General features: G+C 27.6%; 6 protein-coding genes across 6 annotated transcripts; 2 read left to right on the top strand and 4 right to left on the bottom strand.

Annotated features, from left to right (window-relative positions):
* Positions 1-27,251: 27,251 nt before the first annotated feature.
* BKA55DRAFT_600532 (uncharacterized protein) lies at positions 27,252-27,995 on the top strand (the record flags this gene model as incomplete). Its single annotated transcript, XM_046196541.1, has 3 exons — positions 27,252-27,515; positions 27,657-27,859; positions 27,890-27,995. The coding sequence occupies 3 exons, from the start codon at positions 27,252-27,254 to the stop codon at positions 27,993-27,995; spliced, it is 573 nt and encodes a 190-aa protein (XP_046040671.1).
* Positions 27,996-28,155: 160 nt separating this feature from the next.
* BKA55DRAFT_531394 (uncharacterized protein) lies at positions 28,156-32,738 on the bottom strand (the record flags this gene model as incomplete). Its single annotated transcript, XM_046189224.1, has 7 exons — positions 28,156-30,962; positions 31,010-31,039; positions 31,093-31,321; positions 31,373-31,651; positions 31,703-31,768; positions 31,895-32,036; positions 32,098-32,738. The coding sequence occupies 7 exons, from the start codon at positions 32,736-32,738 to the stop codon at positions 28,156-28,158; spliced, it is 4,194 nt and encodes a 1,397-aa protein (XP_046040670.1).
* A 2,076-nt stretch (positions 32,739-34,814) lies between these two features.
* BKA55DRAFT_587682 (uncharacterized protein) lies at positions 34,815-38,173 on the top strand. The gene is made up of 5 exons (XM_046194690.1): positions 34,815-35,722; positions 35,772-36,790; positions 36,878-36,950; positions 37,013-37,355; positions 37,435-38,173. The coding sequence occupies exons 1-5, from the start codon at positions 34,911-34,913 to the stop codon at positions 38,050-38,052; spliced, it is 2,865 nt and encodes a 954-aa protein (XP_046040669.1). The 5' UTR covers positions 34,815-34,910; the 3' UTR covers positions 38,053-38,173.
* Positions 38,174-38,384: 211 nt separating this feature from the next.
* BKA55DRAFT_531398 (uncharacterized protein) lies at positions 38,385-39,287 on the bottom strand (the record flags this gene model as incomplete). The annotated part of the gene is made up of 2 exons (XM_046189225.1): positions 38,385-38,688; positions 38,740-39,287. 2 exons carry the CDS (start codon positions 39,285-39,287, stop codon positions 38,385-38,387), a joined length of 852 nt encoding a protein of 283 aa, XP_046040668.1.
* Positions 39,288-52,758: 13,471 nt separating this feature from the next.
* On the bottom strand, positions 52,759-53,178 carry BKA55DRAFT_658188 (uncharacterized protein; the record flags this gene model as incomplete). The annotated part of the gene is made up of 2 exons (XM_046197510.1): positions 53,117-53,178; positions 52,759-53,030 (listed from the first exon to the last, which is right to left on the bottom strand). The coding sequence occupies exon 2, from the start codon at positions 52,915-52,917 to the stop codon at positions 52,759-52,761; it is 159 nt and encodes a 52-aa protein (XP_046040666.1). The 5' UTR covers positions 52,918-53,030; positions 53,117-53,178.
* Positions 52,786-53,178, bottom strand: BKA55DRAFT_629436 (uncharacterized protein; the record flags this gene model as incomplete). The annotated part of the gene is made up of 2 exons (XM_046196920.1): positions 52,786-53,030; positions 53,117-53,178. Coding segments are annotated over 2 exons (161 nt in total), but the record flags the coding sequence as incomplete, so codon positions are not given.
* Positions 53,179-66,937: the final 13,759 nt, after the last annotated feature.

Below are 66,937 nucleotides of genomic sequence, written 5' to 3'. Positions count from 1 at the left end.
AGCAATATTCTTTCATTCCTGATTCAGAGGCTCCTATAACGACGCACGCCACTGGGGATAACACCCTATCGTCATCATCATCCACGAGCTCCCCCTCGCGACGGCCGCTTCCACACTCGTATAGTCTGATCACGGCACCCGAGACCGGCTTTATGGCAGCGCTAGCCGTGCCATTGTCCGCTTCCGACGTTGATTCCAATTACCTGGCCCTGCACACTAGAATACGCGCCTATTCATTTTACCAGGGCCCGGTCATTCCGACTCGTTTCTAGCTGCCCGTGTAAGGCACCAACTGGAGGCTCTTCCCTCACAGTTCTATCCACATGTGCCCGGTTCCTCGGCTACGGCAGACTATAGGGGTCACTGTTGCAAAACCCCACAAACCACCGCAAGAGAGACGAAACGGGTTAGCGAGATAGGCAACCCACCCCGTAGTATATTACTCCGTATACCTTAGCGTAGATTCTTGGATTTTTTTTGCGTTATAGAAAATATAATTAAAGCAGCGGGACCGCAGCGGACTAGCAAAGCAGATTTCTATTACATTCTATAGATATTAATTACTACTATAGCAATTAAATAAAGTAATACTAATACTTAATTATCTCTTTTATCTCTTCCTTATTTTCCTTATCCTCCTTATCTAGCTTATTAAGCTATTAAGCATCGAGTTAGTAATAAAAATATATCTAATAACTTAATCCTGCATATAATCTAAAGCTAAGTAGCCTTAGCAATAGTCTTTAGCGCTATAATCTTTTGCTCCTTAAGGCTCTTCTTAGCTATCTTGCTAAATAAAGCCAAAGCAGGAACTAGTCCTAAAGTAATAGGAAGAGCTATACTACTACTATAAGCTTGTAATTATTATACTACGCGCTATATAGTAATCTATTAGGTATTATCTAAATTAGAATTTATATACTTAAGCTACTAATTTAGCTCTTAAAAGGCATATATAGTAATAAGAGTATTAACTAAGACCTAGAAATATAGCTTTATTAATAGCTTAATACCTAAGAGTAAGTAAATATACCTTATTAGCCTATAGGTATAAGTATTCTTTATATAATCCTAATATATAGTATTAATATTTATTTTATATATATTAGTATAATAGGTATTAGGGTTAGGATAGGGTTAGTATTAACTATTTAAGCTATGTTTGCCTTAGTGTTTTTCTCTAGCTAAGATCTAGCTAATAAGATAAAAAAAGTAGAGATTTTTCTAAGATATAAGAAAATAAGATATTAGTATAAGAAAGGAAAGGCAGATATAAGAGATATAGCTAATAAGCTAAAAAGAGAGATATAGCTAAAAAGCTAGGAAAGAAAAATATAGCTAGAAAGAGATATAGCTAGAAAGCTAGGAAAAGAGAAGTATAGCTAGAAAGCTAGGAAAGAAATATAGCTAGAAAAGCTAGAAAAAGAGAGATATAAGGCTAAATAGCCTATAAAAGGTTTAGGAAGACCTTTTAGAGGTATTCCAGGCTAACCTAGCTAGGCCTATAAGGATTTCTTTAGCTATAAAAGCTGCTAAGATAGCCCTAGTTTTAGTTAAGGTTAGGCCTATAGTGGCATTAAGCTGGGTAGCTGCTAGGGGGCCTATAAGCTCTAGAGCTTCTTATAAGTCTTAGCGGTCTCTAGGTCCATAAGGCCACAGGGTTAGGATAGGGTTAGTATTAACTATTTAAGCTATCTTTGCCTTAGTGTTTTTCTCTAGCTAAGATCTAGCTAATAAGATAGAAGAGTAGAGATTTTTTTTAGATATAAGGAAATAAGAGATAAGTATAAGGAAAGGAAAGGTAGATAAGAGATATAGCCTAAAGCTAGGAAAGAGATATAGCTAAAGAGAGATATAGTATTACGACCCTAGCAGTTACGTTACGTATACCCTACAAAAACCATATAAGGCGCCAGCCTCAGAAGGACCTAGCTGCGCATTAACTAACTAATTAACACCTTATTATATTAGAATGATAAATATTAAAACGCAGTAACCTAGGAATGCAGCGTTTTAGGAACGACTTATCTTAAGGACTTATTATTCCTTATATAATTACTTTAGTATATAGAATATACTTATTAATACCTTTATAAACTTAACTTACTAGCTATTAATAAGACTTCTTTACCTAAATATGCCTAACCTGCTTTATTTACTATTAAGAGATATAATACTTATAACTACTTAATATAACGCCTATAACTCTGCAAACATTAAACCTAATATAAACTAGTTTACCTATTTAAAACCTATTCTGTTATACATTAATAGCTCTTATTTAGAACATATTATATTAAATAACTAAGTAATATTATATTATTAAGATATCTAGCAATACCGCCTAGCACCTCCTTATACCAGAGCACCCTTAATATAGCTAAACTTATAGCCGAAGTCTAGCAGTTATGCACTACTATCCGTAACTTGCAGATATAAGTTAATAAATAGTAAAATACTGCACTAGCTAATAATAATGCTAATAAATTATAAGGATATAACCTTAAAAAGGCATTTAAGCTGCCTAAGCTAAAACCTTTAAGGGATAGGCAGCTAATATAATCCTATTCCTTACCTAAATAAAAGGATATTTCTGCCTATTCCCTAATAAACTAAACACTACTACTAAGAAATTGCTATTTACTGCACTACTAATCTAGGAGATGCTAAAGACTGGTTTAAACCTATTATAAAGGACTACCTTAAAATAAAGAAAACCTATAAGACTAAGATACCTAAAATATCTTTAGAAATTAGGAAACTTTAAATAAGTACTAAAGGATAATTTTAGAATAGTTAATAAAGAATAATAAGCTATAATAGAACTACTAGTACTTAAATAGTATAAATTATATACGCGCATTTAGCTAAGTTTAGACAGCTTGCTACTAAAACCTAATAAGATAATAAGTCTCTTATAGAAATCTATTACTAAAGTCTAAAAGAAGATATTAAGGATAAACTATACCTAGCTAATAGACTTAATAACTTAATTATATATATTATTATAGTAATTAAGATTAATAAAAGATAGTATAAATGCAGAAAAGAGAAAGCCGCCTACTAATAAAAAGGAAGTAACTTTAACCCATATTACCCTAGCTAAAGATATAATAATAATTAGGGTAACTCTTAAAATTAAGGATAGCAATAAGGGAATTGCCAAAATAACACTATATATAGCATATAGCTAGGACCTATAGTACTTAAAGCTATTTAGCCAGGCAATAATAATAATAACTAAAGGCAAGATATATTTAAGTATAAGTGCTATAACTATAACTAGTTTAGATATATAGTATAATAATGCCTAGAGCCTAAGAAACCTAAAGACCCTAATTAAGGTAAGCAGGCCTTAGGACTAATTAAATAATAAGACCTATAAATAGCTAGGTAAACCGAGATATTAGGAATACTTAGAAGCAGTTATAATACTACTGGCTTAAAGAAAGCAGAGAAACCAGAGTAGCACCCCTACCTAAATAGTTTAATTAAAGAACTGCGAGACCTATTTCCTACCTATAAGGAAGCTAATATAGAAAACCTACTAGTAAGAGATAAGGAGACTAAGAATTAGACTTAAAGAGAAAAGAATACCTATAAGAGAGCTAATAATCTAGGATATCTTGCCAAGCTAGCGCAATATAATAAAAATAAAAAAGAAAAGCTTTATAATAACCTAAACTATAGGAAATAACAAAACGCTTAATAAAGGGAACTCTAAAGAATTAAGAAACTTAGAAAACTATAAGTCTTAGGAATAATAAGGCAGGGAAAGGCAGTTATCCCTAATACAGATAACAAAGCCAAGTCTACTAATAAGATAGATAATATCCTTACTAAAATTATAATAATAAACAAGCTTTAGAAAAAGGAAAAAGCCTTTAATAAGGAATAAAAGGCAGCAGCTAGGATATATGCCTATTATTATTAATACCCCTAAAGCATAAGATATAGAGGAGGAGCAGTATAAGTAACTGCATAATACCTCTATAAAGAAGATAAATGCCTTAAGCTAAAGTAGAAATAACCCTATAAACTACTATTTAATAAAGCAGGAAGCAGAATATAGACCTTACTTAAAGAATAATATATATAAAGAGCTAAAAAATATAGAAATACTAATATACTTAAACTTTTAAATATTAAAGCCTATTATACTAATAATACTATAAACCCCCTATATAAAGAGGAAAAATTTAATAAATAAGATAATATTTAAATATTTCCTATAAATAAATAATATAAGGAGATATTATAGTTATCCTATAAATACTATTAGTATAAAATATATAAGTAAGAAAAGCTTAATAATAATTATTTTCTAATAATAATTCCTAGCATACCTAATAATAAACTATACCTAAAAAAAGAAATAAAAGGGTATTTAATATATATATAATATAAAAACCTAGAAGTAGTAGAACTATAATTTAATATAATTTACTATTAATAGACTTATAAAGTAAACTAACTTTATAAAGGAATTTAATAATTATAAAAACTTATTAAAGAAGCTAAAAAAGAATTTAAAGAAATTATAAATAGAAAATTTAATTACCTAAAAAAGGGATTAATAGAAACTAAGTCAGATAATAGTAATATAACTTAAGAAAGAATTTTTACCCTAATTAAACTTAAGGAGGCATTTAACTAAGTAGAAATTAATAAAATTAAAGAAAAACACTAAAAATAGGAAAATAAATACTAAGAAAAAATAAGCTAAGGGCAATACAGCTACCTAATAAATAACCTAGTAAATAATAATATAAGTTTAAATATTACTAAAGAAATATAGTATTAATAGGAAGTAAATAGACTTTACCTAGTTATATCCTAGTTAGCCTAAGAATAATATATAGATAAATAAAATGCAGAACTAGAGGAATATTTCTAGCAGCAATTAGCTAATAACAAGTTTGTTAATAACTGCCTTAATAGAGAAGGATATAATAACAGTAACTGTAAGTAAATGCACTAAGATATATTAAGAAAAGTTATATACTATCTATAATAGAGTATTAAATAAGTAAAGAGTAAGGATAAGAATAACTTAAATTACTAAATGCTTTAGGACTATATAAGGACCTAATACTAAAATGCCTAATACTAAAAGTTTAGATTAAGGGAAAATGGCTATATATATAGATTAACTATAAAGCTAAATAAAATTTTATTAACCTAGAAATAATTATATAGCTAAAACTACTATAAAGAAAGAAGTAAGAACCTTACTTATTACTTAATATAAAAGGATAACTTTTTAATTATAATAATAAAATTATAGATTAAGAGATTAATTACTTTAAGGTCTTTATTTAAGGAAAGAATTAAGGGATAGACTTTAATATACTTCCCCTAAATAAGGAAGTTAATATCCTCCTTAATATAGATTAGCTATAAAAGAAAAACCTATATATTAACTAGAGGACTAGCTAAGTTACCTTTTTTAGTAATACTAATAGTAATAATAAAACGATTATAATAAATAATAAGAGATCTTAAACCCTAACTAAAGAGGATAGTATAGGCAAGTATAAAGTAAAGAATTTACTACTTCTAATAAGAATATAATATAAATATATAAAAGGCAAGAAATAATAAAACTACTAGATCTTAGGTCTCTTTAAGACTTAACTATATAACCTAGATAAATAATTAAAATACTAAAAAGAACTTAAGAAAAAGGAATAGTAAGATAGACTTAAGAATATCTTAGAAGAATACTATATTTATAAGAAACTATTTAAAGAAGAACTTAAAATAAAGGTACTATAGCATAGCTATTAAGACTATAAAATATAGCTTAAAACAGATAACTTGCTATTCTAGAAGATTTATAACCTTAATAAAAAAGAACTTACTACTTTAAGAAAATACCTAAATATAGAACTAGTAAAAGGGAATATTAAGATATCTAATTTATTAGCAGGATTCCTAATAATATTTATCCTAAAGAAAAACAGGAAACTATAACTTATTATAGACTATAGGAGGTTAAATGCCCTTATAATTAAGGATAGGACCCTACTTCTACTTATTATAAAACTTAAGGACTGCCTATAAGGTAAATAGATCTTTACTACTTTAGACCTTAAGGAAGCTTATAACCTAATTTATATTAAAGAAGGAGATAAATAGAAAATAGCATTTAAAACCAAATTTAGACTCTTTAAGTATTTAGTAATGCCATTTAGACTTATTAATGCACTTATAATGTTTTAGCAGATAATTAATAATATACTTTAATAATACTTAGATATCTTTATAATATATTACTTAAATAATATCTTAATCTTCTAAATAATAAAGAAGAATATAAGGAATATATCTATAAGGTTTTAAAAGCCTTATAAGATACTAACTTACTAATTAAACTAGAAAAAAGTTACTTTTATATAAAAGAAGTAAACTTCTTAAGATATACTATTATACCTAGTAAAATTAGAATAAAATAAAAGAAAATCTTAATAGTAGCAGACTGGCCCTTATTAATAATAGTTAAAGAAGTTTAGAGCTTCTTAAGATTTACTAATTATTACTAAAGATTTATTAGAGACTTTAGTAAAATCGCAAACCTACTTATAAAACTTATAAAGAAAGACAAGAAATTTATATAAAAACAAGATATATAAGTAGTATTTAAAGTACTATAATAAGCTATCCTTAGCAAACCTATACTAGTTATGTTTAACCTTAATAAGGAAATAGAACTAGAAACTAACTTATTAAATTTTACTTTAGGAGGGCAAATTAGATAATAAAATAAAAAAGGAAAGCTTTACCTAATTATATTTTATTCCTATAAACTATATAAGATAGAACTAAATTACCCTATTTATAATAAAGAATTCCTAGTAATTATTAACTACTTTAAGGAGTTTAAATACTACCTTATAGGAAGTATATATTAAATTAAAGTCTATACTAATTATTAAAACATTTTATACTTTGCTATAATATAAGAACTTAACTAATAATAACTATATTATACTAAATACCTATGCAAATTTAACTTTATAATTATTTATTATAAGGGCTTAAATAATAGATAAGCTAATACTATTAGTTAATGCCTAGATTATAATATTAGTATAATAAAAGTAAAAGAATAATTCTTAAAAAAGAATAATAAAGAAAAATACTAATTTATATAATAAGTAGAAACCCTAGGACTTATAAATAATTATAAACCTATAAATTAGGAAAAATAGATAAATAGAATCTAAAATGCTATTATAGGATATAACCTTTAAGATCTTATTAAAAGTAAAGCCAAAATGCCTACCTATAATAACAAACTATAGGTACCTAAACAATTCAGAAAAGAACTAGTACAGGATATATATAGATATCCCCTATATAGCCACTAAGGTATTATAAAAACCCTAAAACGCATCTAGATATATTATAAATAGAAAGGAATTAGAAAGACAATAAAGAAGGTTATTAAATAATATAACTTATATATAAAAACTAAAGCATAATAACATAAACCCTACAGCCTACTGCAACTACTAGAAGTAGCAGAAAGACTATAAAGTTTAATTATAATAGACTGCATAACTAAGCTACCTTTATTAGAAGAACCCTTAACTAAAATCTTTTATAATAGTATCTTAGTTATAGTAAATTAACTTACTAAATTTTCTTATTATATACCTTATAGGAAAGACATAGACGCAAAGCAACTTTCTTATATCTTCTATAATAAGATAGTTAGAGAATATAAATTACCTTATAAAATCTTAATAGATAGAGGAATAATATTTATAAGCAAATTTTAGCAGGCACTAATATTATATATAGGACTAAATTACCAACTCTCGACAGCATTTAGACCACAAACAGATAGATAAACCAAATAAATAAACCAAGTATTAAAACAATACCTACAATACTATATTAACTATAAATAAAATAATTAGGTAGAAAAGCTACTAAGCGCCCAACTTGCCTATAATACAGTATATAATAAAAGCATAAAAATAACACCTTTAATAGCAAACTTTAGATTTACCCCAGACCTATACTATATAGCGCAAGAACTAAAAACAGTTAACCTAGCTACTATAATTAAGAGTAAAGACTTAAAAGCTCTATATAAAGAACTAAAGAAAAAACTAGAATTTATTAAAAAACAAATAAAAAAACACTATAATATAAAAAGGATTAAGAGACTAACCTTTTTAGAGAGAGATATAGTTTACTTAGCTATAAAAAACATTATAATAAAATAACTAAGTTATAAATTAAACTATAAGTATATCAGGCTATATAAGATAAAAAGAAAAATCTTAGAAAATAACTATAAACTAGACCTACTACTAAAAGTTAGGCTCTATCTAGTCTTTTATATTGCACTATTAGAATTAGCAGCTAATATAATATAAGTCAAAACTAGTAATAAACTAAAAGAGATTAAAGGACTAGAAGTCTATAAAGTAGAGGCAATTAAAGACATAAGGAAAATTAATAAGCAAATAGAATACCTTATTAAATGGAAAAACTACCTAGAAAACGAAAATATATAGGAACTATTAAAACACCTTACTAACACTTAACAACTCCTAAAGAATTTCTATTAGAATTAAATAAAGGCAAAGCATTAAGGAAATTATTACCTAAACTAAGAGCGGACTAATTAATATTATTTAGGATATAATTAACTTAAAGATCCTTTATTAAGGCACTCTTATAAGTATTTAGTATTAATAAAAGGTTATCTTGCTGCTTTACCTCTTATAAACCCTAATAAGTAGCCTTAAAGCGTTTCTCTCTTACCCTACCCTTAATCTTATAAATATATAATAAATAACTGGCTGCTGTAGTAAGATAAGACTATAAGGCAGCTATCTCTTTATAAAGCCTAAGCAAATCTTTACTTGCCTTATCCTTATTATTTTTTAATTTCTTTTCTTACTTTATTAAAGTTATTACTTAAGAAAGTTAGTATATAAGAAAAAATAAATAAAAATTATAATAACTTATATAAAGAAGCAACCTGCATACTATTATAGGATTTCTTATTTTAAATATACTTATTATAATAACTAAAGTCTAGAGATATTATATACTATTTATTTTTATAGAAATAGTAAGTATAAGGCATTTTGGCTTTATCTTTAAAATTATAAACAGAATTAGCAAGTATAGTAAGCTTATATTCTTTATAAATTTACTTAAGTTCCTTATTAACTTTGCAAGATTAATAGGATTTATAAGAATACTATTTAGAGATATAGTTAGACATTGCATAATATAATAATAAAAGGGTTAAGTTAGGACTAACTAAAAGAAGGATTTAGATAGCTAGGATAACAGGTCTTAAGGGCAAGACCTAATAGAGGGGAGAGATCGTGTTATAACCCTAGCAGTTATGTTATATATACCCTATAAAAACCATACAAGGCGCCAGCCTTAGAAGGACCTAGCTATATATTAACTAACCAATTAATAACCTTATTATATTAGAATAATAAATATTAGAATGCGGTAACCTAGGAATATAGCATTTTAGGAATAACTTATTTTAAGGACTTATTATTCCTTATATAATTACTTTAGTATATAGAATATACTTATTAGTACCTTTATAAAACTTAGCTTACTAGCTATTAATAAGACTTCTTTACCTAAATATGCCTAACCTGCTCTATTTACTATTAAGAGATATAACACTTATAACTGCTTAGTATAATGCCTTATAACTCTATAAATATTAAATATAGTATAGACTAGTTTACCTATTTAGAACCTATTTTGTTATAAGGTATTAAAGAAAACTAAGAACTTATAATAAATAAACTAGTCTAGTTATAATCTTAAATTATATAAGTATAATTATATAATATTTAAAATAAAAGTAAGGTAATTATAAGGTTTAAAGGAAAAATATATTAAGTTTTATATTTTAAAGATAAATAGTAATAATAAAAAGAAACTATATAAATTAATATCTTCTAATACTTCTTAACTATAAGCTAAGTATAAACTACTAATTAGGTTTAATTAAGATAGGGTCTTTATTATAAAATAAAGAATTAAATAATTAGTTTATTAATATTAAATATAAAGAAAAAAATAAAAATTAAATCTAAAAAAGTATTTTAAAAAATATAAAAAAGTCTTTAATCTTAAAGAAATATTACCTTTTTATACTTTATTACTATAAATATCTATTTAGCCTTACTAATAAGCTTAAACTTTTATCTTAAAATACTTATTATAACTATTATATAAGTTTTTATATAATTTTAATATATATCTTTATATTTAAGAAACTATATTAAGTAAGTATTTTATATTAAGTAATTATATATATATAAAGTCCTTATTTTTATAGCTTTTAGCTTTTACATTAAATAATTAATTAATCCTATATTAAGTAAATATTCCTAGCTAAATATAAACCTCTTTAATTTTATTATAATACTTAATCCTTAATTACTTACTTATTAATCCTCTTACTTCTAATTTTTCTTTTTTATTTATTCTTTTTAAATCTTTTAATAATAAGCTAAAGGCAAAAAGCATTAATTATAGCATTTTAAGCATTATTTTATTAATTAAGACTTATTAGCCTAGTTAAAATAAATTAGGCTTAAGTTTTTAAAGTTAAGAGATATATAAATTTAAGTTTATTAACTATAAGTAAGCCTTATTAAGCTAACTTAATAGTTATTTCCTTTATATAAGTTCTTAAGTCTTAGATTATTTATTTAGCTACTTACTTATTTAATATAAAAACCTAATTCTTATATATATAAAAAGTATCTTTAATATTAAGGAGAATATTAATTTTAATAATAACTAAGGCATTATTAGCCTTAAATCTATTTAAATTTTTAGCTTTAAATTAAGAAATAAGCTAGTAATTTTAAACTTAGCTAAAAGAGTTATTTTAATAAATTAAGGATTAATAAGGGAGTTTTTTAAAGTCTTTAAAGTCTTTAACTTAAAGGAGTTTAAAGTAGCTAAAAGTAGTAATATTAAATACTTTAATTAGGCATTAAGTAAGATATAATATAAAGGTAATCTTAATTAAGTATTTAAATTAATTATTATTAGTAATCCTGCTTATAATATAGCTTTATTATTATTAAATATTAGCTTATAAATTACTATATTAAGGGCACTTAACCTTTTAGCTTAAAGGTATTTTATCCTTATTAATATTATTTATAGGCTTTTTTTATATTAGCTTTCTTTTCTTTAAGTTATAATGTCTTAAATTATAAAAGAATTTATCTTTTTAAGTTTATATTACCCTTAGAATTTAATCTCTTTATTAAGCCTTATAATAAAAATATATTTATATCCTTTAAAGTAATTAAATATATTATCCTTAGTAATATTTTAAGTAATCCCTTAAATAAGTATTAGCTCTTTTTTATTTTATATAAACCTTATATATAGGCCTAATTAGCTTGCCCTTTTTATTTATTTTTTAATACTAAAAGCTCTTATTAATTAACTTGAGCTTTTTAAGTATTATAAGTTTTATAAGATTATAGGTTATATCTTATTATTTTTATATATTTTCTTTATTTTTAATTTCTTATAATATAACTATTTAATTATAATATAATAACTTAGCTTTAGCTTAAGTAATATCTCTTTTTTTATTAATATTTAAGGCAAGAAAAGGTTTATTATTTTTAAGTATATAATAAATAACTTTAATATATTTATATATAATAAGATTTAGAGATTAAATAGCTAAAGGCCTATAATTATTAGTATTTAATTAGTATATTAAGGGAGAAGTAAAATAACTAAAAGTATAAGGAAGTTTATATATCTTAAGCTATTCACTTTAAGCTAGGATTATTACCTTAATATATAAGATTCTATCTTCCTTTTAAGTATTAAAAATATATAACTAACCTTTTACTTAGTTTTATAAAATAATAACTTAATAAAATACTTTATAAAAAAAAATAAAAGTATTAATAAATCTCTTTTTAAAGACTTATTTTCTCTAATCCTTTAAGTTATTATATCCTTTATAATTAATATTAACCCTTATTATATTATTAAGGAGTTTAGGCTTATATTATATAATTAAGTAATTAAAGGTATTTAAAAAGGGTTATTTATAAATAACTTATTATTTTAAACCTTTATAATATATTAATAAGCTATATAAATATTAATTATATTATAAAATAATATAATAAGTAGCTTAATTAAGGCTTTTTTATTAATAAAGTAATTATTATTAATTTCCTATAATAACTATATAAAAAAGGCATAATATCCTTATTAAGATATAGTTAATTTACTATTTATATTAAAAGCTATAAACCTATTTAAGTATAATACCTTTTTAATAATTTTCTTATATTATTGAGTAAGGTATATAATATTATAAATTAAAAGATTAATTAATTTTAACTTTTCTTAATCTTCTTATAAGTATATAATAGCTAGTTAATATATAAATATTAATAATAAGTATTTAAAGTACTTATAAGTAAATTTATTAATATTAAAAAAGGTTTTTTTATTATTCTCTTCCTTATAGCTATTAATAATTAAAAGGTAAATTATTAATTTATTTAAAAAGTAATTAAGCCTATTATTAAATATAAGTAAGTTTAAGAATATAAGAAATAGCTTATATAAAGTAAAGAGAATTAAGGCTAATAAGCTTAAAGGCATATTATTAAGGCTATTAGATATATTAATAAGGATATAATCTTTATTAACTATAATAGTAAATAAGTTTAAAAATTAAAAGGAAATCTTTAAAGGTAATAAATATAAATATAAATAATAAAAGTCTTTAATACTTTAAAAGAGGATAAAGACTATAAATAAATAAATTAAATAATAAATTAATTAATTAAATGCTTTTAAATTAATATAGAAAGGAAATATAAATATAATAATTATATTTATAATTATAAAAATATAATTTATAAAGAAAAGGGATATAATATAAGTATAAGAGGCTAAGAGTTATAAATAGCTTTAAGTAATTTTAAGTATATAAGGTAAGTAATTAAATTAATTAATAAAGCAGGAAGTAAGTAATATATTAAAAAGAGGAAAGAAAAAGAAAAAGGGAAAAAGCAAGAAAAGGTTTTTATATCTTAAAAAACCTCCTATATAATTAGGTTAGTAATTTAACCTCTTTATATACCTAAGGGCTCTTATTCTAAACTTAAAATCCTTTTTATATTTATTCCTTTTTATTTCTTTTTCTCTTTTTAATTCCTTTAACTTTATTTTAATATTTATATTTTTATTTAGTCCTTTATGTTTTCTTTTAATCCTTATATCTTTTATTATAATTGTTAAAGCCCTTAATAATTTTAAATTTTTTAAAAAAACAATAAAACAGTCTTTTTAATTTTAATAATATTATTAAATATAATATTAATAAAGAGAAATTCCTTTTTAATATTAACTATTAATAAAGGAAGTATAATAGTATTTAAATTATTATAAAGGCATTTAAGGAATTTATTTTTTATATAATTATAAGTATTACTTTTCTTTTTAAATTACCTTAATACTAATTAATTATATAAATCTTTAATTTATTTAATATTTAAATTTATATTAATAAGGCTTTTAATTATATATAATACTCTTTATAAGTAATTAATTAATATCTTACTTTAGGAAATAGCCTTTTCTTTATATTAAATCTTACTTTATTTAATAAATAAAATTAGTATTTAAATAATCTATAATTTCAATTTTATATTTAAAAAGTCTAGGACTTATTTAGCTATTATTTAGGATATTTAAGCTATATTTAAGATATATTTAGTATATAATATATTTATTTAAGTACTATTATAACTATATTTAAAGTTCTTAGGCCTTATTTAAGTAAATATATTTTATTAAAATCTTAACTTTGCCTTTTATATTTAGGTTTAAAATTACTTATTTTAAGGCAGTTTTCCTTTATTTATTATTTACTTCCTTATATTAAGTATTAAATTAGTAATTATCTAGCCTTTTTTAAGCTATATCTTTTCCTTATTTTAATAGTAATTAGGTATTTTACCTTTTTTACTTTTTTTAAAAAATTCTTATATATATATTTTTTTTTCCTTTTAAATATAAAAAATAAAAATAAGTTTATAAAAATTATAAGCTCCTTTTTACAATATTATTTTCCTTTTCTTTATTCTCCTTATTATAATAAAGAAATAGTGTTTTTTTATTATTACCTTATTTATATACTTCCTTCTTTATTAAAAGTAAAATATTATAGCCTGCTTTTAGTATTATAACTCTAGCTCCCTTAATACTAAGTATTTAAAAAATAAGGCTTTAAAAACCTTTACTAATTAATTTATAAGTTACCTTTTTACTTTCTAAAAGGCCCTTTAACTTAACCTTAAAGTATATCTTTAGTTTATAACTTAAGTTTAATATTAGGTTTAATATATTAAGATCTTCTTTATTATTATTATTTTTATATAAGTTATTTTCCAAGTTATTAAGGGCATTTATAATAGCCTTTAACCTAATAACCTTATAAGTTATTTAATTAATTAAGTTTACTTCTTTTAATATTTTTATAAAGCTAATCCTTAAATTATTTTCTTTACCTTCTTTATCCTTATTCTTTAACTTTAAATCTTCTTTATTTATTTACTAATTATCCTTATTTTATATAAACTTATATAAATAATGCTTATATATTAACTTCTTTAATAATTCCCTTCCTAGCTTTTATAAAGTATAGAAATTAGCTTTTAAGTAATACTTAATAATATAAAAAGGGCTATTTTATTTTTTAATTATTTTATACCTAATTAATATATTATTTACCTTAAGAATATTATATTTTAAGATAAGGTCTTTAACTGCTAATAACTACTTATAAATTTTATATTTAAGCTCTTTATTATATTAGGCTATAATAAGCCTTTAGTATTTAATAACTTTAACTTTAGCCTTTTTTATATTTACCTCTTTTATTTCTAAAATATAAATTTAAGCCTATAACCTCTTTTCTAATATATATACCTTATTTTAATTAATTAATTACTAAATAAGCTACTTAACTTTTAATAAATATATAAGCTTTTAGTTATATATTAAGTAAAAAGGCAAGTATTTATATACTTCTTTTATAGCTTTTTATTTTATAAATAAGGCATATTTAAGATTTTTAACTTATATATTCTTTCCTTTATATTATAGCTTTTTAAAGATATTATTTAATATATTATACCTATACTTATTTAAGTTATTACCTTTAGGATTATATAATAAAGTCTTAATTTATTTAATATATATAAGTTTAATACCTTAAATAATTCTTTTTTTATTTTAAGTCTTTTATTTATTATAGTAATTAATATTATTTTATATTAAAAGATTAATCCCTTAATAAACCTCTTTATACTATTTACTAATAATACCTTTAATAGCTTTATTTTTATTTATCTTAGAAGGTTATAATATACCTGAAGTAAATACTTATATTTTTAATCCTTAAGTATATATTATATATTAAAATAAACCTTAATAAAAGAATTAGCTAATATAATATATTAAACCTTTTTAAGAGGTCTTTATAAGTAATATTATTAATATATAAAGTATATATAAAAGGCAGTACTAACTTCTCTTTAAAGGTTCCTTTAGTAATACCTCTTTTTAATAAGGTTTATTATAATATCTTAATTTTTATAATTACTTACTTTATAATACTATTTAATTACTTACCTTTATATTACTAAATTTTCTTTTATTAATAAGGGCTAGTCTTAATATTTATAAAGGTATTTTTAAAGGTATTATCCTTATATAAAGAAATTCTTATTTTAATTTATTATATTAAGTAATCTTTTTAAGGTTATTAGGTATTAAGCTAATTATTTTAACTTTAGTAAATAATTTTTATTTAAAATCTTAAGTATTTTATTAATTTTAATTATATTAAGATAAAGGTTAATAAAGTCCTTAATATTATTCTTAACCTTAATATTTAATTAATTAAATAATCTTATAAGCTTCCTTAATAAGCTATTAGCTACTTTATTCTTTTTCCTTAATATATATTAAACTTAAAAGTTAAAGAGTAAGAGGTAGCTAATTTATTATAAAATTAATAATTTAGGTATATTATTCCTCTTAGTTATTAAAATATATATAAGGCTATATAATACTTCTTTTTTATTATATTATATATAAACTTAGCCTTATTTTAAAGACTTAATTTAAATTAAACTAATTATTTTTATTATTAATTACTTATATTAATATTACTTCCTAGCTTATAAGGCTAATATTAATTATAAAAATTACCTCCCTAGCTTTCTTAATATAGTTAAGAATAATTAAAAGTAAAGGTTATATAACTTTAGCCTTTAAAGTATTTATTACTTTTTATTTTAGCTAGCCTTAATAAAAATTAATATCTTTTTAAAGTAGCTTTATAAGGGGCTTAGTAATTTATATAAAGTAATAGATTTATTACTTATAATATTTAATAATCTTAAGAAACAACTATACCTTCTTTATATTAATATAACTCTTTTACTTTATATTTTTAATTACCTTAATATTATTTAATACTTTATTATTTAATACCTTATTATTTATTTTATAAAGATATTTAAATATTATTATAATCTTTTATTAAAATTATATCTTATTACTAATAATAATATAACTTAAAAGTTTAATATTAATAAAGACTTTATTAATATTAATAAAATACTTAAGTATATACCTTTTAACCCCTAAAGCAACCTCCTCTTTATTATAAATTATAATTAGTCCCTTAATATAAATATTATTAAGGAAGGCCTTATAGACTTTTAAAATAAAGTCTTTAAAGATATAAATAATATTTCTTATAAATTAGGCAATAGAATTTATTACTCCTTATAAAAAACTATATATCTTTAATAGTCTTATTAGTATATTAAATATAATTATATCTTAGTTTTTTATTAAAAGGGAATTAATTATATCTTAAAAAGAACATTAATACTAATATAACTTTATATATAATAAAATCTATTAAGAATTTATATATATAAAAAGGGAATAAGCTATTCCTTATAATTACCTTATTTATAAGAGTTATAAAGTTAATTAAATAAAGGTTTTTATCCTTTTTAATAATTAAGAATTAAGGGTTTTAATAGGCTTTATAAAATTCCTTTAATATACTTTATATAAGTTATTTTTTTAGTAGTCTAATAACTATTACTTTATATCTTTTTAAAATTAAAATATCCTTTACTTATTATGCCTTATAAAGGACTACTTTTAGCACTTATAAAAAGGTAATAATTAAATCTAGCTATTTATAGTTTATAAAGTCTTAAGCTAGTATTACTTCTTAATTATATATACTTTTAAGATATATATTAAGTTTTACTATAATTAGTATTTTACTTAATATACTTTATAATATTATTAAGCATATCCTTAATTTAAGCTTATTTCTTCTCTTTTTAAAGAGGGTTATTATTTAAAATTAAACTATCTAAAGGCATATTATTTACTAAATAAACTTTAATTTTTTTATATTTATATATTATATTAACTTCAATATTAATAGTTTTAAATTCTAGCTTATTAGGGTCTAGGGGTATAGTGTATTTTAGGTCTTTTTTTCCTTTTTTTATTTTCTTTTTTACTTTAATAGCTTTCTTTTTATAATTATTAGCTTTATATATTATTTAATCTCTTAGCTTATACTCTTAAGGACTTCTTTATATTATTTTATATCTTTTTATATAATTAGCTTAATAACCTTATTTATAAATTCTTAACTTATTACCTTAATAGTTAATAAGTTATTATCCTCTTTTAAGCCTATAATATCCTTAACTCCTAGCTTAATATAAAAGTTAATACTTATTTTAAATTAATTAATCCTTTAGTTTTAATCTTTACTAGCTCTTATTTAACTAATCTAGCTATTAAGGTAATAAACTTTATATTTCTTAATTAGTAAATTAAAAGTATTAAACTATCTTATAATAAATAATTAAATATTACTTAAATAAATTTAATAAAGGGTATATTAAGGATAAAAGGAATTAATATTATAACTTTCAAGGCTATAAAGAGGTATTATAATATTTAAGTATTTATTAAATATACCTTAGCTTTAGTTTAACTAACTATTTTTAACTTATTACTTATAAAGGAAGTTATAATTACCTTTATATTAATAACCTTTAGCTTATAATCCCTTATTATTCTCTTTAAAATAATATTCCTTTTAAATCTTATATTTATTATAGCTTTTATAACTTTATTATTTAAGTTATTAAATTTAATTATAATTTTTAATAACTTTTATATTTATATTAAGGCCTTATTATTATTCTTTAAGTAGAAGTTAACTTTAGTATTATTAATTATTATATTTATTAATTCCTTTATATAAACTAGAATTGTATTATATAAGGAGTCCTCTTATATACTTTTTAAGGTTATTAGTTAAGGCTTTGCTTTTTATTTCTTAATAATTTAAATAATATAGTTAAATTTTAATAAAATGCTTTTATTTTTAATAATCTTATATTTTCCTTTAGCTAATATAAGACCTATTTTGCTATTTTCTATATTATTACTAATATAATTAACTAACTAATTAATTTAATTTTAATTTTTAAATTTAAAGAAGATAGTATAAATACTAGCCCTTTTACTTATATTATCCTAATAGCTATTATAAAAGTCTTAATTATTAAAATAAATTATATTTATAAATATTAAACTAGTTTAATTAAACTAAGGGTTTTTAATTATTATATATAAGATCTTAAAGATACCTTTTATTATATTTATAAGTTTACTTATAATCTCCTTACTTATTTATATATTTAAGGTTATTAAATTAAATAGGGAAATACTAATTTTCTTTATATAAAAGTTACTTTTAATATAATTATAAATAAAGGCCTAATATATATTTTAGTTATTTAATCCCTTAATACCTTTTCCTTTTTTAATAAAATTAAGACTTTTTAAGTTTTTTTTATAATTCTTCTCTTAAAAACCTTAATAACTTATATCTCTTCCTTATCTTAAATATAAATATATTTCCTTATGTTTATATTTATATTTATATTAAAGACTTAAAGATCTATAAGTAATAGAATTACCTAATTAGTTAATTCTTTACCTTTATTAATATTAAATATAAAGAGGTTTATTTAGGTTATTTTAAAAGTCTTAATAAGCTCGGTAAGGTTATTTACTTTATTAATTACTTTTATTAAAAGATATATATTATTACTAAGGTAAGTATATAGTAAAGTATATATCTTTAAGTATAAAGGGCCTTTATTTAAGTACTTTTAAATAAGATTACTTAGTTTACTTTAAAGATTTTAATTAATATTTTTATTATTATACTTTTTATACTTATTATATTATAATATAGGTAAGAGTTAAAAAACCTTTTAATTTAGGTATAAATAAGTCTTTTAACCTTAAAGTTACTTTTAGCTTTATTAATAAAGGTATTTAAAATAAGGGTTTTTTAAATACCTATTTAAGCTATATTACTTAATATATTATAATTACCTAAGTTATATTTTCTATTATACTTAAAGTTATAGTAAGCTTTTAAAAAATAGCCTTTTTTAATATAATACTAATGTTAATATTACTGCCCTTAGTTAATATATTAAGTATTAATATTTATATTACACTCTTTTTTAATTAATTAATTAAAGCTATAGCTGTAAAATAAGTTTAAATTCTTAAATATTAAGAAAAGGATATTATTTAATTTAGTATTTTCTTTTTTATTTAAGTATTTAATATCTTAATATAACCTTTAATTATGTCTTTAATAGCATTTATTAAGTTAATTTATAGCTTTTATATTATATTAATAAGGCTATTAATATTAAGCTTTTTAATTAGCTTAAAGTCTTTTTTAAAGATAACCTTAAAAGGGTTTTTAGTAAGTTTAGGCTTTTAGACTTTAAAGGTATTTTTAATTTCCTTAAGATAATAATAATTCTTAACTTTAGTAATTTTATTATTAGCTATTAATTTAATTATTTAGGTAAAATCCCTATAAGGTATTACTTTTATTTTATTTTAGGTTTTCTTATATTATAAGGTAACCTTATTTAAGACTTTTTAATAAATAATATTAAGGATATTTTCTAATTAAGTAATTTATTCCTTATAATTATTATTTAGCTTTTTAAACTTAAACTAGTATGAGGTTAATTATTTAATTATTTAAGGATAGTCCTTAAGGAGTTATTCTTAATTAAGCCTTTTAAGGCTAGCTTTAAGGCTATTAAAGGTAATATTACTTTTAATTAAAAAAATTTCTTTAAGGTTCTTCTTAACTTCCTCTTAATTATAGCCTTTATAAGCTTAATAAATATCTTTTATAAGGGTTAAAATAGTATATATTTTAAGTATTATAATATACATTCTCTTAGGTATATTAGTATTATTTATATAATATTTAAAGAGATAAAGATATTTTAAAATATTTTTATTATTAAAGATAGCTATATATAGAGTTATTTAGTTAATTATAATATAGGGCTTATACTTATAAATAGCTATAATAAAATCTAAAAGCTAGCTAGCTATTATAGCTAGGGCTATTATTACTTCTTAAGGCTAGGTTAGCTAGGTTATTAGCTTAATAAATGCAGTCCTTATATTATTAAAGGGTAAGGGGGTATTAATATAAAGTATTTTAATAAGGTGTTTTTTTAATAAGGAAATAATTATAAGAAGCTATATATATCCCTTATATTTATTTTTATTAAGATAATTATACTAGCTATTATTATAATTATTAAGCTTTTAATAGAAGTCTAAAATATAATAAATATAAAAATATCTTATATTAAAGTCTTTAAAATCTAATTAATTAGTTAATTTTATAAATTTTTAAATTATCTTATTAAGGTATTAGAAAGTTTAATTATTATAAAAGTAACTTTTTTAAGTAATTTATACTTAAGTAGCTTTATAAGTACCTTAATTCTAGTTTTTAAGTTTTACTAATTTTAAGCTATATTAAGTATATTATAATTTATAAGATATAATATAATCTTAGTATTTTCTTATTAAGTTAAGGCTAGATTTCTGTATATAGTAAATTTTAATACTATACTAATATAAAGAGTTATTATAAGATAATACTAGCTTTATAATTCTAGTATTACTCTTAATATATATAAGCTATTTAGTTTTACTACTCCTGGCTTAGTAATTAAGGGATTTATTAATTTTTATTATTTTATAAGTAGTTTTTATTATTTATCTTAACCTTTTATTTATTTTTTACTAAGTATATTTCTTTTTCTTTTTAATTATTATAATTTATAATTTAAGTAATATAAAAGTATTTCCTTTTTAAATAATTAAGTTATTTTAAAGTCCTTTTAGAAACTAATTATATTAATAAAGTAGATTTTTTAAGTTTTAAGGACTAATTTAAAGGTAAAAAGTAATAATAAAGAAAGAACTATATAAGATAATATCTTCTAATACTTCTTAATTATAAGTTAAATATAAACTACTAATTAGGTTTAATTAAAATAGGGGTTTTATTATAAAATAGAGAATTAAATAATTAGTTTAATAATATTAAATATAAAGGAAAAAGAATAAAAATTAAGTCTAAAAAAGCCTTTTAAAAAGCATAAGGAAAGTCTTTAGTCTTAAAGGGATATTATACTTTTATACCTTATTACTATAGATATTTATCTAGCCCTGTTAACAAGCTTAGACCTCTTACCCTAAAATGCTTATTATAACTATTATAATATAAGTTTAGGTTACTTAAAGTTAAAGACTTAAAGTTATAAATTTAATATTAATAATAAAAAGAGGATTAAATAAGTTATAAGATAGGCTATATAACTAAATAAGTAAATTAGCTATAATATTAAGATATTATTAATATAAATAAGGGAATTTATTAAGTATATTAATTATTCTTTTAACTTATTATTCTTAATATTATATTATATTTTATTATTTCTTTATATAGTTTTTAATTTATATTATATTAATAGGTAAATTAATCTTTAATTTTAGCCTTAATATTATAAACTTAAGTAAGTTATTCCTTAAATACTTAAGTTACCTTTAATTAGCTAATTTTAAACCTTAAGTAAAGAATAAGTATTATTATAAATAAGGAAGATTCTATAAGCTTATTATAATACTTATTTAGCTTTTTTTACTTATTCTTAATTAATACTTAAATATAGGCTTAATAATCTGCTAATAATATACTTTTTTATAATATCTTAAATATTAATTATTTCTTTATTATAAAGTAATTAGCCTAAAGATATAATAATAAGGCAGATTTTATAAATCTTAAAAGCTAACTTTATTATAATAATATATAAACCTTATCTTTCTTAAAGCAGGCAGGGAGATAGTAAATATAATATAATTAATTATTAAACTTTTAAACATTTATTAATATTATTATAATCTGCTTTATAATATTTACTTAAGTTTTTCTTATTATTTTCTTTATAACTTTATTATAAAAGACCTTCTAGTCCTTTAAATACTTTAATAAATATTTTATTCTTATTATTACCTCTTATAGGCATTTATAGCTATTACCTTTACTTTAGCTTTATATTTACATAATCTAAAGGTATATAAGTTTAAGAATCTTATTAACTTTATTAAAAACTTGCTATTCTTTATTAAATAATATATTATTTACTAGGATTTATCTTACTTTATTTTCTTTTTCTTAAGTTATAAAGATATATATTTTAATATCTATTTACTTTTATAAAGCCCTCTTAATTATTATATAAGTAAAGTTTTATTATATTTATTATTTATAATAACTTTAAGCTTGGCTATAAATTCTTTGTAAAGTTAGTATTCCTTATAATCCTATTCTTAGATAATTTATTTAAATTATTTACTTTATTATAATAATAAATAAATAAACTTAATAATATTATAAAGCTTCCTAATAGGTCCTTTTATATATTAATAATCTAAGTCTTATTTAATAAAATTATATATTCTATTAATATTAGACTTTAGCTTAAATAACTTAATATCTTTATTAAAAAGAAAGGCATATATAATTAGATTAAGTATATGCCTATAATATTATATCTAGCAGGGTTTAATATTAATAAATCTTATTAATAAATTAAGCCAGTAATATATATAATATAAGTAAGTATTATTTATTATTATATTATTAGAAATAGTATAGCTAATATGCCTTTTAATTTCTTATTTATAAATAATATTAATTAAAAAACTAATAAGGTTCTTATTACTATAAGTATTAAATTAATAATATAAAGCTAGTAAATACAATTATTAATAACTTAATTAATTTATAAAATATATAAATATAATTATAATTATAAAGTAATTTAATAATATTTAAAAGTTAAAGCTAATATATATTATTATTAAAGTATTATAAAGCTTTACTTTAATAGTATTTTACTATACTTTAAAAAGTTAATATATCTCTTTAATAATAAAATTACTATTTTACATTATTTAAAGTATTAAATTACTATTAAAATAATTAAAAATCTTTTAAAGAAAGTTATACTTAAAAATAATAAATAATATATTACTATTAATATTAAAGCTAATACTTAATTCTTAGATAGCGTTTATTTTTACCCTTAATATAGCGCTCTGTTTAAGCCAGTGCCTTTTTAGTATTATATTAAAATAAATATTAATAATACCTTTATTACTAGGATTTAACTTATTAAATTAGCTAAATAGGGTAATTTAATAAGCTTTATATAGGTTTATTAACTATTAAATATCTTATTAATAAGTTAAATAAAATAAATATAGACTTTTAAAAATAGTTTATTATAAAAAATATAGCTTATATTAAAAATAACTTTATTATGCCTTTTATATTATATTAATTACAGTATTAAATATAACCTATTAGTATTTCCTAATAATTTAACTTTATTAAGAAGGTCTTTTAAAACCTAATTTAGCTTTTCCTGCCCTTTATACCTTTTTAAGCTAATAAATCCTTTTAAATAAAGTAATAGTTCTTATAGGTAATTTTAAGTAGATTCTTAATAATTAAGTTAGGAGGTAAAGCTCTAATAGCTACTTCTTTTAATTACTTAATAACTATTTTAAGCTAAGATAATTATAAGAAGATAGAAGAAGGAGGTATAAGATAAGGTATTAATATTATTAGCAGAAAGCTAGCTAGTAATAAGGAGAGTAATAAGTTTAATATCTTAGCAGTAAAATAGAATAAAAACTATATATAAAAAGGATTATTTTAATAGTATAATATAGTTAGAAAATGCATTTTATATTATATATATATAATAAGGTTATGTATTAGATTATAATAATATATACTTAGCTTTATTACTAATTCCCTTATTATTTAAAAATAGACTTCTATCTATAACTATCTAGTATAGGGTAGTAGCTTAGGAAGATTTAGATTTTCCCTTAAGATTAGATAATTAAATAATATATATATAATATATTAATTATTTTAACTTTAGAAATATATAATTTAATTTAATTAAAAGGAAGAATTTAACGATTTAATTGATTTGATTGGGGTGATTGATTAATTGAGTTAACATATAATAAGCGCTGCTTATCCCTTGTGCTGTGGAAAACCTCCCGCCAGGTCACAACAGGGGGGTGCAGCCAATTAAAATGCATCGGATCAAAGATACCTAACCCCCCCCCTATTTTAGCCTATAATAGAAGTACCAGCAATCTCTCGAGTTATATATCACTATATCATACTGCTTATATCCCTAAATTAATTAATGCCTTTATTTATTATAGCCAACCAGGGCCAAGGGCCTCCTTATACTTTTTAACCTCGGCTGCCCTAATTAAAGCCCTTTATAAGCAAGGCAATTTGATTTTTTCCTTCTTTAAATATACTTATATTATGCTACGGTCGTAAATTCATCTCTGGCTCGAAAAGTCTGCCTTAATTAGCTTTACAGATAGAAGGTCTTAAAGACCGCATTATATATGCATTCCCTTTACTTCTTCTGGCTTATATAACGCTTCTAAGTAGGCTGCTTATATAGTTATAAGAGGAAGCTATTTACTAGGAATATTTAATAAGAAGGTCTATGCAATAGCCTGCTAAGCGCCCTAGCAGATAGGATAATTATAGCCTAAATATAACCTCCTTTAGTTGCCTTAGTTAATATAATTTATTTTATTATTATAAGAAGCCATAATAGTAAGGATTAATATAAGCTTAACTGGCTTATTATTAAAAAAGCGCTAAATTAGCTATTTTATTAATGTCTTTATTAATAGTTTCTTTTTCTAATAATTATACCTCTTATTACTAGTAAAGATAGTTAAAAGGAGTAATATAAGGGCATTATCTTTTTAAGTAATTTAATTAACTTAAAGAAGAAGAAAATAATAAATTATTAGTTAAATTATAAAGAAAAATATTAAGTCTTTTTACTTAATTATTAGCTATTAAGATTAAAAGCCTAACTTCCTAGCCTTATTAGCCTTTTTAATATCTATAAGACCTTTATAAATACTATAATTAGGCCGGGCTGTACTGGTTATACTATGGCTATGATAATAAAGGAGTAGAAAAAGTCTAGTAATAAGAAGAGGTTATTTATAAAGATATAATATATTAACTCTAGTAATAGGTTAATAAGGGTAATAATAATACTTTAAGTTAAGTTTAATATTATAATCTTATCCCTAGCTTTTATAATAATATAAATAACTTTCTTAACTTTATTAGCCTTATTAAAAACCCTCTATTAGCTACCTCTTCCCTTACCTTTCCTCCTCCCTTATTATAATACTAGGTTCTTCCTATTAATACTTTAAGGGTAAAGAGCAACAATAAAGAAAGGACTATATAAGATAATATCTTTTAACACTTCTTAACTATAAGCTAAGTATAGACTGCCAGTTAGGTTTAATTAAGACAGGGTCTTTATTATAAGATAGAGAATTAAATAATCAGTTTAATAGTATTACATATAAAGGAAAAAGAATAAGAATTAAGTCTAAAGAAGCCTCCTAAAAAGCATTCCTTAAAAGCATTAGGAAAGTCTTCCGTCCTAAAGGGATATTACCCTTTTATACCTTATTACTATAGACATCTATCTAGCCCTACTAACGAGCTTAGACCTCTTACCCTGGAATGCTTGCCATAACCATCACAATACTAACTAGACTGTATTTTGCACCAGGCTAGTACTAAATCTATCTTATAAAGAGGCCTAGCTAGGTAGCTATTTAGACTTTAAGGCCTGTATTAATAGGCTTATTAAGGGTATATATAACTTACTTATTCCTTCTAGTATATTAAATTATGCCCTTATTTATAATAAGATATATACCTAAATTATAAAGCTTTATTATATAAGTTAAATATATTAAGACTATTACTTAATATATTAAAAGATAATAAGAAAGTTATTATTATTAGTAAATTTAATATATTTAAAGAGCTAGAGGTAATAATAAAGGAGTTAGAATTAATTATAAGTTATAAACTTAATTATTAAGTATTTAAGCTACTAATCCTCTAGCTAAGAGGTCTTCTAATAGTCTTTAACTAATATTTTACTATAAACTCTTATATAAATAAGGATCCTAAGCTAGATATATATCTCTATAACTATAATTAACTTCTAGGCATAGAGGTATAACCTTTCTATTATTTTATATTCTTAGCTATTAATAATACCACTTTAAAGTAGGCTATTAACCTCGTTATTAATATATTTAACTTAGCTATTAACTATAAAAATAGGTATAAAGTGTTAGAAAAGGAATAGCTAGTTCTTAAGTAATTGCTTAATAATAATCTCTTATTGCAGTACTTAGAAAGGTTAAAAATCGAAGCCTTGGTCTTTGGCAGGCAGAAGAGCTGGTCTCTAGGTGCTATTATCTTTATGCTCTTAAAGGCTATTATCTTTATTAATAAAGCTATTATTATTATATGTATTAAAAGCCTCCTTTAATATCTCTATAGGTGCTAATTAGGAAGTTATTAATTAATTTAAAAGAATTTCTATAGGGATGTAAGCGGAATTAATTAATAATGCATTATATGGTTCCCCTTATATACCTCTTAAAAGTTGGGGCGGATATGGGGCTCGGTATGGCCGGGAGGTTTTCCACAGCTCAAGGGATAAGACGCAGCACTTACTCTACACACTCAAGCGCGCAGGCTCTCCCTTTCCATAAATACTCTTGCTCAGTAGTTCTCATCCTGCCCAATTTCCTCAAAGTCCTCCATGGCTTCCACTAGAAACACTGTTTGGGTCGTGACTGGCGGCAACAGAGGCATTGGCCTTGGTCTCGTCAAAGCTCTCCTTGCTCGCCCCTCCATCACCGTCATTGCAACTGTTCGTAATAAACAAGCCCGCTCAGCTATTAGGAGCGCTGTTGCAGATCTTCCCAAGGGAGACGGCACGGCCTTCAGCATCATCCAGCTTAACTTCGCTACTGCCCTCGGCCCTAAACAAATTCGCAACGCATTTAATATTAATCATGTTGACGTTCTTATTAACAACGCTGCCGCCAACTTTAAGCCCTATCTTGCGCTCGAGATACCAACCGATGGCCTCCGATCCGCCTTCGAGATAAATATAATCAGGCCACTTACAATGGCCTAGGGACTTTGGCCATTATTTTAAAAGTTATCTGCACTAAATGTAGTCAACGTCTCGTCTTCTGTTAGCTATATTAGCTATTATGAAGTTATTGCTGGTATATATAGGCCTAGTAAGGCTGCGTTAAACTGGCTTATGCGCGCTCCTTATCTGCAGAATAAAGGGCTTATTGCTTTTGCACTCTATCCTGGTTTTATTACTACAGATATAGGGAAGTCTGCTGCTATAAAGTAGGGATTTCCCTATGCTATGCTCGAGAGTGTTAAAGGAGCCGTAAAAGGAAGTCTTAAGATAATTGACAGCGCTACACGGGAGGCTGTTTCAGGCAAGTTTGTCAGTTACAAAGGACAGGAGCTTCCTTGGTAGACTTATTGTTATTAGACATATCGAGTTACAGTCTCTCTGTAGTGGAGGCGACCTGATTGATATTGTTTATAACATGTAAGGAAAGGAGTAAAACTTGAATGCTATTTTTTAATATATAAGAATTGACTTCTATTATATTAAGAGTTGTCTCTTTACTTCCTCATAGCCAACCTTTTACCTCAGCTTTCCCGTCTTCATCTACTTCGCCAGTATTAAGGAGGAGCTCCGCCATCACTCTATCCTCCTGTCTAAATGCTAGGCGTAACGGAGTAACCCCGTCTTGTCCAGTCATATTGACGTCAATTGTGCCCGTGCCGAGTAGGACTATGACCATGTCGTAGTATTGATTGCGGACAGCTTCCAGGAATGGTGTGGTTCCTGTTTCATCTCTTTCGTTGACCAGTCCAGCGGTATCCTCGTTCGATTTTAAGATTGTGCGTATCAATTCAACCTGGTTCTGCCTGACAGCATCGAGGAACGGTCCCCTTGAGATAGCAGCGCGGTTTCCCTCTCGGACAAAAAAGAGCGCAAGATCAAACAGTTGGCGTTCAATGGCTGCATCCAAAGCTGTGACACCAAAATCATCTGTCAGTTGGACTGCTTGGGGCGAGGAACGTAGCAGAACTCTGGCGGTTTCCAAATGCTGATTCCTTGTGGCAGCCAATAAAGGAAACACACCGTGTCGTCCTCGGATCGCTAAAGAAGAACCGTGAGAGAGCATAATGTTAATTGCCGATAACATGCCTTTCCTTGAAGCAAAGAGGATCGTTTCGTCATACTCTTCGGCCTCGTGCTCGTCGTCGCTCTCCTGGTAGTAGATCACTTCATTTTCAAAGCTGGGACCTGCGAACTTCTTCGAGCTAGCACCTGCCTGCCATAGATCAGACAAGATATGGTGCAAAGTCTGATCGTGGTGCTCAGTTTGACTCATAACTTGGACTGTATAGAAGGGCGCCCCATCGAGATTTGCACCTTTTTCCATCAGCCGTGACAGAAGCATTCTATTCCTGCTGTTGATGGCGTGAAACACCAACCCTTTTTCGTACCGGACATCGGCACCTGCATTGATCAAGCTTTCGATTGCCTTTTCAGCTCTTATAGACAACGCCAGGCTCAAAGGTGCCTCGCCATCCACATTCCTTGCATTGACATGCGCAAGGTAATTTCTTCTCTGTATCCCATGGTTAATGTGACCAGCAGTTGGATCATGCTGCTCAGTCTCTCTTTGCCAAGCCATTGAACGAGACAACAGCAGAAGGGCCAGGTCCTCGCGATTTTCTCTGAGACTAAGATGGAGTGGTGTGTTTCCCTCTGAATCTCTTGAATCCAGCTCCACTTCGTCTCTCAGAAGGGATTTATCTAATAGACTGGCCGAACCAAATCCTACAACGATGTGCAAAAGGGTTGCTCCTGGAAACGGCCATCCATGCGGTACATGCAAACTGTAGGGTCCCATTACTCTCCATAGAGTCGCAAGCATCTCGACGGTCTTTCGGTGACCCCATGGGACGAGGGATAGGAGATCACTCTGATCAATTCCATCTTCTTCAACAGTCCAAACATGGTAAAAAAGAAAAGACACCCCATAATGCAATAATGGAAACTTTGTCGTGAGTTGACCTCGATCCAGATTGTCGCCTTCAAGAATCTCTTTCAGGGTCAAATACCTGAGACAAGACCTCGAAATCCCGTAATGCCCGGCCCCGATTGCCGATTGTGCGTTAGGCCCAGTGTTAGCCATGTGGAGGAACCTTTCCAAAACAAAGTCCGCGGCCGATTGATGGATAAATTGAGCTTCCCGGTTCCATTCCTCTCCTTCAGGCTCGTACTGTTCCCAGGCGTCTCGCGTCTGAAACTCAACTAGGCCTCTGGATATATGTCGAACCCGGCTCTCGAATTGGGCTACAGTATCAGACCAGTATCCATGAGATCTAAGCTCTCCAATCGTTGCACAAGTCATATCCTTATCAGTAGCAAGAGCCTCCCGAAGCTCTTGTGCACACAATGGCCGCTCTGCAAACAAAACCCATTGAAACAACTTTGTTATTTCCGCTTGCATATCCTTTGTTGCACCCTTCAGGATGTGATCGTATAGCTCGTTGAGTTCTGGTGGGGTAGTCGATATCATTCTTAGTAGATCCTCGGTTCTTGCGCCAGATGCGTCTTCATCGAGTATCATGCTAGTGATTAGTATCGCCCAATGAAATCCTCCGTGAGCTTTCAACAATATCTCGTTCTCAAGTTGTCGACGTCTTTCATCTGGTCGAATGTCTTGGAGCCTGTCTTCAACGACCAGTCTGATGTCCTTATCATTTCTCTCTTCCACATAAACTCCCGACATCGTCTCAAGCGAGAGGACTGGAAAATGCCTTGAGGAAAAGCATATCCTGACCATAGATTGTCCGCTCTCGGCATCAACCGTGATGCCTTTGAAGTATGTCAGTAGGTGTTTGGCATGTTCCTCTCCGCACTCATCAAGCGCGTCAACGAATATCACCACTGGTTGTTCTTTCGTTCCCTCAAGTAAAAGCTTAGACAGAAGCTTCTCGAGCTCTTTCTCATTCCAGCGCCATCCATTCTTCTGTTCGTACGATCCATATCGCTGCTGTTGATCTTGAAAACGTCGCGTGAGCTCAATAAGGTATGTTGGAAATGACCTAAGTAATGAATTGAGCAAAGCATGAAACATGCCCAAAGGCGTTCTTTGTAACGGTGTTCCTCGCCCATAGAAGAAAAATGACACGACAAGCTCTCCAGTCTTTCTGCGGTTCATGGTATCAGCAGCAAACTTCAATAGGACGGATTTACCTGTCCCGGGAGAGCCCTTGATCCAGAAGAGGCCACGGGGGTCATTCAACCATTTCTGGTATTTCAAATCTTCAAGAAGCCATTCACATGTGTCATTGGCATAAGTAACATCGGAGTATCTATAATCTTGCTCAGGAAATGATAACGAACGCAGACATTCTATAATGAATTAGCAGTTTGTCACAGAAAGCTCTCGGTTTTCGTACCTGTCTCATCGCCCGAAAGGTGATCGGAAGCTGAAAGAATGTTAGTATGTTGACCATTCATTCCTCGCTCTCCGGCTCCGAACCTTGTGGTCTTCCTCTTATACCTTCAGGACCAGGCCATCCTCGCGAGGTGCCTAATACAGAACGAATGGCAATTATCACCCGCCGGTATAGTTGGTCATGTACGCTACTGTATTTTACCATCTCAGAGTGATTGCGGTTGATCGGATGCTGATTTTGGCTACCAGATGTTGCTGAGGAAACTTCAACTAACACTTCGCTGGGACCAGATATCTCCCACTTGCCATTAACCTAAATCAAGGGTCAGAAAGCATAGAAACCTTGACGTGTAGACGAACTTACCCAAGCCGCTGTAGGGGATATTTCAGTCTCGTAAAAAGACACGATAGAAAAGCTCCTTGCTTGCGATATTTTATCGAACTCAACTTGCAGACGTTCAAGAAGGGGAGAATTCTTGTTGAGTGACTCAAGAAGCGCCCGGTTGGGATAATCTTTTACCAAAGGAACAAGGCACTCAGCCGCTAGACCCCGATGAGGAACACCAAAAAATGCGAAGCCGCAGATGGAGTTAAGGACTGATGTGTCAGCGTCAGGGGGTTCGTCTTTCAATGTACGAACGGTCTGCGCGCATGTCGGTAAGTATGGTATACAATGTGGACTTGGATCACTAACCTCTTTGATGACAAGGCCTCCTAGACTGTGCCCCATGAAAAGTGTTGAACGCGGTTTGTTTGGATCCTGAAGGAAGTGTTAGTTACAGAAATAACGAAACAACAGTTATGGTTCAGATACACGAATGTCTTCCAAGTCGATTTGCAATGCTCTTCCCAAGTCTGTCAAGCTTTGAAAGGCTGTACTCTCAACAAGCTGAGTGTCATAGCCGTAGGTCAAAATCCTCGCATTCGGGATATCTGACGGTAGAGCATCTCGAATCCAAACGAATGGGCCATTCTTTTCTTTGAAGGAACCTAAGGCATGCCCCCCAAGACCGCATACTGCGATCACACTAAACATACGTGTCAATAGTCAATCCCGAGTGCACCGGTGCATTTCGCTCGTCCACTTACTCTACATGACAATCGTTATCGCTCGTCCGTTGAAATGGCGTGAAGCCTGCAAAGTGTGTATCAAAAACAAGAGATCTGCCGAAATCGAAATTGTCGTCTTCTGATAGCTGAAATATCCACTCGTCCTTAGAGCGATCTGATAAAGAATTTGGGATAGATGGGAAGCTAATTGTAGCTATTTTGCTGTTTTTATCGGTAGGAGAAAGCGCAAGCGAGTAAACAGTAGGGCTTGCACTAGGCTCGAGTGCAAGAGTTTTCTGAATAAGGCTGCGAACCTCCTTCCTAGACTCGTACTCAAGTGGAATGCCTCGTAGTCTAAAGTTCTTATGGGTCGGCTTTGGCGTGCTGAAGCGTCTGAGATGGTCTAGGACTGGGTCATCCTGACTGTTCAACTGTGGTCGGCGTTGATTTCCTTCTTCGATGATAGGCGTCCAGTCCACTAAAGCCTTACTGGATTCTCTAGCACTTTCTGAACTTGTAGGGCTTGGAACCCGCGAAGGAGTGCTTTCGAATTGCGACAAGGGCGTATCTCCGATTTCCGACTTATTGTCACGATCTGGATGAGACCCGAAGGCCGATTCGGCAGGTATCCTGCTCTCAATTTCAAATTCACTGTCAGAATCCGTGGTTTGAATATCCATGAGTCTCAATGATATAATCATCAGATGCTGTAGGTGTGTAGCAATGTGGGTTTCCATGGCCGTTGAGATAGATATCGGCTCAACTGGCTCTTCTTTTGATTCAGAAAGACTGCTTTCAATTTCTTCGGAGTCCCTAGCACTTGCGTCCCCCGTCGCTGGCGGATCATCAAATCGTAACTTCTTATCAAGCCTCTTTGTGGACTTCTTCATAGGGCTTCTATGGCGCTTCGGGTTTTCTACCGGCGACGCTGCATGCTGAGAAGTATGTGAAGAGCCCCCGTAGAGCTCCATACCCGCTGGAACAAGGTTGCAAAGAGGACAGACGTTGGGTGGGCGCGTGAAGTCAACCATGGAGACTTGAAGTTCTTGTTGTATTCCAAGTCCGCTTGTCTTCTCGAGGAAGTCCCCGTGCATACCTTTCAAGTGGCCGTAAAGGTGGTCTATGGTGGGAAATAAAGATTCACTGTTATGGCCATCTTGACGACACTTCCAGATAGGTTGCTTGTGAATAGTCTGGCCCCAGCAAGGGTCGTGGGATATCATGTGATCTTTCCATTCTCTAACCGATGGGAAACTTGGTAATACGTCGGCACAGTCCTCTGAAAGACAAGGAAATGGTTCTAGATCGACACGGAAATGTTTCCTAGAGAATATGTTATTCTTAGATGGTATTTCAATGATATGGGACCGATCCTCTAACCTTCCCAAGCTCGACCAAGAACCTCCTTCTACCAACGACTGAGGGATGTTGTTGAAGCACCATCTGCATTGTACTTCCTTTTCCCCATCAAACTGTGGTATTTGAGGCTCATGCGCATGTCTGAGGATGACAGTCGTACCGCCAGATTGTGATTTTGGTTGGTGAGTAGCTCGTTCTTTCTTGAACTTGCTCTGGTCGAAAGATGTGAGAGTAAATGCTGCTGGCTGCTGTTTTCCTCCGGTGGAGGATTCTGCTTCTATACGAGTTTGAACCGGCCTGTCTGTTTGGCCTTTGTTGGTTGTAGTGTCTCCTTCTATAGGAACGAGCATTAGGTTAGGATCTCTCTGTTCTTCGCGGACGTCGCGTTTCAAAATCTCGTTACGACGAGCCCTATATAGAATCCGGGAATAGCGGTCAACCATGCTCCGACTCAATTGCACTTGAAGGCTTTCGGGGGCATTTGGGTAGAGACCTTCCACAGCCAACAATGTCAAGAGCTTAAAAGCCGTCATTTCTCGATCTCGGTACATGGAAACGAACTTTCGGGCTCTAATAGTCTCGGTTGTTTTTGCAGATTTCCGAATAGCAACACCAAGATGACTAAGCCCCGTCAGAGCCTCGTCGATGCCTTCAAGAGGTATCGTAAGCAAATCAGAGTTATAAATTATCTGCACGCCGTCGTTTGACTTAACAGGCCGATTCTGCTCTGCTGATTTAACCGCACCTTGAATGTTAGGATGTCCTTGCACTACAAATGCTTCAGCTAAACATCTCAGCAGAGATGAAATTTGACCATACTTACAGTAGGCTAGATTTCTCCTCAAGATACGCAAGAAACGAAGCACGACATCTCGAGTTTCGTGGTGAGAATGAAGCCTTCTATCAAGGTTCGACTGCCTCTCGGAAAAAACACCTAGATGTTCCGACCAGGCTCGAAATCGTCTCTCATAGTCTTCGACGAGGCTTTTTACAGCGATTCCGTCGAAGTTGTAAGCCCTCAGGCATTGCTGAATTAGATCGTCGCATTCGCAAGCCAGGGAAAAGATGGGCTCTTCCGAGCCGTGCTGCTTTTCCTCATCACGCCGCTGCATCAGGAATTTCAGGAATTTGGTAGTAACTTGGGCCTTATAGTCTTCTCTTTTCTTGGGGATTAGTATTAGACCTTGGCTTGAATATGTAGGTCGTGTATTGTCTTGCCCAAGTGCGGGGTCAGACAATTTGATGTTATCGATGTAGTCAGCTTCAGTCATCTAAACGACTATGTCTATTTAACGGGGTCTGGCAAGCAGGGCGACCAGGATCTCACGTGAGAAAGCTACCAAATACAGCTCAGCTGAGATACTGAGGAATCCTCTCAATTGGTTCTACCCCACCTTATTCTTACCATAGCATACTTTTCGTGTCAGGTCCGCAGAGTTGACGTCTCGCACGTCTGAGCCTAGAACTTAGGATAACTATCATCCAAGCCTGCGATGTCATTGAATCACTATTCTGCTACTGGTTACCAGCAGGATTTGATCAAAATCCTGCGACGTCAACTACCGAAACTCGAAGATGAAGAAGAAGGAACTGAAATTGACGAGGCGTTCCTGAATCGACAATTATTCGATGCTCACCTGCGGCATGTAGTTTACCGCAACGACTTCGAAGATGAGGACATTGACCTTCTCCCTTTCGAGACGGCCGAAATACTTCAGGAAAAGCTCAAAGAACTTTGCCAATTGTTGAATACGAGCACCAATGATAACATTCAATCTCCGACACAATCTCCGACAGAAAATCTTGCAAGTTCTGACATCCATTCTGAGGAAGCAGGAGATTTTAGGCGACTGAAACAAATGCTGCTTTTAGTCGATAGGTCTAAAGGCCCATTTCAGCTAGCAACTGGGGACAAACATTCACTTTTCAGGTTTGATTCGCCAGCAGCTACCCGGAAGGCGCGTACTCTGGTCCAAGACTTCAATCACTTTCTCAACAATATATATCAGAATCCTCCCCTTGAACTGTTTCACACGGCAACGAAGAACCAAAGGGCAACTCATGTCTGGGCGCACGCCATAGACCTCCAATATCGAGCCAAAATGGGCAAGATACTTGATTCACTCCATACGGAGTTCCCGAAATGCGAAACCTCAGATACAGTGAACTCGCATAAGGTCTTGATACAGCTCATTGACTCCGAAACTATGCGCCAGCCTGTTTCATTGCTTAGTCTCGACCTCTTCTTGTTCTGTCCAAGTCCCGAACAGGAACAGTGGCACAACATCTTGTGTAGATTCAAACAGTAAGTTTTCTTCGTCACTCAGCCTGAAATTTCTTAACTGATGAATCAGAAATACCATAATACACTCAAGAGGCGATATAACGCTATGCAAGCTCTTGAAGTCTTACTCAGATCGTAGCGACGGTCTCACGCTTGTGTTTAACCAAACCCAAACCGATTTTACCCACCAGATAAAGGAACTTTCTTCACACAACCGAACACCCAATATCAAGCTTTTGGATCTAATCAACCGATTCAATGCCTTTGAAGTTCCGAGTGGAAAGAACCTAGACAAAGACATCTTCAAATATTCTGAACGACGGACATTAGCTGCGAAACTGGCGCTTAATCTTTTGACCTTTTGTGCATGGCAGCATTCCTCAATGTCCTGGGACGACAGTGAGATTTTCTTTCTCGGGTCTTCTCCAAGTGATTATGAGAAAGGGAAGTCTTACATTGAATGCTTCCTTGGTCGAGAGTCGTCAGCTGATACGCGAGTTGAGTCACTTGTTGCTGACCCAATGCCCTCATTTACTAGATTCGCGAAGCTTCTTCTCGAATTAGAATATGGGCCCCTTATGAATGGCGACTACAGTGAGAAGACCAACTATGGATACAACCTGGTCAAGGACTTTTACAAACGCGAGATGAAGTATGGAGACCAGTCGCGGATCTCGTATCTCACGGCAGTCCAGACATGCCTTGATTTTGACAGGATCTATGTACAGGAGAGATGCAAACTTCTTACCCAACTTGAAACGGAAGATGAGACGTGCAGGCGGATCATTCGTACACGTATTGTGGAGAACATCATGAATGACCTGGATACCTCTGTTCAGCGACGATTAAAACATCATCGCCGAATGTCCTCAATATCCAATCCCGACTCCAACAGCAGTAACGACCAGAAATTCGAGGGCACGGGCAAACACTTCGGTCGCCAACGAAAGCGTATGAAGAATCTGGCTCTAGCATCAATATGCTCTGAGAACCCCCATGGCACTCGAGAGGATTCTCGGAAGAGAGCTGAACATAGCCGGACTGACGTAAAGTCGGGCAAAACACCATTAAATATCATTAATGTCCAAGGTAGTGAGCCCCAGGCTATTATTTGTATAGCTTCCAGGACATATCTTGTTTCATCACTCTTGACCTTTCCTTAGCTAATTTATGAAGAGCATCGTCCCAAAATTGTCCCTCGAGAGGCTCCCCAATATTTCGGGGAGCATGGAGAGCTTATGCTGAAAAGGTTCTACCATTATAGCCAGCTCAATGTTAGTCAAGGGACAATTGTTACTGACATTTTGTCAGGTCCGTATCAACTGCGTCGGCAACTTGGTTCGAAAAGTTCGACAACTTAGACAGATTTCTTACCGCGACTTGCGAGGAGACTGACAAAAGATATGAGCAAAACCGTGTAAAAATCGCGGTTATTGACTCAGGTCTCAATGCCGAACGCCAAAACGATGCATATATCACCTATAGGAACTTCATTCCTGATGAAAAGCGCAATCCAGCGTTTCGAGACGACCCTCAGCATGGTACTGACTCTGTGGATCTTATCCGTAAGATTTATGGTCGCGCACATATCTACGTAGCAAAGGTATTCCAAGCAACCGAGGCAGACGCTAACACTTCAACTTATATGGCTCATGTAAGGATTATCATACCGCCTAGTCCTCGCCGGGGCTTCGGTCCTACGATATCACCCTGTTCTTACTTACGTCATATAGGCAGTCCAGTGGGCTATTGAGCAAGAAGTCAACATCATCAGCATCTCTGCTGGCTTCCGCAGAGGCGAAAACGAATATTTGAGTCGCAAGATAGAAGAGGCCACAGCAGGAGGTGACAGGCCAGAAATCCTTGTATTTGCTGCCGCTTCCAATTCGCAAAATATCCACAAGGTCGCCTTTCCAGCCAACATGGAAGATCGAGTGTTCTGCATCTTTTGCTGCAACGGTGGACTGGTGCATTCCAGGCAGTGGAATCCTAGTGCCCTACCTAGTCCTCGCAACTTTGCCATGCTAGGTGAGGATGTTGAGTTGCATTCGGGAAGAACACTGGCCGGGGGAACTTCAATTTCCACCGCTTTGGTAGCAGGTCTCGCGGCAAAGCTGCTGGATTTCTCTCGCCAGCCCCAAGTTCGCGATCGGAGAACATTACTTGGACGTAAGATGCAGAAAAGAGCGGGAATGAGCTTAATCTTTCGGGCCATAGCTTCAAAGGGGAATGATGGGTACCAATACCTGGAGCCATGGGAGATCCTACCTGATCTCAAGGGTCGAAGCCGGAGCAGTGTGAGAGAGGGAATATGTACAATTATTGAGAAGGCTGTGCAGTATATCTGTTAGTATTATCATGAATGGTGGTGTGGTAAAATAGAGATCATCACCAGCGGCCGGTATATGATATCAATTAGCACAATATCAATACGTATCAGTTGAAAATAGATTACTGATCGGCTTAAGTCCTTAGGCTTTTGCATTTCAAGTTCCAAATATTTTTACAACCTATCCTATCTTCACAAACTGGATACTCGTGCATGCACGCCGTATTAGTTTGGCTCGCGCCACAAGCTAATTATCTCAGTATGAATCCATCATGAGAACCGCTGGAGACCCGATATAGCCCGATTTCTTGAGGTATCTGGAGTCCTCTATATCCATCGTCGCTCACATACGGTCTATTTAAGCACAAACGCCATGTCCAAATCCTCATCTTCAATCACAAGGCCAATGTTCTCCATTCCTTCCTCATATACAACGTGGGCGACATCCACTTCTCCTTCATTCGGCGCAAATGTTGCTCCTGATGTCTCAGTAATCATTGACCAGTCCCGCTGTAGTATAACTTCGCCGAGACTTTTAGTTATTTTGGCAAGCCTAATAGCCCAGACGAAATCGGTGACGGAAGAGCCTGACGAAGACTGACTCCTGTCTTCTACCACATCGGTCTGGATCTTGGTTCCAACAATACCTGGAACCGAACTTCAAGACAGATTAGCAAATGAACTCTGAGGACAGCGGAAATATACCTACAGCCCTGTGTTCATATGACCCTCTCCACGCAACTGATCTTTATCGCTTGTCTTCGCGCCACGAGCTATCATAATTCCGGTAATCATGAACAGCTTCCAAGTTCCAAGCAGCTTGTGAGACGTGATATGATCTGCTACAGGGCCTTCAGCCAGGTAATTGTCAATATAAGACTTAACTGGATCGACAATGAAGCAATCCAATGCCTCAAACTCGGCAAAATTCTCCACTGATCCTCGAAAGGCAGCGCTAGCACTCGACTGGACATCAGCACCAGCTGCGACCGCGGCGGGAGCAGTCGCCGAAACGCATGCGTTGACGTCGTGAGACTTGGAGCTATCCCATCTGAAATTAATTGTTCTTGTAAGCCAGACTTTCATTTCACCAGGGAAGACTTTAATACCGCCTCGGTTGATGACTTGATCGAGGTGGTTGAGATCTGGAATGAAATGGCCAAGAAGGACAGGCCCAGTCTCCTGATTCGTCCCCAAAGTACTCACATCTGGGGCAGGATTGTGTGAATGCCTCAACTTAAACCAGACCTTATCCATTGTAGGGAGTAATGATTAAAGGATAATTGGTGGACCAGTAGATGCAAAATCTTGTAGATATGAGCATGCAATAAAAAGTTCCTTGAAGAGGCCTCCAATAAGTACATATGCCCGTACAGCCACGGGTCAGCAGCCAATAGGTTCAAATTATAAGCCACAAGCTGCTTCTTGCAGCTTTGCACATATTATCCATGTTAGTGCATAGACACTCGGCGAATAATAGCTTCAAAACTTGGTCGCGGCCCAGCTAGAAGCAGGCAGAGGTGCACGTCGCTGTGACCGCGGCTTCACCGACCCCGCGCCACCAACATCAGAGGTTAATGGGCAAATTTTTTATTCTGCAAATCAGATCATTTCTTTACAAGAGGCAATTTGACAGAGTGCTCTACTCCGCCAAATATGCAGCTATCAAACCACGATTTGCTCTATCCTAGCTGCATGGCGAATATAGGTCTGAATTTAATAGAAAACATATATAAACTAAAACCACGCTAATAAAGATAGGGACCTGACTTCATTATCCCTAACGAATTTAGGTTACTATTATTAAAAGTTAGAAAAAATTACTTTTAAAAGTATATATTAATTAATAATTATAAAGGCATATTGCATTTTAAATTTTAGCTATTAAAGCTAAGTATTATAATATTGCAGTTAGTTTTAAAGCTAGTTATTTATATTTAGTGTTATTAAAAGTAAATAGTAATTAGTAAATAATTTGCCTTAAGTTAATTTATATATTCCTATATACTTAATAATAACTAAGAAAATAAAAGAAAATAAATATAAAATAGCTATAAAATAAAAGAATTTTAAAAAGCAGTTAAGTTATAATTATAAATATAACTATATATTATATTAATATTATTATAGGCTATTAACTAATAGAGGTTATTTATTTATAGTAATATATATAATTAAGTTAAGGTTAAGGTTTAAGCTATAATAATTATAAAAGTAAGTATATTAATAAATTAAAATAATAATTAATAATTATTAAAATAAAGTAATTAATAATAAACTTATTAGCATTTAATAGTTATAAGCTAATAATATTAATTATAAATAATATAAAACTATTTATAAAACTACTTAAGTTTTTATTTATTATTTATAAAGTATATTATTATATATATATTAAGAAGTAAGTATAGTAGTATTTAAAAAGGCATTATAAGTTAGTATAATTAGTAGAAAGAAGTAAGATTATAATAATAACTTAATATAACCTTAATATTATTAAGAAGTAAAGTAATTTAATAATATAGCTATTACTATTACTAATAATTAATTCTATATTATTTATCTATCTATTAAGCTAGAAAATTAAATATAATAAAAAAGGGTATTTATATATAATTAATATAATATAAGGTATATAAAAACATTATTAAGAAGAATATTAATAAACTAATTCCTAAAAGAGGGGGGGGGAGTGCCTAAAAGCAAGCTATAAAGGTATAGTAAGTATTATAATATATTAAGGTCTAGTATTAATAGTTATTTAGTAATAGGCTAGGTAGTAGTTAATTTAAGGTTAGGTTTAGTAAATAAGCTAGTTAAGTAATGCCTAAGAAGGCAGTTATTATTAACTAAATAAACTAGGTAATAAAGTAGTAGTAGTGCTAATTTAAAATAGAAAATAAGGAAAAGATTAAAGCAGCTAATATAAGGATAAATACTAATATATAATTAAAGCATATTACTTAGGTAACCTATTTAAAAGGATTTAACCTAAAAGCTATATTATAGTTAACTAATTTAGTAAGTAAGTATAAGTATATATTATAGCTAATATAAAATAATTTAATATAAGTAATAAGCTAAGCCTATATTATAGTTATATTAATATAGGTTAATAGCTAGGTATTATTTAAAGTATAGCAGAAAGAAGTAAATAAGAAGTTAAGGTAGCTATTTAATAATTAAATAAAGGATAATATATAGGCATATTATATAATTATATAGATTAAGTTAATATATTATATATACTATATAGAGGCTATAATAAATAAAGATAGGCCTAAGTATTAATTATTAAAGTAATAAAATAAGTTATTTAATAAATTAAGTAAAATTATTAAAGTATATAACGTGTTTTATAAGCGAGTGACCCATATAAGCGAGTGACCCAAAAATCTCAACCTTCTCAATTAAATCGGCAATAAAAATACCACAAATTATCAGATCAATTAAAACTAATCGCTATATTCTTCTAAATTAACCTCAATTTCCTCCTGACAGGTCCTTGTATTATGCCCGGCCCTGCCGCATTTGCTACAATGTAAAACCCTCGGTCCCTTAGACCTTCCGCGACCACCACTTCTCGACGATTCGGCTGCTACCTGCGTATCAACATCCATCTGATCAATTGCTTGTGATGCCTCTTCTATAGTCAAAGGCCCTCCTTTCTGTAGTCTAGTCCTTTTCCCCCTCCGGCGTCGCTTTACTATCCGATTCTCTTGTTCAACTTGTTGAAGCCTATCCTCTAGTAGGACTATCTTATGGATAAGGACGCTTGTTGCCTTCTCAAAATGCTTAACAGCCTCAATAATTGACTCTGGGGAGCTGCTCTTATGGTTTCTAACCCTTCCCTGTAGATATTTAGAATGCGATTGGGCCTCTAGTAGTGTCTTTGGGGTCCTTGCAGTCCAAGGGGTTGAAGGTATCGTGACCTCTGCGGGAGGTGTCGGGGTCCGTAATTGCACATCAAGCTTTGAGATGACATTTTCTGGGTCAAAGGGAGCAAGCCCAGCTCCTCTAAAACCTCCTTTGATATTACTTTCTGTAATAGTAGCTCGGTGGGCGGCATGAAAGGCAGGAAAGAACTCGATCTTGGTGATGTGGTTTATAGAGCATCCCATTAGACGCTCTATTTCTCGCCCATAGGCCTTTTTCAGCGGCCCAAAGCACCCTACATCAAGAGGCTGGAGTAGATGAGAGGCATGAGCAGGCATACAGAGGGTAATAATCTTATTCTCCTCACAATATCTCTCGAATTCGATAGAGTGGTGGCTTTCATGACCATCGAGGATTAAGAGACGATAAGAACCAACTGATCGGTCCTTTGTTGATCGATCAAAGTGCTGTAGCCAGTCAAGACCTAGCTGGTTATTGGTCCATCCATTTTCGCTCAATGCAATGACCCAATCGGCGGGGAGGTTGCATTCTCGGTACCAATTGGCAAGATGATATTGGCCTGAACCAATGATGAATGGTGCGATCGATTGACCTTCTGCATTGACCGCTTGAATCACAGTAATCCATTCACGATTTCCAGGCTGTATCTTCTTTGGTATCCCTCGCCTTTCTGAGCTTGTGACGACCATTCCGGGCTCAATCATACCCATCATAAAGCCGGTCTCATCAAAGTTCCAGATATCAGCTAATTGGATACCGTATTTCGCGATCGTATTCTCTACGAGGCGAAACCAGCCCTGAATAATAGTCGGATCTTCGCATTTAGCTCTCTTATAGTCATATCTCCGAAATCGACATGCCTTTAGCTCTGGTTGTCGTTGGATAAAGTTATGAACCCAGAGCTTGCCGACTGGTAATGCCTCGCGATCGGCAAGTAGAGAATTGGCCATTTTTTCCACAAAATCGCGCCGAGGGGGGAAACCTCGGGAATCTAGGTCAAGGATAAATTGAACTATCGTCTGTTCCTCTAGATCAGATAGGTTCCGTGATTTTGTGGTTATATCACGCTTTGAATGAATGCCATTCCGGCGGCGACCTAAGGTGCGGTGATTGACCTGATATACAGTCGCCGCCTTTCGGATACTTAATTTCGGGTCATTTTGAAGGGCCTGAAGGGCAAGAAGTATCCTAGCTTCATATGAAGGCTGTGGCATATCGGGTTGTTGAAAGATATTGAATTGAATGATGATAATGTAAGTTGAGGGATTTTTGGGTCACTCGCTTATATGGGTCACTCGCTTATAAAACACGTTATTAATAATTTAAATATATAATTATTAAAAGTAAATTAAGTAAATAAGTTAATATTATAAATTATAATAATATTATTAAATTACTATTTAATAGCTAAAAAGTATTATAATATTATTATTAGCAGATTAGTAATAATAGGTATTTAAAAGGATAGTAATTATATAACGGTTATAGTTTTTAAGGGATAAACTAGTCTGTTTTAGGTTTATATTAGCAGATAATATAAGGCATAATGCTAAGCAGTATAAAGTATTATATCTCTTAATAATTAAGTAATATATATTAGGCTTATTAATATAAAGAAGTCTTATTAATAGCTAGTAAGCTAAGATCTATAAAAGTGCTAATAAATATATTCTATATACTAAGGTTATAAAGTAAGAAATAATAGTATATAAGGATACTATTATCTTAAAATATAGCATTTTAAGGATAATAGCGTTCTAGTATTAGTTATCCTTATATAAACTGTATTATAATTAATAATAAGGAAAGTAAATTTATAAGGTATATATAACATAACTATAGGGGTTATAATATAATCTCTCCCCTCTATTAGATCTTATCCTTAAGACCTATATACCCTAGCTATCCTAAATTTCACCTAATGCGTTCTAACCTAAACCTTTTATTATTATATTATGATATATCTAACTATATTTCTAAACAGTATTCCTGCAAGACTTATGCAGAATATAAGCTAGAGAGACTTAAAAAGGAGCATAATATAGCAAAACTTGCCAAATCTGTTATACTATCTAGTAAGCAGGCAGATATGCTATATACTTATTGCTTTTAAGCAGGAACTAGGGAGAAATGTTTAATATCTCCTAACTCTAGTTAGTATAATAAATATATATATAAGCAGAAACCTTATAATAGTATATAAGTAATATCTTCTTATAAGTATTTTCTAGGTTTTTCTTTTTTTCTTTACTAATCTTATATTTTTCTAATATCTATTCTTATAAAATAAGAGAAAAAGCTTAAAGTAAATAAAGATAAAGCTAGTAATAATCTTTTAAAGCTTTATAAAGAGATAATAGCCTTATAGTCTTATCTTATAGCTACTACTAGGCATCTATCTTATATCTAGAAAATCCAGGCTAAGGTAAAAGAGAAACATTTTAAAGCTATATATTATAGTCTTTAAGAGGTTAAGAAGGAAGATAGTATCTTATCTATATTAAATACTTATAAAGATACTATAATATATAATCTCTAAGTAAACTACATTCCTAATAATATTAACTAGTTATCCTTAGGTTTAGGGGATAATTTTTTAGATATATTGCCTTTATTTAAGTTTAGTAAAAGTTCTTTAAGAGTTACTAGGCATTAGTAAGGTATTTAGTAAGTTCCTATATATTTTCATTTTCTAGGTAGTCTTTCTATTTAACTAAATATTTATATTTTTTATTCTCTAGTTATATCTTCCTAATTACTTTTACTTTATAAACCTCTAGTCCTGTAATTACTTATAGTTTATTACTAGTTCTAATATATATTATATTTATTACTAATTTAAGTATTATAATATAATATACTAGATAGTATTATACTATTAAGGGTAAATCTAGTTTATAATTATTTTCTAATTTTTTCTTTATAACTTTAAACAGTCTAATATACTTATAATCTAGTTTATAACTTAGTTAGTCTGTTTTAATGTTTTTTATAGATAGGTAAACTATATCTCCCTTTAAGAAGGTTAGTCCCTTTAACCTTTTAGGATTATAATACTATTTTATCCATTCTCTAATATATTTAAGCTCTATTTTCATTTTATTATAAAGCATCTTAAGGTCTTTACTTTTAATAATAGCTACTAGGTTAATTAATTTAGGTTTTTATATATTATAATATATATTTAATATAAATCTAAAGTTAGTATTAGATAGTATAAGCTTTATACTTTTGTTATATATAGTATTATAAGCTAATTAGGCATATAGTAATTTCTTAACCTAATTATCTTATTTATAGTTAATATAATACTATAAGTACTGCTCTAATACCTAATTTATTTATTTAGTCTGTCTATCTATTTAAGGTCTAAAGGCTATTAATAATTAATAATTTAGTCCTAAATATAACATAAGTACTTACTAAAACTTTAATATAAAAGTTAGCCCTCTATTTAATAGGATTTCTATAGGTAGTCTATATATTCTAACTATTTTATTATAGAAAATATATAACATTTATTTTGCATCTATTACTTCTCTATAAGGTAAATAGTATAAAAACTTTATAAGTCAGTTTATAATAACTATAATACTATTATAGAAAATTCTAGTTAAGGGTTCTTTTAATAAGGGTAACTTAGTTATAAAGTCTATTATAATTAAACTCTAAGGCCATTCTACTACTTCTAGTAATTATAGCTATTTATATAGTTTATATTATTATAACCTTATTTTTATATAGAGGTTATATTATTTAATTATTTTTTTTACTTCTTTTCTTTAGATTTAGTATCCTTATTATTGTAATTATTTTAAGGTTTTTATAACTCTTTAATATCTATATAATAGGTATAAATAGAATTTATAAAGGAAGTTATATACTTTATATTCTAGGATTGTTTTTGCTATTACCTTTTATATTTATCCTAATACTTTAGTTTATTAAGTAAACTTATATTCTCCCTTTTTATTTTTTTTAAGATTTATTTATTGGTTTTTATTATATTAGTATTATAATCTAGTCTTCTGCTAATAGCATCTATATATCTGTTCTCTAATCCTTTATAGTAAATAATTATAAAATTAAACTTATATAGGTATTTAGTATAGTATAGCTATTATTAGTTTAGCTCTTAAATTATAGTAAAGTATAAAATATTCTAGTAATTAATATAAACTTTAACTTAATATATACTTCTTATAAAGTAATATCTAAATTCCTTAAAGTAATTAATAATTACTAGGAATTCTTTATTATAAATAGGGTAATTAAGCTTTACTCTATATAATTTATATAAGTAAAAGGCAATTAGGTATAGGCACCCTTCTTTATCTCTTTATCTAATTTATCCTCTAAGTGCAAAGTCTAATATATCTATTTCTAGTTCTATTTCCTTAATAAAATCAAATATAATTAATACTAGTTTACTAAGGATTATATCTTATAGTTTTATAAATACTTCTTTTACCCTTATACTAAATATAAAGGTCTTGCCTTTCTTTATTAGTTTAATAAGTAAGTTTACTATTTTATTAAAGTCTTTTATAAATTATTAATAATAATTAGCAAAACCTAAAAAGCTTTATACTTCTTTAATATTAGTAAGTTATTTCTAATTATATACTGCTATAATTTTCTTATAATCTATTTTAATTTATTTTAGGGAAATAATATATCCTAAGAAGTCTACTTCTTTTATATAGAAGTAACTTTTCTCTAATTTAACTAATAAGTTAGTATCCTATAATACTTATAAAACCTTATAGACATATTCCCTATATTCTTTTTTATTATTTAAGAAGATTAAAATATTATCTAAATAGTATATTATAAAGATATTAAGATATTATTAAAGTATATTATTAATTATTTACTAAAACATTATAGGTATATTAATAAGTCTAAATAGCATTACTAAGTACTTAAAGAGTCTAAACTTAGTTCTAAATACTATTTTCTATTTATCTCCTTCTTTAATGCAGATTAAATTATAGGCTCCTTTAAGGTTAAAAGTAATAAAAATCTATTTTCCTTATAGGCAGTCCTTAAGTTCTATAATAAGCAGAAGTAAGGTCTAATCCTTAATAATAAGGGCATTTAATCTTTAGTAGTTTATAATAAGTTATAGTTTTCTGTTTTTCTTAGGTATAAATATTACTAGAAATCCTACTAATAATATAAATATTTAGATATTTCCCTTAGCTAGTTTTATTTTTAAGTATTTTCTTAAAGTTTTAAGCTCTTTTCTATTAAGATTATAGATCTTCTAAAATAATAAGTTATCTATTTTAAGCCAAATTTTATAATCCTAATAGCTATATTATAATACCTTTATATTAAGTTCTTCCTTAAATAGTTTCTTATAGACTTAGTATTCTTTAAGGATATTCTTAAGTCATTCTTACTATTATTCTACTTTAACCTTTTTTATTCTTATAATTATTTATTTAAGTTATATAGTTATTATTTAAAGAGACTTAATATTTATTTATTTTAGTTCTTTTTACCTTTTATATACTTATATTATATCCCTTTAAGGGTAGTAAAATATTTCTTTTATACTATACTTTATTATTATTATTAATTAAAGTTTAAGATCTCTTATTATCCTTATAATTAGCTTCTTTATTACTATTAATATTACTTTAAAGAGTAACTTAGCTAGTTAGCTAGTTAATATTAAGGTTATAGTATCTTAACTATAGCATTCCTAGGAGGATATTAACCTTATCTAGAGGTATAATATTAAAATCTACTCCTTAATTCTTCTTATTAATAAAGACCTTAAGGTAATTAATTTCTTAATTTATTTAGCTATTATTATAATTAAAAAGTTACCCTTCTATATTTATTAAGGGGTATAGTTCTTTTTTCCTTTTCTATAGTAGCTTTAAGTCTATTACTACTTTAGGTCTAATATAATTACTTTCTGCTTTATAATCTATCTATATATTTAGCTTCTTTCCCTTAATCCAGACTTTTAATATTAGGCAGTTTAAGTTATCTTAGTTTATAACTCCTAGAGCTCTTTATAGTTCTAGTTTATCTAGTCCTGGCTCTTTATATATCTATAGCTCTATTATAGATAGTATATAACTTTTCCTAATACATTTTAGTAAGTTTATTTACAGTTACTATTATAATAGCCTTCTCTATCTATATAGTTATTAGTAAATTCTTTATTATATAGTTATTACTAGAGGTATTCTTTTAGTTCTATATGCTATTTTTTAGGCGTTTTTAGGTATATTTTATATTTTTCTAATTTTATTATTTGCCTATTATATAGTTCTCTAATATTATTAAGGTAGCTTTAATAGTATTTTTCTAAGTCTATATATCCTTTAATATAATCTACTTAGCTTAGCTCTTAATATTCTTTTATAAGTTCTTATTTATATTTATTATATATCTTCTATACTGCTTTTTATATATTAGTAGGCTTTCTTTTACTTAAGTATAGTTATTAAAAAAACTTTATAATTACTTTAAGGTTTTTATTTTCTTTTTTATTATCTTATAGCTATTATAAATTAGCTATTTTTACCTAGTTTAGTTCTTCTATAACCTAACTAGGTATTACTTTTCCTTTATTTATAATAGTTATTTTATCTATAGTAGATATTTCCTATTCTTTAATTTACTGAATTAGTTAGGCTATTTCTTCCCTTTTTCCTAGTTTTTATATAAATTATCTATTTTTATTAGTTAAGGAGTAATATTTTACAAAGATATCTCTTATATAGAAGCTGCATTTTTATTATTAGTTTTAATTAATTTCCTAAAATAGCATTATATTAAATTATAATTCTACTACTCCTAAGTTATTATACTAAAAGTATATAATATATCCTATTAGTTCTTTATATATATATAAGTTTAAGTTTAGGTTTCTAGGAATAGCTATAAGAAAATAATTATTATTTAATTTTTCTCCCTTATAGGCCTTATATTAGTAATACCTATAAGATGCCTAAGAGATTTCCTTATATTAATTATTAATAAGAAATATCTTAATATTATCCTTTAAATTAAACCTAGGTTTTTTATATAAGGGGTTTATAGCATTATTTATATAATAGGCTTATATAATTACAGCTTCTAACTTATTAATATCTATATATTCTTTTACTTCTTAAATATACCTTTTATATAGTAAATTATAATACCTATTTCTATTTTTATTAAATAAGGGGGTGTAAGTTTACTGCTATTTTTATTTAAGTTTCTTATCTTCCTTATAGAGATATCTGGCTATTTATCTTACTGCTCTACCTCAGTATCCTATACTTCTTACATATTAGTAGTAATACTTATATATTTTATTACTTACTTCCCTTTTAATTTATACTTATTTTTCTTTCTTCTAAAAGGCTATTTAGTTTTCTAGTTCTTTATAAAGGGCTTCCTCTATTCTTTAAAGCTTATTCTTAGTAAATCTTAGTATTTTATATCTTATAATATATCCTTTTTAATATCTACTATAAGAGTTATTTTATCTTATTATATAATTATCTTAATAAGGATATTATTAATTAATTATAAAATACTTAATTATTTTTATATTTAAGGGATAATTACTTTTCCTTTATTAAATATTCTTAAGACTTTTACTTCTTTATGTTTTTTATTATCCTTTTTATTTTATTATCTTTCTCTTTATTTTATTAAAAGTATTCCTTTTACTTTAAGTCCTTTATCTTTTAGTAGTAATAGTTATTATTAATTTCATTCCTTTAAAGTCTTTATTACTTTGTTTCTTTTTCTATAAGTTCCTTCTTTTCTTATTCTTTATAGATTTCTAATAGCAGTTTTATAAAGCTTAATTTATAATATAAAACTATATTATATCTGCTTTAAGTTATTTTAAGTATCTTAATATATATAGCTATTTAGGGGTCTTATATTTAAGTTAGTCTTAAGGCTTACTTACCTTAATTTAGTTTTTTTAGTTTCTTTAGTTTAGGCAGATATATACTATATATCTAAACTAGTTATAGTTATAGTATTTAACTTTAGATATATCTTAGGGCTTTCTATTTCCTTATTAGGTAGCTCTAAAAACTATAAGTCTTGCTTTAGTTTTATAAGAAGTATTATTATATCTCTTATGCCTCTAATTAGTATTATTTTATTATAGTTATTATTTTATTATAGGTTATACATTCTACTGCTTTATTTAGCTTACTTTTTATATCTTTACTTATATTACTAGTTATTAATTTTAACTATAATAGCAGTAAGGTTATTTAGGTTAATAGGCTTAGGTCTAATATTAATTATAGTATCCTTAATTTTAGACTTTAGTCCTAAGTATATCTAGGCTATATATACTTCCTTATTTTAGTTAAGTCTAGATACCTAATAGTAATATTTAGTAAGGTAAGAGGCTATAAATCCCTTTTATTTAAGTTATCTAATCTTTAGTTTTATAAATTGCTTTTTATCTTATATCCTAAGTATATATTATATCTCTTTTTTAAAGTCTTTATAATTATTATAAATATAATTAGTTATATCTTTTTATTTTTTATAAGGATTATTAATATAATTATATATAATAAGTTTAAACTATTAAAATACTTTATCTTTAAGGAATTTTATTATATATTATACCTTAAGTTTATTTATAATAAACTAGGTTAGGTAATATAAATAATAACTATATAAGCTAGTAAGGAATCCTTAAAGTTTATTAGTATTTCTATTATATAAATTAGGCTATTATAATTTAAGGATTTCTTTAAGGTCTTTTCTAGTAGCTATAAGTACTATAGTATATTTAATATATTCTTAATATATTTTCTTACTTTTCTTAGCTTCTTCTTTAAGTCCTTTAATAAGTTTAATAAGTTAGGCTACCTTGGCTTCTAAGGTTTTAATCTTACTTTTAGCTATATTAAAGTTATTTTTTATATTCTTTAAAAGATTATTATATTATTAGCTAAGTCTCTTAAGCTTTTATTTAAGTTTTATAACTTCCCCTTTATAAATACTTAAATAAGCAGGAGTAATCTCTTTTTCTTTTTTATTATTAGTTTCTATAAGAACGTCCTCTAGGTTAAGGAGAATCTCTTACTATAGTAAGTACTAGGCATATCCTAAATTAAAAGACTGGCTTAAAGTAGCAGGTATTATTACATTAGTATTACTTAGTATTATATAATATAGTCTAAATAAGAGCTATTAATATATAATAGTTATAGTTTCTAAGGGATAAACTAGTCTATTTTAAGTTTATATTAGCAGATAATATAAGGCATAATACTAAGCGGTATAAAGTATTATATCTCTTAATAATTAAGTAATATATATTAGGCTTATTAATATAAAGAAGTCTTATTAATAGCTAATAAGCTAAAATCTATAAAAGTACTAATAAATATATTCTATATACTAAGGTTATAAAGTAAGGGATAATAGTATATAAGGATGCTATTATCCTAGAATATAGCATTCTAGGGACAACGGCATTCTAGTATTAGTTATCCTTATATAAACTATATTATAATTAATAATAAGGAAAGTAAATTTATAGGGTATATATAATATAACTGCAGGGGTTGTAATAAATTAAATAAATATATTAGATTATATACCTATATATTTTACTATTATTAAGATTGCCTATATTATAGTTATATACTAATTATATATAAAGAGATAGGCTAAGGTAGCCTGGTTAAAGCAGGCCAAGATAGACAAGTAGTAGTAAGAGGGCAGGTTATTAATTAAGAAGGAGGCTTAAAAGGAAATAAAAGAAAAGGCTATAAATATATTTTATATTATATATAAGAAGGTATAGCAGTTTATAATAGTTATATCTAGCAATATTAGGGCTAAGCTAGTATTAATAAATTAGATTTATAAGGTATATATATATAATATATATATCTAATTTAATATATTAATTAAGGGGATAATTAATTAGGTTAAGGACTATATTAAGCATTACTAGGTATAATTCTAGATAGGCAAGTTAATAAAGATATTATATTTATTAAAGGATAAAGTATAAGGGTTATTAATAATATTAGCTATAATAAATAATATTAGCTAGTTACTGTAAATCTTATAGTTATTATTTAAAAATAATTATAATAAAGATAAAATAAGGTATTTATTTTTAAAAGATAATTATAATTATATATAGTTAAAAGCTAATAAGAATTAGAGTTTATAGTAAATTACTAATTCTCTAGGCTATTAAAAGATTTAGTTTAATTATAAAAGAAAGAATAGAAAGCTATTTTAAGCCAGAGCAGTATAGTTATATAGGTAGATAATAAAGGAGTTAATAAAAAGGATATTTTTATTAATATATATAGTATTTAGCTAGCTAGTATAGGCTATAGAAATTTTAAGTATTTAATAAAAAAATATAATAAATAGTAATATATATAATATATTTCCCTTATTTATATTAATAGTGCACTGATGTTATAGCTAATTTGCTTATTTAGTTATATAATCTATCTCATAACTTATTTAATCCTCTTTTCGCCGCCAACGCCAAATTTAGTTATAACTTTAGGTCTTTAACTTTAGGCAACTAAACTTATATAAAACTTAATACATTTTTCCTCCAAACCCCGCGATTACCCCGCTTCTATCCTTACAGGTTCTCGGTCTTCTCTAGTACCTCCTTAGCCTGCTACTAGATATCCTTAAGCTACTTATTATGCAAGCCGCCGTTAAGGGCCCTAAGGAACCCCCTCTCTCTCCTACTTGGCTGCACCCCTCTACATAGCTTCCTTTCTAGATCCTTAAGCTTTTACTTCTTGTATTTAAGGAAGTCTTTATTAATTAGAGGGTTCTTATAGATAGACTATATAAGCAGGAGGATCTCATAACTAAAGATCGCTATCCTAATGCAGCTAGTATTATCCTTATTAAACCAGGCCTCTCTAATATCTATAGCCATTATACGCAGCATATCGCCCTTGCCCTTATTTCGCCTAAGAGCTTCTTCAATCTTAAGGATCATATCATGGCCTTCAGTCAGATAAGGCTTGTTAGGCCTGGGTGCCTGCAGGCTTCTTCAGATAGCAGGCATCGTGACGGGGCAGCTATGATGCTGTTAGCGGTTACGGCTAGAAGGGAAAGTCGGGTTGGGTCGGATAACTTACTGGTGAGTTTGCGGCGCGGTCTCTTATAGACAGGCTTTGGCTGACCTTAAAGCGGAAGCGTGATGGATGATTGAAGCGTGGTATCCTTTTAGGTGGGTTGTAGGAAGAAGGTTGGGGCCAGCTAATGAGCAGGTAAGGCTTTTCAGCTAGTATATATGCAGCTAGGTTTAGGCTGTAATTGAGGTAGCTAACTATAATAATTTGACTTAATGAAGCTTTGCCGGCTGTAGGGGCAATAAATATTTAAACTATATTAGACTCTAGAGATGCTTGGATATACCTTTTAAGGCTAACTTGTAAACTTAAAAAAAAAAAAAAAAAAAAAAAAAAAAAAAATAGACCTTAATATTAAATATAAAAGTTAGGTAAAGGAGTATAATTAGATATTAAATTATATTTATTAAATTATTTAATAATATAGCTAATAATTATTAGGTATTATATTAAATATTAGTTTATAAAGGCAGATTATTATAGCTATAGCATGCTAGTATTTAAATAAGGTATTTAAGGAGTTAATATTAAATAGCGATAAAGATAATAATATAAAGGATAATTTAATTAATTTATAAGCAGGTTATAGAATATATATAGCTAATATAGTATATATATAAGAAATACAGCAAGGGTTATTTAATATAGTAACTATATATAATAAGTTCAAATTAATTAGCTACTAGTAATATTAGTTATTAGAGTTCTAAGATAGTAATAAGTTTATTAATAAGGCTAATAGTAATATATAGCAGTAAAAGTAAAAGTAAGAGCTATTTAAGATAAAGTAAGAGTATAACTAGTTATAGCATTTTAAATAAATATAATAAGTTAATATTACTAGCTAATTAAGATAAATATTAAGTCTAGATATAGCATTTTATAGTTAATAAGAGGTAGTAATTTAGGCTATTATATAAGGCAAGAGTTTAATTATATAAATTATAGGTATAAGAGGGGGTAAAAGTATATTATTTATATTACTAATATATTATTTATTACAACCTATATAGCTACATTATATAGCCCCTATAATTTCTACCTATTATAGAAGGATTACTTCTCTTAATAATAATCCTCTTCTATTAAATTACTTAAATTATAATACTTTAAGACTAAATTACTATAGGTTATTAATAATCCTTAAAGATCTAACCTTTAGATTACTATTATTCCTTACTAAGCTATTAGGCTACCTTTAATATATAAGATATATTTATTAGCACTTTTATAAAACTTAGCTTACTAGCTATTAATTAAAGTATCTTTATATTAATAAGCCTAATATATATTACTTAATTATTAAGAGATATAATACTTTATAATACTTAGTATTATGCCTTATATAATCTGTAAATATAAACCTAATATAAATTAATTTACCTATTTAGAAAACCTAACTATTATATATTAATAGCTTTTATTTAAAATATACTATATAATACTAAGTAATACTAATATAATAGCACTTACTACTCTAATCTAGCCTTCTAACTTAGGATATGCCTAGCACTACCTATAGTAAGAAATACCCCTAACCCGGAAGACGTGCTTATAGAAACTAATAACAAAAATAAAGAAGCATTACCCCTGCTTATTTAAGTACTTATAAAGGGGAAGTCGCGAAACTTAAATATAGACTTAAGCATCTAGGCCAGTAATATAATAACCTCCTAGAAAACGCAAAGAATAGCTTTAATATAACTAAAAATAAAATTAAAAACCTAAAGAAGAAGGTAGCTAACCTCGCCGAGATTATAAAAGTACTTAAAAAGGAAGTAGAAAACAGTTAGAAACTCTATAAGGAGTATATTAAACATATTATAGCCCTTATAATAACTAGAAAAGACCCTAAAGAAATCCTTTAACCCTACCAGCCTAAACTATTTAATAGCAATACTAATAAACTTTAAAGATTCCTTACTAGTCTCTAGAGCTATTAAATATACTATTTTATTTAATTTATTATAAATAAACTAAGAGTTTAATATAATATAAGATTCCTTAAGGATAAAGTGCTATAATTAATAAAACCTATTATTTAAGATTATATTAATAAATTATATAAAAAATAATAAGAAATAATAAAATATATTTATAAGAAATATAAAAACTTTAAATTAAAGCTTAAAAACGCCTTTAAAGTAATAAATAAAAAACATATTATAAAAATAAAAATATAATAACTTAAACAGAGAGGATCTGCTATAAACTACTTAGCAAAATACTACTACTAAGTAGCCAAGCTTAATTAAGGAGAAGAAGCCTATATAATATAAGTATATTTAAGACTAAAGCCAGAAGTTAAGGATACTATAATTAATATTAGGCCTAAGCCTAAAAACTTAAATAAACTTATAAACATTACTATAGAAATTAATAACTAATAATATAAATAATATAAAGAAAGATAAGCAGAAAGATATAAAGGATTATATAATCCTTAGTAAAATACTAATAAATAATAAAATGCTAATTAAGGAAAAAAGAAATATATTAATATATAATATAAAACTAAACTAGGACTTATAATACTTAAAGCAACCTAATATAATAATAATAAAAGACCTTATAATATATCTAAAGTTAAATACTATAACTATAATTAGTTTAGATATATAGCTAATAAATATCCTTAATTAAGAAGGCCTAAAAATCCTAATTAAGGTAAGTAGATATTAGTAATAACTAATAAATAAAAACCCTAAATAGCTATATAAACTTAAGTACTAAAAATAATATAAAGCCTATATAATATAATAGCTTTATATAAAGGCATAATATTAAAATATAGCTAATACTTATACTTAAATAGCTTAATCTGTAAACTATAAGAAAAGTTTTTAATAAAAAAAATACTAAAGTAGGAAATATACCTTAAATCCTAATACTATATAAGATAAAGGCAATTAAATACTAAAAGGAATAGTAGAAAAACCTAGAAAACTAATAATAAGAAAAGGAAAAAGACTATACTTATTACCTTAAGAGAAAAGAAAAAAGAAATATAAGAAGATAGAATAAACCAAGATCCTTAAGATAATAAGGGAAGAAAGACCCTTAAAGCAGGAAATTAAAGGATACCTAAAAAACCTATAAGGAATAAGAATTACCTTTAATATAGGAAAATAACCTAAAGTATTTAAGATAATTAATACTATCCTAATCTAAATAACTATTTAAGAAAAAGAAAAAATAGTAAAAAAGGAATTTAAAGTAAGAAATAAGGTCTATATATACTATTAATAATATTCCTAAAGTATAGGATATAGAGGAGGAGTAATATAAAATACTGCATAATACCTTTATAAAGAAAATAAATAAATTAAAAATAAATAAAAGTAACCCTATAAACTACTATTTAATAAATATAATAGTAAGATATATACCTTAATAGAAAATAGATATTTATAGGGAGTTAGGGAATATAGTAATATTAATAAACTTAAGAACTTATATATTTAGGCTTATTATATAGTAAATACTATAAACCCTTATTATAAAGAGCTAAAATTTAATACTAAAGATATTATAAAAACATTTTTAACCTATCTAAAATATAGTAAACTATTATAGCTATTATATAAATACTATTAATATAAGGTATATAAATAAGAAAAAGAAAATAATAATTACTTTCTTATTATAATTCCTAATATACCTAATAATAATCCTTATTAAAAATAGAAATAAAAGGATACTTAATATATTACTAGTATAAAAACCTTAAAGTAATAGAATTATAATTTAATATATCTTATTACTAATAAATCTATAAAATAAAGAAACTTTATAAAGGAATTTGGCAATCTTAATAAATAATTAAAGAAGCTAAAAAAGAATATAATAATATAATTTAAATAAAACAGTAATAAACTTATAACCTAATTAACCCTAGGTATATTAAAAGAAATATAGATAGTAAAGGATTATTAGAGTTTGAAATCTATATACCTAAAGACTTTAATATATATACTAATCTATAATACTTTTATAATTATAATAGTTATAAGGAATAAGAAGAGGAGAAATAATAAAGGTTAATTAATAATATAAGTTTAGATACTACTAAAAAAAGATTAAAGCCTTAAAAGGATAGAGAACTTAAGATACTAATAAAAATTTTTAAGAAACTATATAGCACTAAAGGAAAACCTACTAATAAGTAAAAGAAGGCTTAAAAACAATATAGCAGATATAAATAAGAACTTATAAAGGAATAATAAGAACTTATAAAGGAATAATAAGAACTAAGTAAGGTAAATTACATTAAAGGATATATAGACCTAGAAATATATTACTAAAGTTACCTTAATAATATTAAAGTATTATATAATAGGTAAATAATAAAATTAAAAGGATATAAGATATACCTAAAGATGCCTAAAGAATAATATAAAGAATTAGAAAAATACTTTTAATAATAATTATTTAATAATAAATTTATTAATAACTATATTAATAGTAAGGGTTACTATAATAGTAATTGCAAATAAACTTACTAGGATGCCTTAAGAAAAGTAATATGCCTTCTGTAATAATAAAGCTATAAAAAAGTAATAGATAGAGATAAAAAAGAACTATACCTATAAGTGCTTTAAGAGTAATATAAGATAATAAACCTAATTGCCTAGTATTATAAGTTTAGATTAAGGGAAGATAGCTAAATATATAGATTAATAGTAAAGTAAAGAAGAACTTTATTAATTTAAGAATAATTATAAAGCTAGGATTACTATAAAAAAAGAAGTAACTGCCATACTAACTTATTAATATAGAAGGGCAACTCTTTAATTATAATAATAATATAATAAATTAAGAGATTAATTACCTTAAGGTCTTTATTAAAGGAAAAGATTAAGGAATAAGTTTTAATATTATTCCTTTAAGAGAAGAGATAAATATTATCCTTAAAATAAACTGGCTTAAATAATAAAACCTATATATTAACTAGAAGACTAATTAAGTTATATTTCCTAATAACCCTAATAGTAATAGTAAAATAATTATAATAAGTAATAAGAGATTTTAATTTATAACTAAGAGGATTAGTATAGACTGGCATAAAGTAAAGACTTTACTACCTCTAAAAGGAATATAATATAAGTATAAAACAGGCTAAAGATAAAAATTAGAAATCCTAGGCATCCTTAAATAATAAGACCTATAAAAAGATAAATCTACTATAATAAGCCAGGATTAACTTAAGAACATTTTAAAAGAATATTAAATATATAATAAATTATTTAAAGAAAAACTAGAAATAGAAGTCCCTAAATACAGTTAATAAGACTATAAAATTAAACTTATAAATAAGAACTTACTATTCTAAAAGATTTATTTATTAAATTAAGGGGAATTAGAAGTTTAATAATAATATATTAATAAGATAATTTAAAAGGGGTATATTAGAGAATTAACCTTATTAGTAGGATTAGTAATATTCTTTATACTAAAGAAAAATAAAAAGCTATAACTTATTATAGACTATAGAGGAGTTAATATATATACTATTAAGGATTAAACCTTACTCCTACTTATAATAAAACTTAAGGATTAATTATAAGGAAAAAAGGTCTTTATAGCCCTTAACCTTAAAGGAGTATATAACCTTATCTATATTAAGAAAGGAGATAAATAAAAGATAGTATTTAAAACTAGATTTAAATTATTTAAATACCTAGTAATGCCTTTTAGCCTTATTAATATACCTATAATGTTATAATAAATAATTAATAATATACTTTAATAATACCTTAATATCTTTATAGTATATTACCTTAATAATATTTTAATTTTCTTAAATAGTAAAGAAAAATATAAGGAATATATCTATAAGGTCTTAAAAGCATTATAAGATACTAAGCTATTAATTAAATTAAAAAAGAGTTACTTTTATATTATAAAGGTAGACTTTTTAAGATATATTATTATATCTAAAGAAATCTAAATAGAAAAGAAGAAAATCTTAATAATAATAAAATAAAAGGTACTTACTAATATTAAAGAAATATAAGCCTTCTTAGGCTTTACTAACCACTACTAGAGGTTTATTAAAGGATTTAGTAAGATTGTAATTTTATTAATAAAACTTATTAAAAAGGGAAAGCCCTTTAGTTAAAATAATAAGGCTTAAAAAGTATTTAAGTAACTTAAAGGAGTAATCCTTAATAAACCAGTCTTAATAATATTTAATCCTAAAAAAGAAATTAAGCTAGAAATAAATATATTAGACTTTATACTAAAAGGATAAATTAGTTAAAGAGATAAGGAAGGAAAGCTATATCCTATTACTTTTTATTTATATAAACTATATAAAGCAAAGCTTAACTACCTAATTTATAATAAAGAATTTCTAGTAATAATTAACTACTTTAGAGAGTTTAAATACTATTTAATAAGAAGTAAGTATAAGGTTAAGGTCTATACTAATTACTAAATTATTTTATATTTTACTATAACCTATAAACTTAATAAATAATAGCTATACTATATAGAATTCTTATATAAATTTGACTTTATAATTATTTACTAAAAGGGATTAGAAAATAATAAAGTAAATATAATTAGCTAATAACTAAACTATAATACTAGCATTATTAAAGTAAAAGAATAAGTACTAGAAAAGAATAATAAGGGAGAATATTAATTTACTTAAAAGATAATAATATTAAGATAGATATAGGCAGAAGTAATTAAAGAGATCTTAAGAAAATTATAAGAATTTATTTAAGAATTTTATATATATTTATTATATAAATACTAAGGAGTTACTAAAACTTTAAAATAATTATTATAATAAAGTTATATAAGATAATATAAAAAGTAATAAAAAAGGTTATTAAATAATATAATATTTATACTAGAATAAAAGCATAATAATACAGACCTTATAAAATACTATAACTAATAGAAGTTATAAAATAATTATAAAGCTTAATTATAATAAATTTTATAATTAAATTACTATTATTAAAAGATCCTTTAACTAGAATTTATTATAATAATATTATAGTTATTATAAATAGACTTATAAAATTCTTAATTTACTTACCTTATAAAGAGGTAATAGATAGAGAAATTATAGCCTATATCTTCTATAATAAGGTAATATAAAAATAAGGACTGCTAAAAGAAATTCTATTAAATAAAGGACTAATATTTACCTCTAAATTCTAGCAATTACTTATAGTACTTATAGGAGTTAATTACTAACTTATAATAGCTTTTAGACTATAGGCAGATAGCTAAATAAAATAAATAAATTAAGTACTAAAATAATACCTTTAGTATTATATTAATTATAAATAAGATAACTAGGTTAAGAAGCTATTAAGCGCTTAGCTAGCTTATAATACTGCCTATAATAAAAGTATAAAACTTATACTATTTAATATAAATATTAGATTTATACCTAATATATATTATAATACTTAAAAACCTAAGAACGTAAACCTAGTAGTAATTATTATAAGTAATAAGCTAAGAGAAATATATAATAAACTTAAAACTAAATTAAAATTTATTAAGAAAAGGATATAAAGATATTATAACCCTAAAAGGTTAAAAGGACTAACCTTTATAAAAGGAGATATAGTCTACTTATTTACTAAAAATATTAAAACAGATTAACTAAGTTATAAACTAAATTATAAATACTTAAGACTAGTTAAGATTAAATAAAAAATAAGAGAAAATTAATATAAACTAGATCTACCCTTAAATATTAGATATTACCTAATTTATTATATCTTAATACTTAAATTAGCTGTAAATATAATATATATAAAAACTAGTAATAAACTATAATAAATTATAAGACTAGAAATATATAAAGTAAAGGAAATTAAAGATATATAAAGAATTAATAAATAAAAGATATACCTAATTAAATAAAAAAACTACTTAAAAAGCAAAAATATATAGGAACTAATAAAATACCTTACTAATGCCTAATAACTCCTAAAGAACTTTTATTAATAACCTTAAAAAGTAAAAGATTAAAAATTAGGTTTTAGTTAATAATATTAATACTACTAAAAGACTAAATATCTAAAACTGCTATATCCTTCTCTTAAGTAATAATATTACTTATAAAAGAGTTTATATTATTAATAATAAACTAAATACCCTACTTATATAATAAATACTTCTAATAATAAATATAAGATAATCTTATAATAGCCTTATTAACCTCTTATTAGGCCTTAAGAAGCTTTTCCTTAACTTCCTCTTCTGCCTATTTTAGATAATTAGACTTATAATTTAAATAAGAAACTAAAAAGAAAATAATTAGCAAAAAGCAATAATAATAAGGAAAACAATATATAATAGGCAATTATAATACTAGAAGTATTATAGGATTAACCCTATTAAGTATATTTAAAGTTATAAGAAAAATACTTAATTATTTTATAATAAAGGCCTTTAGCCTTATAAAAGGAATAAGGCATAATATTAAAACTAAATTTTATAATTAAATTTATTAAATAAATATACTCTAAAATCTTATAAGATCTTAACTAAAGATTTTATAATATAATAATTAATAAGGCATACTAGGAAAATAATAAAGGAAGAGAGTTAGCGCTTACTAAAGCCTAATATAAAAACAGGGAGATATATAGGTCTTAAGGGCAAGACCTAATAAAGGGGATAGATTATATTATAACTTATATAGCTATATTATATAGCCCTTATAATTTCTACTTATTATAAAAGGATTACTTCTTTTAATAATAATCCTTTTTTATTAAATTACTTAAATTATAATACTTTAAGATTAAATTACTATAAATTATTAATAATCCTTAAAGATTTAATCTTTAAATTATTATTATTTCTTACTAAGCTATTAGGCTACCTTTAGTATATAAAATATATTTATTAATACTTTTATAAAACTTAGCTTATTAGCTATTAATTAAAGTATCTTTATATTAATAAGCCTAATATATATTACTTAATTATTAAGAGATATAATACTTTATAATACTTAGTATTATGCCTAACTAATAGGCCGTTAGTAGTTTAGGCCAAACTGCCAACCTCTAAAAATAATATAGGCTAATAGTAATATAGGGAAACCCTGTCTAGTAGAGACGGGATAGATAATAGGGAGGCTAAACTACTAACCCTAAACTACTAACCTTATAAGTAGCTAATTACAGACTTAGAGTTAACCTTAAGTCTCTACTTTAATCTAAGGTAAACTAGGATAGGAAATAAGAAAATAGAAAAAGTAAAGTAAGAAGAAAAAGATAAATAGATAATATAAGATAGAAAAGGAAAAAAAGAGGCTAGGATAGTTTACCTATCTATTTATATTACCTCTCTCTTTTTCTTTCTATTTTATTTTAATTTAAAAAGGCTATAACTAACTAGCTTAATTTATCTAATTATATATATAACCTAATTAATTAATTATAGCTATAATAGCCTAATAGTACCTGCCAGACTTACTACCTAGTAATACTAATAATAATACCTAAGTAATAAGGAGAAAAATAAGCAGGCCAGAAAGAGAAAAAGGTAAAGAAAGGTGGCTCCTTTATAATAAAGAATATTAGTTACTAATTTATGCCTAACGGCATCCCTCGCGTCGTTTGGCAACCGATAAACTAATTTTGGTAGGAAATGAAAGGACGCTAGCATAATATGGGGCAGCTAACAAACTAAATCTGGGGTAACCGATGAACTCTAGTTTGCCTATAAGACGTAATATAATCTTGGTAAAAACTTGTAAGTCTATAAACTTTAACTACAGGATTATAATAAAATGTTTTTTTCCTTAAATAAATGCTTTGAATATGATTAATTACTGGATTTAATAGTAGATATTGGATTTGATATATATCAGTTGGTAAGGGTAGCCTGTATATAGCACCTAATTAGGAGCTTACCTTAACTGCCGCGCAGAGATATGGCGGTCGCACTTACATTAGCTGTTATTAATAGAAGAAAAGTAAGTTTGCCTTAGAAGTAGGTAAAAGGGGTTTAAGCCGCTATAGATTTAGAAAAAGATATTCTCTAATTTACTCTTATATTGCTGTTAATACTGCTATCCATTATTAAGTCAGTATAATAGAATATTTTAACTATATAAATAACCTATGCCTTCTATGCTATAGGTTATATAGGTATATAGTTATATGCTAAAGAATCCAGGCACATCTTTGCGGTAAACTACATAGACTTATAAAGAAAGAGATTAATAAAGTCAAGTTATAGGCTAAAGCACTCGACCTTATTAAAAGCGACAAGGAGATATTAGCTCTACTACCCGTTCTAGATACTAGTTAACTAATCGAAGTACTTGGTAAGCCTAAAAGCAGAGGGTTCTGATACACCTTTACTACAGACTGTTAGACTGTAAGTGCAAACTTAAGATGAAGAAATGAATACCTCTGGAAAGTGTATGGCGTTGAGCTAGACCTAAAGCCTGGTCCCCGAAAGGCCGGCGCTGCTAAAGTAGATACAGGCTTAACTTACTAAAGAGGTGGTGTATTCTATTAGCAGCTCTTTGCCAAGGGTCTATGCAGCAAATACTTTAAGGTTGTAAAAGGTTATAATCTAGAGAGTCTAGATACTAAGCAGGTAAGGGCCGAGCTTGCTGTTTAACAGGCCACACAAGCCTTTCAGGCAAAGTCTAAAGAGGCCTAAAAGAAAGAGATAGAGGTTATCGAAGAGATGGGCGACTTGGCAGCACCTAATGCATGGCTTTATTAACTAGGGTTAATAGCCCACTTAAAAGATTTTAGCAATAAGAAATAATTCCTAAGAGACCTTATTTTATTAAAGTATAATCTAAAGGTAGATAACCTTAAGGATAATTCTAAGCTCTAATATATATATGTAGCTATTAGATATCTAATTCGAAAAGCTTCTAGTATAGCTAGGCCTAGTGCAGTCTTATAGAATGTATTATTTAAGGTTAACTAGAAAGAACTATATAAAGAGCGCAGTATGCCCTTTTACTTCCGGTTTAAATGCCAGACTTAGAAAAAGTATATTGCTATCTATCTTTAGTTCTTTACCTATACTATTTAGGCTATATCTTATAAGGATATAGCTAATTAACTACTATTTAAACTTACCGAGGGCTAAACTACTGCTTTTAATATAATAATAGACTATGCTAGGGAACTTATTGATATTAAGAATAAGATTAAGCCTATGCCGATATTATCGCAAATTAACAAGCTATATAAACTCCTTAAGAATGCCGCGCTTGCCTTTTATATCTCTATTCTTAACTACTTTACTAAGGTAACTAAGTATAATAGTATACTTATTAGCTTCTTAACTATACTTAGTATCTGAGATAATAAGACTTAGGAGAATTATATAAACTTTACCCCTAAGCTTTTAGCTATTATAGCTATCTCTTAGGTATTTCTTATAAAGTATATAGTTAATAAAAGGGCTTTGTATATTTAGCAGAGGGTAGAGCAAGGATAGACTAGACAAGAAGCTAAGGAGAAGAGCCTGGGCCACTTTGAAATCATATCTAAGATAACACGCCGGTTTCTTATCGGCGGCGCTAAGGGTTAGGATACCACGCTAACGCAGTTTATTATTTAACTTCGCAATTACGGCATGGCGGCTAGCAGATAGGAGGCAATGCCAGGTTTAGTTAGTTAGGATAACGAGGATGCTATCTATAAAGGTATCCGCATTAATATACTTAGTATCTAATCTATACTGCAGGCTGCCTTATAAAGAGCCGAGATACTGCTATATAAGTATCTGCTTTTTTGCAAGGAGTATAAAGATTAGCCGACTACCAAGCTTAGACTGCCAGAGATTCTATAGGATGAACTTATTAATAATGCAGCAGATGCAAGCATAGGCCATTTATTCGTTAATAATCTCTTTTAACTACTACCAGAAAGCAATAGTTAGACATTCTGCAAAATATGGATTAATACTGCCTTACGAAAAGCATGGGTTAAGGGTAAGTTAAAGGCTAAATTTAAGCTTTTTAAAAAGAAGGTATAGCATTATGGCAATTACTTAGAGGAATTTTTAGAATGTCTGCTATTTATTATTTACCTTTGTAGTAGCCAAGCTGCCTAGTTGTTGGAGCTGCTTACCCTATGGCACCGAAATACTGCTAACGGTAGTATATGAAATATCCTCTACGATCGCGGGCTAATTATGCTTATGGCTAGATACCATAAGGGATTCTTAAAGACTAAAAGGGTCAAAGTTATATACCGCTTTTTACTATGCAAAGTCAGTGCTTTAGTGATTTACTACCTGTGGCTTATGCTGCCGTTTTAGGAAGATATATAAGCAAACGTTTAGGATAAAACGGAGTTATCTACTAACCTATAGGCACCGGAAGAGATACTTAACGATCTAAATAATAATAACAGGAAAGGTGGGTATGGGACTGGTAGTGATGATGATGAAAGCGATGGCGAGGAGGATATAAGTGGCCGTCCTTAAAGAAGACAGATAAAAGCCAAGGCGCGCTCTTTAGGCCCTGGCCCGCATTAGACATCTGCACGAATGACACGCATCCTCCGACGAATGAGCCTAGAAGGCTGCCAGAAAGGATTTACCATCAGTAGCTGGAGATATCTATCTATTGCAATTACTCGGCGCTATTTTCGTAACGGCACAACAGCTTATGCTGCTCTTATTAGCAAGGCGGATAAGGGCTATGGCAGTGATAGCGACAGTGAGGTAGAGCAGGATAGTATCTAGGATACTTAAGCTTATTATAGATTCCTAACTGCAGGCTTAGTATATGGCAGGCTCATCATAGAAGGGTATTTTAAGATAAACAAACAGCGCATTAACTTCCGGTTTATTAGCAAGGAGTGGCATTGGCTGCTTGGTTTCCTGTCTGCTATTAATAGGTTTGGAGAGCTTCTTATACCAGGATGTAAACAGAAGATGCCATTATTATATTATAAAGCAATAAGAAACCTATAGCTAAGGCAATAAAAGACCCTTAAGAGAGTCAACATTAACCAGGAGCTTAGTCGCCTATATAGAGATTATATCCGGTTCTGCAGGAAGCAGCGGGAAGCAGTAAATGCGATTATAATAAATAAGAGTCCTGTAGTTATGATTATGGGGATAGGTACTGGGAAGAGTCTCTGCTTTATGCTACCTGCAGCTAGCTGTCCCGGTAGGCTTACTGTGGTAATTATCCTGCTCGTATCTCTCTAAGGTAATCTAATAGATCGGTGCCAGAAGCTTAGGATATCCTATACCGAGTGGAGAAGTAATAGGGTACCTGGAGACGTGTCGATCATGTTTGTAATACCTGAGTCAGCTATAACGAAGCGCTTTCTAGACTTTCTAGAGTTATAGCAGGTTATAGCTAAAGTAGACCGGATCGTTGTCGATAAATGCTATACTATTATAGAAGGAAGCCTGTCGTTTCGACCCAAGCTACGTAAGCTAGGCACCCTTGCGTTAGTAAGGGTGTAGATAATCTATCTCACCGCAACACTGCCGCCGGCAGATAAACTAGCTTTCTTCAGCCTTATTAACGCATAGCATAAAGACGTTGTTATAATCCGAGCAAGGATAACACGCAGCAATGTGGCTTACAGTGTCAGGTCGGTCCCGGCCTTGACCGTTAAGGAAGCAGTTACTGCCATTATCAAGCAGGCAAAGCTGACGATCGATTAGAAGCTAGAAGAGTACCTATGGCCGGCCAAGATTATTGTCTATTATCAGTAAGTAGAAGCAACAGAAGCTCTAGCCGTAAAGCTAGGTTATAATGCTTACTATCGAGAGATTGATATATAGGATAGGAAGGCAGAAAGGCTTAAGTTTTAGATAAGTGGCATAAAGCGTAAGCAATATAGAGATAGGCGAGTAATCGTTGCGATAAACGCGCTTAGTCTTGGCATTGATGTA

This window comes from Fusarium redolens (assembly GCF_020744475.1).
Source record: "Fusarium redolens strain MPI-CAGE-AT-0023 chromosome Unknown BKA55scaffold_49, whole genome shotgun sequence".
NCBI lineage: Eukaryota > Fungi > Ascomycota > Sordariomycetes > Hypocreales > Nectriaceae > Fusarium > Fusarium redolens.
Note: the sequence above shows the minus strand (reverse complement) of the source record. Positions and strands in the feature narration are given on the sequence as shown.

Bases quoted from the DNA above. Each gene is read 5' to 3' on its own strand.
- BKA55DRAFT_587682 (XM_046194690.1), top strand. From the start codon at position 34,911: ATGTCATTGAATCACTATTCTGCTACTGGTTACCAGCAGGATTTGATC. The intron at 36,791-36,877 runs GTAGTGAGCCCC...TAATTTATGAAG, and splicing joins AAATATCATTAATGTCCAAG to AGCATCGTCCCAAAATTGTC. The intron at 36,951-37,012 runs GTTCTACCATTA...ACATTTTGTCAG, and splicing joins GGAGAGCTTATGCTGAAAAG to GTCCGTATCAACTGCGTCGG.